Below are 71,410 nucleotides of genomic sequence, written 5' to 3'. Positions count from 1 at the left end.
AATATCTATGCCCTATATAAATTCTGAGAGTTATACATGTAACAGTTAGCTTTCCCTTCTATCCTTGTAAAAACAACTAAGGTTTAGTCCTTTTCAGAGATGTAACGCCCCTCACTGAGTTTTATTTTATTAATAAAACAAAGTACTATTACAGCTGGATAAATCAAGTCATGGCCTTTGCCCTGGGGAAATTCAATAAAATCCAAAAGGCCGGGCGTGGTGGCTCAAGCCTGTAATCCCAGCACTTTGGGAGGCCAAGACGGGCAGATCACGAGGTCAGGAGATCGAGACCATCCTGGCTAACACGGTGAAACCCCATCTCTACTAAAAAAATACAAAAAAAAAAAAAAAAAAAAACCTAGCCAGGCGAGGTGGCGGGCGCCTGTAGTCCCAGCTACTCAGGAGGCTGAGGCAGGAGAATGGCGTAAACCCGGGAGGCGGAGCTTGCAGTGAGCTGAGATCCGGCCACTGCACTCCAGCCCGGGAGACAGAGCGAGACTCCATCTCTAAATAAATAAATAAATAAATAAATAAATATCCTTAAATTTTGCATATCTAAATTTGACCTTTCAACAGAAAAGGAGTAGTAGCAATTAAACATGAATCTGGGGACCGGGACCCCTAGAATCTAGCCTGACTAGGCTTTCTTGGGAAATGTACCAGTTAGGTTGGGGGTATAACAAACCACCCCAAGGCTTAGTGGCTTAAAGCAACAAACACTCATCATTTTTCATGATTTTGTGAGTCAGTTGAGCAGTTCTGATCTAGGTTGGTGTGCAGATCTGAGGTCTGTAGATGGCTCAGCTCGGGTTGGCTGGCCTCCCTCACATACATGAAATTGACAGGCTAGTTAGTTGAGGAGGACTTAGCTGGGATGGTTTGTCTCTGCTCCATGTGATCTCTCCTTCTCCAGTAGGCTAGCCCAGCCTTTACATAATGTTCTCAGCATGGTGGTCTCAGGTTATAAAAGAGCAGCAAGAGAAAGCAAGCTTCAGTATGCAAGCACTTGAATATTTTTTCTTGTGTCACATTTGCTCTTGTCCCATTGGCCAAAGAAAGATACATGGCTAAGCCTTGAGTCAGTGCGAAAGGTATTATCCAAGGGATGTTGTAGAGAGAGGCATGAACAAATTGAGGACCACTGTTGCAACAATCTACTGAAAAAATTAATTTAATTTCTCCTTATCTCAGCGTTTACCAAGATGATAATTTTAATAACACTTTCTTGACCTACTTCCCAGGGGAGAAAAAAATTAACACATGGAAGAAACCGCTGTATATCATTCAAAGAAAAGGGACAACATAACTATTATTCATTTTACTTCAGTTTACTCATCTACCTTTTTCATGTCTCGTCCACAGCATGGCTAATCTATCTATGGGGCAATTAGGAATCCCACTTAGTGAAAATTCCTATCAGAAATAAAGGTAACAATTACAAAAGAAAATTTTGTTTATTTTCATAATTTTCACCAGTAAATTGGTACATTTTATGGGTTGTGTGTAAGGATACCCACTAAAGATGTGACTAGCAGGATTCTTCAAGAATAGAAACCCGGGAATGTCTAACCACAGGTGAACTTTCACAATTGCCCTTATATGTTAGACTTGGCAGATACATTTTGTTTGTTTGTTTGCTTGTTTGGAGAAGGAGACTTGCTCTGTCACCCAGGCTGGAGTGCAGTGGCATGATCTCCGCTCTCTGCAACCTCCATCTCTTGGGTTCAAGTGATTCTCCTGCCTCAGCCTCCCGAATGGCTGGGATTACAGGTGCCCACCACCACGGCTGGCTAATTTTTGTGCTTTTAATAGACATGGAATTTCACCATGCTGGCCAGGCTGGTCTTGAACCTCTGACCTCAGCTGATCCACCCCCCCTTGGCCTCCCAAAATGCTGGGATTACAGGCATGAGCCACTGTGCCCAGCCAGCCACTGCGCCTGGCCTACATTTTGTTTTAAATAATTGCTTAGCACTGCACAAGTTGAACACGTGTTATAGCACTCAGAGGACTTAATCAGATAAAGAAAATGACGAGGAGTTTACAGTGTATGTTTTCTTTCTTTTTCTTTCTTTCTTTTTTTTTTTTTAATGAGATGTCTCACTGTGTTGCCCAGGCTAGAGTGCAGTGATGCAATCTTGGCTTATTGCAGCCTCCGCCTGCTTGAGTTCAAGCAATTCTCCTGGCCAGCCTCCTGAGTAACTGATACTACAAGCACCTGCCACCACTCCCAGCTAGTTTATATATTTTTAGTAGAGATGGGGTTTCACCATGTTGGCCAGGTTGGTCTCAAACTCCTGACTTCAAGTGATCCACCCATCTCGGCCTCCCAAAGTGCTGGGATTACAGACGTGAGTCACCATGCCCAGCCTATGTATGTGTTTTCGTTCCTATTTGCATGGTGCTGATAATTGCTGAAGATAACACCACTTCTGGAAATTCACACTCAATCTTACTGGAATTAAGATTAGCCAAGAAAAGGATTACTTCATTCTTACTAATAACTTATCTTTCCTATAAATCATAGTCTTCATTATTTAACTTGATGAATAAACATTTATTGGGCATCCACTGTGCGTGAAAAACTGAACTAGAGATAGAGATATGGAAAAAATACAGCTTTTGCTCTGCTGGCAACAAACTATAAGGCAAATCTGACAGATAAGTGCTCCGGGGAGTATGGAGAAGGAATGATTTACACCAATGGCATGAAGTAGAGAAAACTTCTTGAAGACGACTTTTGTTCTGAGCTTTGAAGAATGAGTAGGATTTCTCAATGTAAGAAAGGGGAGAGAGAATTCCACACAGAGGTAAAACTGTATGGTAAACAGAGGGTTTAAGTGCACAGCATTTTTGGGGGAAAACATCACCCAGGTTAGTTGGAGTGTGGGGTATGTTATGGGAAGTAGAAAAGGAGGTGAGGCCAGCTTGTTAAGACCTTTGAATGTGATATTAAAGGGCTTACATGAGGGCTTTAAAGGCCCTTGATTAAAACATTCTCATGATTATAACTATTTTAGAAGTGTCATTCTGGCTTCTGGATACTGACACAATGGGGGCCCAACAGGGACTACTGGCTATCTCTGTCAACCTAGTTTTGGGAGTGTCTCAGAAATGGTACAATTGGTGGATCTGATAATCTAATGTGATAATTGTGAGAAGTTTCTAGAGGGACAGCAAATGGTTGGTGCCCAGTATATGTGTTTGTGACTGCAGACTGCAGGGGAAAAGGGCAAGTGCTGTAGGTGGGGAAGATTTTATCTTGGACTGTTTTCCTCCCCTGTATTTCCATGGGCAGATTATAGTTGTCCCCAACTCCACTGCAAGACAGAACAGTATCACTAGTCCTGTACCAGCAGGAGATGAAGCCTGTGGGTACATCAGGGGACAGGAAGGAGATAACAGGTAAAGATACATCCACCTTCCTTCTAAGAACTGCTACTCCTCAGCATAGTATTGGAGGTCCTGGCCAATGTGGTAAGACAAGAAAAAGAAGTACTAGGTATAGGATTTGAAAGGAAGTAGCAAAACTGTCATTATTTACAGGTCATCTGATTATCTACATAGAAAACCTCACAGACTTAATAGAAAAACTTTTATAATTAATACTTATGTTCAGCAAGGATGTCAGGAACAAGATCTACTTATAAAACTCAGTTGCATTCTTCTACAATAGCCAACATTCAACCAGAAAACTTAATAGAAAATAAGGTAACTGTCACAAGAGCAACATAACTAAAAAATTGCTAAAAATCAACTTAATAAAATATTCAAAATAAATCTTTGGAGAAAAGTATAAAATTATTAAAGGACATTGGACTTAAGCAAAGAGATATGCCATATTGGTGGACAAGACTACTTAACATGTAAAGATAACAATTCTCCCAAAATCAATCTAAAAATCCAAGGCACTTTCAGTACAGTCCCAACAGAACTTTTTGAGGGAATAAAAAAGCATATTCAAAATTTATATAGAAGAAAAAAACAAGGTCCACAATCAGTTGAGCCAATTTTGGAAAAAGAGCAAAGAGAAATGACTTGCCCCAGTATACTCCAATGCTATATAATAAAACATTACTATGTGCAGAATAATGGAAATAGAGCACTGTGGTGCAGAAGCATGGAAATAGAACAAGGGTGAGAAAGTGCTCAGAAATGCATATGTGTGCTTATATGTTTGGCTGTGTGTGCACCTGATATATGAAAAACAAGTCAATGGGGAAAGGAAGAGTTGCTTAGCAGACAGTGTAGGGAAGATTGGCTCACTACATGGAAAAAAATTAAGCTGCATTCCTAACACCATAAGCAAAGGTGAACTTCAGAAGAATTAAAGATATGAATGTGCAACACTACCCTACAAAACATAGATATGCATGTGTATGTATATATACACACATCAGAATATATTTATGACCTTAAAAGTGGGGAAGAATTTTTTAAAAACATTCAAAAAGTGTAATCATATTCCCTGCCCCTCAAATTGATGACTATGTCTAAATTAACAATAATGACGATGGTGGATATAATTATCTAAATGAACAGACAGGTGATAGATTGAGAAAAAATATTTGAGACTCCCAAAACCAGCAAGGGATTATTATATAGAATATAAAAGAAAGTCCTAGAAATCAATCAGAAAAAGAGAATACAACAGGAAAATGGGCAAGGATATGAATATGTGACTTACTCCAAAAAACCCACTGGTTTTGCTCAACCTCACTAGTTTTTTTGTTTGTTTGTTTGTTTGTTTTTGAGACAGAGTCTGACTCTGTTGCCCACGGTGGAGTGCAGTGGCATGATCTTGGCTCAGGAGGGGGGAGTTCCATGGAGACTGGCAAGGAACTATGATTGCATAGGCTTTCAAGCGCCTGAGATGAACCTGGATTCCTTCAAGAGCTTCTCTGGGAACCGGATACTGCTTTTGTCTAATTGATTGGGCCCCAGGCTTAACTTCTATGGGTACGGGGGCTTGGTTGACCGCCAGTCCCAGATGATTGTCCTCTGCTCATACTTGGGACCATCACTTAGCTAGAGCTGGTTTTATCTCTTGGCCTGACTCGGTTAGAAAAAGTCTCCATTCTTCCTGGGGGACCGTAAGGGCCATGATAACTCCTGTTCCTGGTAACTTTAGCAGTAAAGCGCCCTGTTTTGTAAAGGAGCTGGTGGCTGTCAGCTTGCTAAGCAAGTCTCTTCCCAGCAAGGGCAAGGGACAGCCAGGCATGTACAAGAACTGGTGAACTATCTCATGTCCCCCCACTGAGCAGGTCTGTGGTAGACAGAAGGCCTGCTTAGTGGAAACTCCTATTGCTCCGATTATATCAATGGTTTTCTTGGATCAGGGGGCAACCGGGGTGGTCACTACTGAATGTTCAGCACCAGTATTGATCAAAAACTTAATGTCCTTGCCCCTAATTGTAATCCTGACTGTGGCTCCTTGGGAGCGCTTGAACCTGGTCCCCTTCAGTCCAATAGCCCTTCAGCCAGATTGAACAAAGCTCGCTCGTCTTTATCTGAGGTCTTTTGTTCCAAACCACCTTGCTTTTCCTTCAGTTGGAGACACTTATCTTTCCAATGTCCTATTTCCTTACAATAGGCGCATTGGTTACATTGCAAGTGTGGGCGATTAGACTGGGTATTCTTCCTGAACCCCTCTTTCCCTCTCCTTTCGGGGGAATTCCCTTAATGGCCGTGGCCAGTAAGTCGGCATTTTGCCTAGCCTGGCGTTCGCCTTCCTTACGGCTTTCTCTGCAGCTTGTTGCATCTCTATTCAAAGACACTTGATTAGCTATTTACAGTAACTGTGAGGTACTCATACCTGCAAACCCAGCAATTTTCTCCTCATAACTTCCGCGCTTTGTTAAGGCCATGTTACTAAGGCCATGTTAATCATGCGCTGATTTTCAGGGCTACCTGGATCAAAAGGAGGGTACATACGGGAAGCCTCACACAGTCTTTCATAGAATTGCACTGGACTCTCCTCTTTCCCTTGGATGACCTCAGAGACCTTATTTACATTTGTAGCCTTTTAAGCCCCTTTGTTTAGACCTTCTATTAATGCCTCACGGTACCATCTTAGCCTCTCCATGTCTGCTCCCTTGTTCGGGTCCCACTGGGGGTCTGTTCCTGGCAGTTGAATTCTTATATATTCTTGGGGGTTTTGGTAATCGGCTGGGACGTGCTCCTCTAGCCACTTAGTTGCCGCCTGGAGCACCCTTTGCCTTTCATCTGTATTAAAGAGGTACGTGAGCAGCTGGTGGCAATCAGCCCAAGTAGGATTATGAGTCTGTGTAATAGTTTGGAGAAAGTAAATTAAAGCTTGAGGCTTTTCAGTGTAAGATGGAGTATTGTTTTTCCAATTGAGGAAGTAAAAGGTGAAAGGTCAGCAGAGGTGAAAGGTTGATATACCAAGGCATGCCTTTCCACCATGTGTCCATCCTCATCTACCCCAGTATATTGTTGTTCTCTCAGGGGCATTTGGATTCCAGTCTTGGGTGGTAAGCAAGCTGCCAAGGGAGGAGTTTCTCCCACAGCTTCACTTCCTTGCTTGTCTACTCTGGGTGGTCTAGGGGTGTGGTCATCTGGTGGAGGTGTAGGTGCTGTGGGCTCAGGGGTGGGGTGCCCTTCCTCCTGATAAGGAGGGGGTATTGCTGGTACCAGTTCCTGCCATGATTCTTCTGGTGTTGGGTCAGACAGGACTTTTGGTGCTGACCTCCCTCGGCAGGTGGAGCAAGGACCTTCCTTAACTAACTGTCCCTTTGCTACTACTAGTACTGCTGCTGCCTGTCCTCTTAACCACTGTGGGGGGTTCAAAACTAGCTGTAACCAGGAATCTATATACAGGAACTGATCTAGGTGCCCTGGCTTACAGGTTACCCTGTGCCATACCTTCCAGACAAGGGACCTGTCCAGGCTTCCTTCTGATGGCCAACCCACCTCTAATGCTGGCCAGTCTATCTCACACAAAGTTCTAAGTTTTCCTGGTGTCACGGTGACCCCATAGTCTCCCTTAAATCCCTTTTTGAATTTTTTCAACATAGTTCCTAGTGGGGTGGGCTTACTTTGTGCCTGACCCATGTTTCCTTGAGACAAAACACCACGCTCACACCACACGCACACCACAAAACAAAGAATGGGTAAAAAGGGCACACACACACTTTTACAGTTTATGCCAAACCAGAATCAAAACCAAAATCAGAGCACCCAGAAATCTAAGCCAGGTCAAAACCAAAACCAAAATATCAAGCAACCTAAGTCAAGTCAAAAACAAAAATCAAAGTTCCGGTACAGGCACACCGTGGGTGATCAGGCCACACTTCTGTTCAAATGGAGTGGGCAAGTTCCCAAGACCAGTCCTGTCAAGCACTTCAAACCAAGTCAAAACCAAAACCAAAACCAAAGTGCCAATAAAGGCACGCCGTGGGTGATCAGGCCGTGCTTCCACTCAAATGGAGTGGGCAAGTTCTCAAGACTAGTCTTACCAAGTTTCAGATGTCTGGACTCCAAGTACCAGTTCCTTCCCGGTGTTCAGCCACTGCGTTGATCCTCCACGGGGGCCTGCCACACACTGCTCTGGCGAGGCGTCCTACTGGGACAAATGCCTACCCAGAAGCACTCTCAGGCTCTCAGGATCTATGTCGCAAGCCCCCGGAGTGAGCGATTCCTGTCCCTTTTAAGGGCTCACAACTCTAAGGGGGTGCGTGTGAGGGGGTCGTGATTGATTGAGCAAGCAGGGGGTACATGACTGGGGGCTGCATGCACCGGTAATTAGATAGGAACAAAACAGGGTAGGGATTTTCACAGTACATTTCTATACAATGCCTGTAATCTGTAGATAACATAACCGATTAGGTCAGGGGTCGATCTTTAACTACCAGGCCCAGGGTGTGGTGCCGGGCTGTCTGCCTGTGGCTTTCATTTCTCCATTTTAGTTTTTACCTCTTCTTTCTTTGGAGGCAGAAATTGGGCATAAGACGATATGAGGGGTGGTCTCCTCCCTTATTAGTTCTGGTAGCAGGGAGCTGGGACATTTGCTAGGGGAATGGATAAGTAAATGCGGTAGGTAGGTTTAAAAACCAAACCACACAAAATAACATATTTTTTGTTAAATATGGTGAACTGCAAGTTTCTCTTCAAAGAATCAGCATGTCAGTAGGTTCAGCTCTCTTATTCTTTGATTCTCCATTTTAAAGTTTAACTTCCTGGTTCTCTTTGCCCACTTGTTTCTAGTTTAAGTAAACAACTTTCCCTCCAGTCCTAATCAGTAGTTCACATCTGTTCCCTGGGTCACCTGCTCCGTCCTGCCTCATTCTGGTCACCTGCTTTGACCTGAGTCACCCTTGGTCACCTGCTCTGACCTAAGTCACCTTTAGTTACCTGTTCCTAACGGTCCTTCCTGCCAAACTACTCACCGTGCCAGTCTGGCTCATACCCCTGCCCTCTTTAAAATAGCCAATTGAAATTAGCTTAGACTGTGCAGTCCAACCCTAGCCAATAGCCAACCCCTAGACACAGCAGCAGGGGCTACCTGCATCAGGAATAAGAACTCCTGCCCCTCCCCAGTCCAGGTGTGCTTTCGCCATTGTTCCATCTGCGATGAGCACTCTTTCTGCAGAAAGTAAAAATTGCCTTGCTGAGAGAATTAAATTTATGTTTGAGTGCTATTTCTCTGTGGCACCAGGGAACAAACATTTCTAACATTTTGTAAGTTCACGTACATACCCAAGAATATATTATCACAATATCAGAGTGACAGCCTGTGGGGGGGAAGGGGAATGAGTATCAGAAATGAAGGGGGGGATATCAAATAAATACAACACAACAAACTTCTTACACAGATGGATAATGAGTGAGCCACACACTTCACTCACTACAGTTACAGTCAGAAACAGAGAGAGGGAGAGAAGAAAGGGGAGAGGATGAAAAGGCGGGGAAAACAGAAAGCGTGTCACTCTGGCAGGATGGACGATGACTGAGAGGCTAGGGTGGGAGAGACCAGGGAAGAGGGGATGGGGCAGTGGAGGTGGGAGATGACAGTGGTTGGAAGTAGAGCAGAGGCAGCGGAAATATGAATAATCAAAGCTGATTAAGGACCTATCATGTGCTAGGTACTGTTAGATTCTTGCATTCTGTTTGGGGATGGATCCCAGAAGCTACCTTAAGATGGAAACACTGATACAGTGAATGTGGGGTGGAGTTCAGGTTGATCCCAAAGGTCCTCATCTGGGCAACTAGGAGGATAATGGTGCCTTTAACTGAACTGAGAAATAAATAAGAAGGGAAATACACAAACTCACATTCATGGCTTGGGATCTCCCAATCCATCACTTTGAAAATCAAGATTCTGAGAAGGCATTCCTACTTAGGAGGAAGAGAAGTGACATTCATTGTGCAGCTAGAATAATTGTTATTTTCATAACAATACCAAGTCTGAGTGCTTATTACAGGTTAGATATTGTGCTTAAGATGTTTACACTCAGTAGCTCATTCACAACCCTATAAAATAGGTACTGCTATAACCTCTCTTTTTATTGATTAGAAAACTGAAGCTTAGTGAAGTTAAGTACTTGCCCCAGGTCACAGAGCTTCTGATTCCTTAGCCCTAATATATATGGATTCCACTCCACAGGCGTAATTTTTATATAATTGTCAAAGTAGTCCATGAATAGACTTACTATCTTCATTGCCTTCACGTATCTCTAGTAAGTGGTAGAGGTTGGATCCAAACCAAAGTTTGTGCTTTTTTTTTTTTTTTTTTTTTGAGATGGAGTCTTGCTCTGTTGCCCAGGCTGGAGTGCAGTGGCATGATCTTGGCTCACTGCAACCTCTGCCTCCTGGGTTCAAGCCTCTGAGTATTCTCCTGTCTCAGCCTCCTGAGTAGCTGGAATTACAGGCACCCACCACGACGCCTGGCTATTTTTTGTATTTTTTAGTAGAGACGGGGTTTCCCCATGTTGGCCGGGCTGATCTCGAACTCCTGGCCTCAGGTGATTGCTTGCCTCAGCCACCCAAAGTGCTGGGATTACAGGTGAGAGCCACCATGTCTGTTCTATACTGTTTTCATGACACACATCTGCACATCTCTCTCAACTATTGCTCAAACTGTCTCTCATGCTGCCCATTCAAACTCTACCCATAGAGGAAAAGAGTCTAAAGAGACATATTAACCAATTGCAATCCATAGACCTTGTTTGGATCCCAGTTCAAACAATTGGTTAACAAAAACACTTAGAGGATAATTGGGAAAACATGATATTAAGGAATTATTATTGATTTTTATGTGTGCTGATAACATCATGATTATGTCTAAATAGGGCAGTCCTTTTTAAAGAGAAACATCTGTAGGTGAAACTCTAACTACAATGGTTCTCAGAGCATGGCCCTCAGATCAGCAGCATCAGTATTACACGGGAGCTTGTTAGAATGCAGATTCTCAGGCCAGACCTACTGAATCAGAAACTCTGTGGGTGGAGCCCAACAATCCATGTTTTAAGGAGCCCTTCAGGGAATTCGAACGCATGCTAACATTTGAGAGCTGCCACAATAATGTGGTGTCTTGAACTTCTTGTTTCAAAATAATCTGGGGAGGGGTTATGCATATATAGGGATTCATTTTAACCATACTGTCTCCTTTTTTTTTTTTTTTTTTTTAGAGATGGGGTCCCCCTTTGCTACCCAGGCTGGATTCAAACTCCTGGGCTCAAGCAGTCCTCTTGCTCCACCTCCTGAGTATGTATTCTCTACTTTTATATGGGTTGGGAAGTTTTCCACAATAAAAAATTTTCAGAACTCCAAACAGTTTTCTCTGCAGTGCCATCTAATGGCTCTCTCCTCACTGCTCCTGTCTCTTTTTTGTCTGCTCCTCTCCATCTGAAACATTTCTTCCTGGCTTCAGAAATGGCTGCTCTCCTTATTCTGTTTATTATTATTATTATTTTGAGGTGGAGTCTTGCTCTGTCACCCAGGCTGGAATGCAGTGGTGTGATCACAGCTCACTGCAACCTCTGCCTCCCAGGTTCAAGTGATTCGCCTGCCTCAGCCTCCCAAGTAACTGGGACTACAGGTGTATACCACCACACCTGGCTGATTTTTGTATTTTTAGTAGAGATGGGGTTTCGCCATGTTGGCTAGGCTGGCCTCGAACTCCTGACCTCAAGTGATTTGCCCACCTCGGCCTCCCAAAGTGGGGGGATTACAGGTATGAGCCACTGCGCCTAGCCCTTATTCCATTTATTTGCCTCAAGTTCCCCAAATCTTAGGAGCTCCTTCTGTTCTTGCTCTCTTTGTCCTCTCTGTGAAAGTCTTTAAATGGCCCTTCTCATATCATTCAGTCACCGTTTCTCGCATCTCGGTGTTCTTCCTGGCTTCTAGTTTCTGTGCACTCTGTGGTTTGCAGAACTTGTTGCCCAATACCTTGTCTTTGCACATGCGCTGAGTGACCTTTCTGCTGCTTTTATTGGCACTATCGACAGCTTCTTTTCTTTCTCTTAGAAAACAAAACATTCACCTCCTTCAATTAAAAAAAATATTTCATGTAATTGTTTCAGTTTGCAACATATCTGTCATTTAAAACAACTCCAAACAATACAGAAGTGGAACAAGTAAAAATGTCACCTTGTTCTCCTGAACACTATTTTTATTGCTAACTTTCTAATGCTCTCACCAATCTCTCCGTGATACCTGAGTTCATTCCTGCCCTGACCTCTGCCTTAGATCCCCCGGGACAGCATGTAGAGTATGGAACCAAAGACCACAGCCCATTGATTCTTCAGGCTGAGGGATGGAGTCAGTTAAAGGGACAGAAGTAAATAAAATTGAGAAGCCTGGGCACAGTGGCTCATACCTGTAATCCCAGCACTTTGGGAGGCTGAGGTAGGAGATATCTTGAGCTCAGGAGATCGAGGCTGCAGTGAGCTATGATCATGCCACTGCACTTAAGCCTGGGTGACAGAGTGAGACCTTGTCTTATAAAAGAAAAAAAAAATAGAGAAGAGAGCAAAAGGGAGCTAGGAGTGAGTGGGAGGAGGATGATTGGCAGCTGCTGGAAGTGGGACAAGGAGTTAAATGTCCTTTGTGTCCAGCTCCCACAACTCCCCCACCTTTCCCTCGGTCTTGGTCATGGTTTTTGATCTCTTTTGGGAGCTACAAGGTGCAGAAGCTTCTTCAGAGAGTCTGCTGATGAAGCACTGTTCAGCATGTGGACTTAGAATGAAGCCTCCTTGACCACCACTACGGCGGTTTCTGCTCTTGGCTATGGGCTTGGACCCATTCTAGCGGGCTCCCTCCCCAAGCATGGCCAGCCCTATAGGTATACTCGCCTCCTGTTGTTGTCTCCATTAAGCCATCAAGCCACTGACTTACCAACAGTCTACCTATCGTCATCTGTATCTGGATCCTTCAAGTTGTAGCTTTGCTGCCCTTCCAGGAGTTCCCTGACCTTCTAGAGGAAGTCACTCAAGAAATTTGACTCCCTGGTTTAAATCACTAATCTTTCCAGGCTTCATGACTTCTTGGAAATTGTCTTAAGATTTTATCAATGTTAAAATAATTAAGACTATGTAGAAATGTGGGAAACTGTTTATAATCCAATGTTAGATTTTTAAAAAGTAGTATATCCAATAGGGTATCTTTTCTCCATAGTAACCAGGTATAATGTCTTTGTTGGCATGGACAAGAAGAAGGGAACGTGTAAGAATGAAGAGTCATGATCTAGTAGGTTGGATTATCAGGGTTTTTTTCTCTTAAAAGTTCTCTGTTAATAACTTTTTATAAAAATCAGTTGGCTGAGATGTTTCCCTGTTTCAGTTCAACATTTAAAGTTCTGTTTCCAGGCCGAGTGCGGTGGCTCATGCCTGTAATCCTAACACTTTGGAAGGCCAAGGCAGGTGGATCGCTGGGGGCCAGGAGTTCGAGGCCAGAATTTGAGGCCAGCCAGGCCAGCATGGCAAAACCTCTGTTTCTACTAAAAATACAAAAATTAGCTGGGCGTGGTGGCAAGCACCTGTAATCCTAGCTACTTGAGAGACTGAGGCACGAGAATCACTTGAACCTGGAAGGAAGAGGTTGCAGTGAGCTGAGATGGTGCCACTACACTCCAGCCTGGGTGACAGAGCCAGACTCAGACTCAAAAAAAAAAAAAAAAAAAAAAAAAAAAAAAAAAATTCTGTCTCCAGTCTCCAGTCTTGGCCAGGCATGCTTTACCCAGCGTCAGATGCTCTGGGTGGAATCTTCACAAAAGCACCATGTTGCTCATCGCCCTGGAGGAGGCCACGGAGTTATCTTTCATTTCCCTGCACCTTCCTTCTTATTGGGACAATGGCTGCAAGTTAGCACCACTCCTTCCACACCTTTTCTGTGCCCTTTCCCCCAGTTTTTAGCAGTTCCATTCTGCTGACAGCTAGTTATGTAAGACCTATTATAATGGGATTTCTCTCATTCACTGCCTCTGAATTGACTTCTTTCCTGTGAACTGGGATATCTCAGGGGTGATATGAACCCAGAGAGCCTTCTTATCAGACAGGTCTGATGCACCCACTAAAAGCAAACATCTCTACAGTTACAAGCACCAATACACTTTGTAATTATGGACTCTGATGTCATTCCTAAATGTCTCTAAATAATTTTACAAATATTCACTGGGATTAAGTGGCATAGTCCCTATCATAAAAATGGAGTTAAGAAGGTATTTCCCCTTCACCACTGTCCTCAGGGGAAACAGAGTTTGTAAAGAGAGGCCAAGTTTCTGGGGTTTGAACTTTCTGATTCTTCGAACATTCTTTAAGAACTCCAACTATATTTTGCTATCATTTCTACTGTCCACAAAATCCTGGATAGTAAAGAAAACAGAGACATGTAAGATCAAAAAGTTTTGCATAGCTGTGTCAAAAAATGGAGACGCCAGAATAAATAATCCAGTTTTAATCACAGTGAAAGGATACCCAAACTTTCACTTCAAGTGGGGCAGGCATAAAGAAGGAACTCTGTAGCTAAGATTTCTTTACTCATTTCAGTGGGCTTGCCACACTGTGTCTCCTTGGGGAAGTGTCTCTAGTTCACTAGCTGAATTGCTGTGGGTGAGAACTATGAAGCCTTGGCTGCCTACCTGCTCTGCCAGCCACCAGATACACCTGAGCCCTTTCTCAGGGCTTGAGAGTAAGTTGGATCCCTGCCAGGGCTGGCTTCTGGCCAGAGAGGCAACTCAGCTCAATTGGTCTACTGGGAAGCTTACTAGCTTTCACCTGTCCATGCTACAAAGCCAGCAGTGTTAACTGCACTAGGCTTCCAGCCCACTGAGCTCTTGTCAGTCACTAGAGCCTAAACAAGGTGGCCTGGCTCAGTCTACAAACTCCAGCTGGAAGAGAAGCAGAATTGTGCTACATGCTCCTATTACCCTACACCCAGAGGAGATGAATGCAAACTAAAATGCAGCCAACTGGGGGTTGCTTGTCAGTTTTCTTTGGAAGCACCTGAAATGAAGCAGTCAGCTCATGAATTTCTGCAATGATAGAGAGCTTCAGTACTCAAGCAAGAGGAAATTACTAATAATTTCAATAATATGTGGCATCTCTGAGCTCAGGAATACCTTCTAGCTACAAAATTCTACTGATCAGGCATTTCCTGTGGTAAAGAGGTTCTAAGCCTACTTGTTTAGAAGACTTCAACTTATTTCAGTAGTAAGACTGGGTTTGTTATGACCAAAGTTACATTCTACGAGAGGCCAATGTGTGGGGGAAAGGGATATCTGGAAGTCTCTACTCTTTCTTCCCTGAGGGTTCATGGAAGTTGATGGAGTTTCCCAAACCAGGGTTGGAACTTTCGGAGAAACAGCCCTCCTTCATCCAGTCAGGATGTTTCTACAGAGGACAAAGACTGCTGCATAGTACTCGTTATGTGCCGCCATGCTAAGTTCTTCATATGCCTAGCTGATTAAATGTATTCCTCCCTTTCTCCCTTTGGGGTATACTTACTCTAGGACCCTCTATTTTTTGCTTTCTCTTTTTTTTTTTTTTTTTTTTTTTGAGATGGAGTTTCACTCTTGTTGCTCAGGCTGGAGTGCAATGGCGTGATCTCACCTCACTGCAGCCTACACCTCCCGGGTTCAAGCAATTCTCCCACCTCAACCTCCTGAGTAGCTGGGATTACAGGCATGGGCCACCACGCCCTGCTAATTTTTGCATTTTTAGTAGAGTCGGGGTTTTTCACCATGTTGACCAGGCTGGTCTCGAACTCCTGATCTCAGGTAATCCACCCACCTCGACCTCCCAAAGTGCTGGGATTATAGGCATGAACCACCACGCCCAGCTGGACTCTCATCTCTTTAGCCAGGAGGAAATCGAGATTCAAAGAGGTTGAGTGGCCCAAAGTCACACAGGATGGTGAATGGTGGAGCTGAGTTTCAAAACCCGGGTTCAGATGATGCCAAAGCTCTGCCCCCTATAGCATTCTGCCTGCCTGACTCCGAGCGGAAGTTGTCAGACTTGATATTAGCACTACTCACTTCAGGTTGGCACTTGTGAGCTCACTGGAATGCCGCCTGTGAATACACTGTGGTTTAGAAGATGGGTGGGAGAGGACAGTGCTTCAGACTGAGAACAAGAAGAACAGGAAGGATATGGACCAAATTCCTGAGGCTAGAGGAGAGTGGGTTCCCCAGTAGGTGTGAAAAAAGAGAAGGCTGTGAGAAACCTTAAGCTATTACAGTCTAATTATATCTCCTAAATGTCTGAGTGTCAGTTAACCATGACATTGTGAATAATGCACCTGGAAAGAGGTGACACTATTGCACCAAGGTTTACTTCACATAAAGTGCTAAGTTTCCCCATGCATAGAAATTTGAATTATTATGTTTAAATTAATCACGCAGAGTGCATTATAAAAGTCCCAGCGAAGAGCTGTGATTCTCCACTCAACAGAAGTAGGAGCTGAAGGACTCAGGGAACAAGTAACCAGACGAGAGTCATCATGGTAACTGGTGTCAGGTATGGGGTGACAGTTTACAATCCCTTGTTGGAATCCAGTTTTTATTTTCTTAGATTAGTAAACCAAAGCTGAGCTCAAACACACTTCCTTTCTTGTGCAGTCCACTCTTAGGAGTGACATCTTATGTAGGACAAATGCTGTTATTTATTGTTTTTCCCATAGCGCTCTCATCCCACTGCCAACCCTGTGTGGAGTTAGACATTCTTATTCCGACTTACAGATTAGAAAACAGAAGCAGAAACATGGCAAAAGACTTGCTGACATTCCACTGCTGGCTCCTGGCAGAGTCAGAAGCCTGGCATCCTTTCCTCCAGGTCACACTGTCCTCCAACTGATCCTGCCTGAAATTGAGCAGGGCAGCCAGGGTTCACACAGGGGTTATGCCTCCAAGCCATTACTGTGAAGGAGAAGAAGCAAATGTGAATAAAACTACAAAACTGGCTATATTTTAAAACACAGACTTTGGTACCCAGATCAATAGGTCTATGTGAGTCTTGGCCTAGAGGTTCCCTCAGCCACTGCCCAAAGGATACCATGCGACCTTTTCCTTCCTTCTTCCCTTCCTCCCTCTTCTCCCTTCCTCCCCATTCCCTCTCTGCCTCTGTCTTGTCTGGCCTTCCTAGGTCAAAGCAGAGCTCATTAATATAACAAAAGAGCTATGTGGTATGGCTCACATTCTCCTTCCTTTGCTTGAGACCTTTGTCGATTCAAAGCTCTGAGCTCTCCTTTTAGCAAATGTTCTATCCACTGATCAGAGAGTATGATACAGGGTCCCTTGGTCCCTCAGACACAGCCATATCCCCTGCTGAACATTATTTGATTGCTAGAATTGGTACATGTGCCTCTGATCAACAAATAAACGATCACAGCATCTAGAAAATTGGAGAACCGTAGGCTAGGCATGATGGCTCATGCTTGTAATCCCAGCACTTTGAGAAGCTGAGGGAGGCAGATCACTTGAGGCCACGAGTTCGAGACCAGCCTGGCCAACGTAGTAAAACCCCGTCTCTACCAAAAATACAAAAATTAGCCAGGCATGGTGGCTCATGCTTGTAGTCCCAGCTACTCAGGAGGCTGAGGCAAGAGAATCACTTCAACCCGGGAGGCAGAGGTTGCAGTGAGCAGAGATCACACCACTGCACTGTAGCCTGGGTGACAGAGACTCTGTCCAAAAAAAAAAAAAAAAAAGAAAACAGAAAAGAAAAGAAGGAAAACTGGAGAATCCTCCTCTTAGAGGCACCCAGTAAGAAAACGTACCAATCTGAGGCATCTGTAGGACAGCCATGAAAAGGGTTTGCCTGGGCCTTGGAGACAAAATCATCCGGATTCCTCATGAACTAGAAAAGATTCAACTTCTCTAAGCCTCGGATTCCTTATCTATAAAATGGTAAACCTAACACCATCCCTGCAGGTTGTTGTAAGAATAAAGTGCCAAGCGCAGTGGCAGGCAAACAGAGGTGCAATAAATGTCCATTTTCCTCTCTGCAGTCCTTTCTTTAGCTCCATATAAAGGTGTGTTCCCAACTGAGTGACACCATTTGAAGAGTTCATTCTTATCTTAAGAAATAAAATTATCGGCCGGGCGCGGTGGCTCAAGCCTGTAATCCCAGCACTTTGGGAGGCCGAGACGGGCGGATCACGAGGTCAGGAGATCGAGACCATCCTGGCTAACATGGTGAAACCCCGTCTCTACTAAAAAAATACAAAAAACTAGCCGGGCGAGGTGGCGGGCGCCTGTAGTCCCAGCTACTTGGGAGGCTGAGGCAGGAGAATGGCGTAAACCCGGGAGGCGGAGCTTGCAGTGAGCTGAGATCCGGCCACTGCACTCCAGCCCGGGCGACAGAGCGAGACTCCGTCTCAAAAAAAAAAAAAAAAAAAAAAAAAAAGAAATAAAATTATCACCTTAAGAAACAAAATTCTCTATACCCTAACCTTTATACCTGAAAGGCTAACAACTTACTATGTCGGGGCAAATGCCACCAAATGGCACTAGGTTTGGGAAAGAAGAGCCTGGTATGTGCTGTGCATTTCAAAGGTTTTATGAAGTCATAGAACATAATCCTTACACTGATGATGTCTTCCTCACCGCCCCAGGACAGAGTGGGCCCCTCTTAGTTATGTCTCAACCTTCTATTGCACTTATTAGAGTTGTAATTATATAGTTATCCATGAGATTATTTGTTTTATGTTTGTGCACTCTCCAAGAGCCTAGCATAGTGCCTGGCACATAGAAGATGAATGAATGAATGAATGAACGAAGAAAATGTTCACTAGCCTTATCACCTTCCAACCATATATCAATTCTATGATGACCCAGGGGTATAGATTACACCGTCACTTTACAGAGGATGAAAGCTTGCATCACTGTCAAGGTCAGCCATTGAGAAAGTGGTGGGGTAGGCACTTCAGCCAGCCCAGACTTCCTAACACCAAATCCTTGTTCACTCCTGCTTCTCTGCCCCTTGATTCACCAGCCTCACCCTCATGTCTATTCTGATGGTAACATCCTAGCGGGTACCATTCCCTGTCTAGGCATGTCATTTGGTGGCAACTGCCACATTTTGAGTGCAGAAGGTCTACTTTCTATCCTAACTCATTGAGCAATGGGTTATTTATTGACTGACAACAGCCCCAGCTGATGATGGCACAGCAAGCCCTTGCATGTTCATCTGCACAAGCCTCAGGAAGCAGACAAAGGATTCCCAGAGTTGGGAACCTAAGCTGGTTGGGTCTGTGCTGTTTGTCAGGGGGGATCCTTGACATTCAACTTGAATACCTGTAGTCGTTCCATTCATAATAATAATTCTCTCAAAGCACTAGGGCAACTGGGTCTCAGTTTACATGCTCAATTCCCTTTTCATTGCTACCCATTCTTTACTAATTAACCAAGTTTCTGACACAGACATGCAGTAAACATCTCAGCCCTGTTCATTCTGTCTATGAAACCTAGTTCACAATCTAGCCTTACTGGTCTATGAAGTCCACCTGTTTCTGCCTTTTTAACCTCTCCATCTCTGAGGATCTCTGGAGAACACTTAGAGGTACATGTTCAAGGAGACATTGAACTTAACGTTTAGACAGACATGATGGGTGAACACCTGGAGTGGGAATGCCAGATGTGTGTGCATGGCCCAGTTTACCTTTAACCGGCTGTGACATGCGCAACAAGTGATTTCCCCTCCACAGGTTCAGTCTCTGCCTCTTTGAGCCTGCAGTGGTTTCTCCCCAAGCTGTGTTCCTCTAGTCCATTTAATCTTCTAAACAGACAGACTGCCCTCGATGACAAATCAGAGCAAGAGAAACACTCCTGCACCACTCCAGAGCTCACTCGAGGCTCTCTATCAGGCAGAAAAGATTATCCCTAAGCCTACTGTGGTCTGGAAATGCTTGTAACAAGATTGTCTTTGTAACAACTTCCTTAAGGAGACTTCAAAGCCCTTTATTAACCCACACAGTAGCTGAGCTGGTAGGGACAGAGCAGTAACACCCCTTGAAATGTGGGTGGCATCTGTTTCCTGGTGGCTCTTGGAGGAGAAGCTACTCCATCCCTTCAAACCCACCACGGACAAGTGGCTTCATTGGTCAGTAAGGTTGGCCTGAGAGTGTGCACAGGCTGAGGGTCAGCACAGACGTGAGATCAGAGAAGGCCTGTCTGGCTGCTGTGGCCAAGAGAAGAGGGCATGACGGGCCAGGTCACAAACCCGGGGGTCCTGTACCAGGACTGGGGTGGACACCCTTCCATAGCCCAGGTGGCCTGAGTGGTATACATAGGCAGCAGCAGGTAGGATCATAGAGAGGGGAGGAAACTGAGCCTGGCACCTGCAGCAGTGCAGAGACATGCGGAGGGCCTAGGGAAGCCAGAAGCACAAATGACCACAGTGGTGGCAACAGCAGCGGGAAAATTTAGGGGGTATTAGGGGTAGCAGGTTAAGAAGACTTTTGACTTAACAACTGGACATAGGCTGAATATAAAAGGCATCAGAAGCACATGTATATGACTAGATAGTGGCGTGCACACATTTCAAAGCATTCAGACGTGAGAAAAGTGGGCAGAAGTGAGCAACAGGTGATGATAATGTGCACTGGAAACAGCTTGGACACTGAGCCAGACCAAGACACACAAGATCTAGCACAGCCCGTAGGGATGGAAAGGTGTGATCCCTTTCCTCCCCCATCGTAAAGGTCACAGCTGACACTCAAATAACAAAAGACAGGCCAACAAGAGAAAAGCACAATGACTGTATTTATCTCAGTTTTATGTGACACAAGAGACTTCAGAAACGAAGACCCAAAGACTCAGGGAGAACTGTGTTTCTGCTTAGGTTTGACGAAGAATGTGGATGGCTGTGTAGAAATGTGATTGAACAGAAGGGTGTGATCTCATAGTGATAGACTGAGGGGAACCCAGCAAGGCCTGTCTGTTCCGATCCTTCTTGACCTCTCTGTGTAGCATTGCTTTCTCCTGGGTGTGGGGCAGGACCCCTCTTGAATGAGGGTCTTTAAGGGAAAAGGGAGAGGGGAGAGAGTGACCTTTCTAGGTTTTATGGCTTGCTGTGGAGGAGAGGGGCTCTAGTTTCTATGAGCTGCCTGGGGAAGAGGGATTCTGCTTTCTACCATTCACTTAGTGGGAGAAGGAGGGAAAGGAGACAGGAGGATGGGAGAAGGTCAGAGAGACCTTGTTTCTGGGGCCTTCTCAGTTTCCTTCAGTTCAAAGTACTCACCATGCCAAGGTGCCATACTTTGGGGTATTGTGTTCTGAGCCCCCCCAAAAAGTGCCTGACACAGCAGGTCCTCAGTAAATAATGTAAGTCCCTTTCTTCTGCTGCCACCCCAGAAGAGGGACCCTCTCCCCCAGCTTCCTAGTGAGGACGGAATGATGTATTGAACTACTTACCTGTTACTAGGGGGAATTGTAATAAGCTCTTCATGTGTACCCCACTGTGCTGTTCTCCTATTCTCAGTTCATCTCTTTGCATCTAAACTTGGAAGGTAAGAACCTAATCAGGATGCACTGAACTCATCTGAGCATAGCTGTCTTGTCCAGTTCCTTAACCTGTGCCAAGTCCAGACAGGCACGTGAAGAAAAAAAAAGCGTGAAGGAGGCTTTTGCCCAAATAGCACTGTGCTTGGGGGATTCTGAGTAGGGCTGAAACAGCCTTTGCAAAAATTATAACTGAGGAAATTATGGCAGTGACAAAGATCAGACCTAAATGACTCAGTCTTTCTTCTAACCTTTATGCTGTCTTCATTCATTCCCGGGCACAGGCCAAACTAACCTTAGAAAGGAATTCAGTTTATGGTTTGACTCAGAAACAAAATCATTAATAGCCCTTTCCTGAAAAGACCCCCTTCTTGCCTGGGGACCAGTTTGCCTTTGTAAGACTAGTCAATTAGTTATAACATTAGAAATTATGGTTTAGGGGGCCCGCAGCGTCAGGCTGCAAGAGTCTGAACCTTCCCGAATTGCTGCTGGAGATAACATCACTATTGTAAAACCTATTTTGCAGATCCTGCACTGGATGGATCAGCTGACACCACTCAGACCGCGTGTGATCTGGCTCAGCCAGTTCTGGGATCCCACCCAGGAACAGAAGACTGCAAGAAAACCTTAAGTCAAACCCCCCGTGATTCTATCTCCGACCTCACCAATCAGCACTCCCAGAGTCCCAAGCCCCTACCCACCAAATACTCTTTAAAAACTCCCAGAGGCGGGGCGCAGCCTGTAATCCCAGCACTTTGGGCGGATCACCAGACCAAGCCATCAAGACCAGCCTGGCCAAAGTGGTGAAACCGCGTCTCTACTAAAAATACCAAAACATGAGCTGGGCATGGTGGCGCGTGCCTGTAATCCCAGCTACTCAGGAGGCTGAGGTAGGAGAATCGCTTGAATCGGAGAGGCGGAGGTCACAGCGAGCCAAGATCGCGCTACTGGTTGCAGAGGGAGACTCCATCTCGACAAACAAACAAACAAACAACTCCCGGAATGCTTGAGGAGACTGATTTGAGTACTGGAGTCCCAGCACTTTAGGAGGCCGAGGCAGACGGATCACTTGAGGTCAGGAGTTCCAGACTAGCCTGGCCAACATGGTGAAACTCCGTCTCTACTAAAAATACAAAAATTAGCCGGGCGCGGTGGCTCACGCCTGTAATCCCAGCACTTTGGGAGGCCAAGGCAGGTGAATCACATGAGGTCGGGAGTTTAAGGCCAGCTTGGCCAACATGGCGAAACCCCACCTCTACTAAAAATACAAAAATTAGCTGGGCATGGTGGCATGTGCCTGTAATCCCAGCTACTCGGGAGACTGAGGCAGGAGAATTGCTTGAACCCGGAGGCGGAGGTTGCAGTGAACCGAGATCGCGCCGTTGCACTCCAGCCTGGGCAACAAGCGAGACTCCATCTCGAACAAACAAACAAAAGAAGGAAAACCTCCCGTCTCTGGCACAGCAAGCTCTGCGTGAATTACTTTCTCCATTGCAACTCCCCTGTCTTGATAAATGGGCTCTGTCTAAGCAGCCGGCAAGGTGAACAGTGGGCTGTTACAGGACCAGTGACAGACCAAGGGCATGCCACTGACGGGATCCCTAGACGCACCCTTCTGGATGTGAGGCAGGCGGATCTCACCCACGCCTGCCAGCAGCTCCTCGGAGAACTGGGTTCACAGGTCAGCCCTGGCCCGGAGGAGCGCCGGGGACCCGCAGAGCGCGGCTGAAGTCAAGGCTACAACTCACCTAGGATCTGGGGCGCCAGCCCTCGGGTGGGCAGGGCGTTCTCCTCCCTCACCCCCTCCCCGCACGATGACATCAGTGTTTGGGGTTGAGTGCTCCATAAAAGCAGCCCGGGGGAGCCAGGAGAGCGAAGGGCGGACGTGCTCGCCACAGCAAGGAGAGCGAAGGGCGGACGCGCTCGCCACGGCACCCGGGCTGCGCGCACGCGGTCCCCGTGTGCGGCTGGAGCGTGAGCGGCCACCGGGAGTCCCGGGGACAGCCCGCGCCCGCCCTGCAGGAGCCCGCGAAGATGCCCCGGAGCAGCCTGCAAGCGGCGGCCGTGCTCCTCCTGGTGATCTTAAAGGAACAGCCTTCCAGCCCGGCCCCAGCGAACGGTAAAGTTTCCGCCTGCTTGTTTCCTAACACTCCTGAGCGCTTAGCCGCCCCTGGACTGAAGGCTCTTCAATGATAAAGTAAAATCTTTGCTGGGGGGAGCAGGAAAGGCGTAGTACCAAATAGCACAGTCTCAAGAAAGGATGCTCCGTTTTCCTTTGCTAAGGTTGGAGCTGGAAGCACTTTGCTTTCTAGTGGCGGTTGGCGCAGATTTAGTGTTAAAATGTTTGCGTGTACTCCCGAGCACCGCCAGCTCTGAAGATGTGGCTTGCGAACTTGCTAACCAGGGAGGAGAGGCAAAGCCAAGATTTAAAACAGTGTTCCCCCGATCCACGTTTGAAAGTAGAGAGGTGACTGTGGCATTTTGAGTGGAGTAAGCACAGAGGAAGGTTTGCTGTACTCCTGTGCAGAATCCGCAGACAGTGGTAGGCGCTTTTCTTTGGAGAACAGGATCTTTACCATTAAGTCTTACCTACAAGTCAAAGGGATGATGCATCCCATTCTTAATCATTGTTTTTCTCCAGGAGGGCTCTACTATGCTGAACGTACATGTGTGTGCACGTACACACGCATCCACGCGCGCGCGCACACACACACACACACCTTATTTCTGATTGTAATTAGAACACTAAATCCCAAAGATCTGGAGGCTGAGGGACTGGATGGAGGCTGAGTGGGGTGGCAGGAGGAGGTGGCAGGGGGGACCCGAACTGTGGGCTCATGCGGGGCCATGAGCTAACATGTGTATAGCCAAGACTGGTTCGTTAATCTTTTGGAATAAGAAAGTGATTTTGGACCGAAAGTGATTTTAATGGTTGAAAATGGATTCTTCCTGGCTATGCAGCAGTGGTGGGAAATATGTCCTGCTCAGCAGCATAAAAGCTCTGAGCCTCCTCTCTTGGAGGTCACGGTGCCCATGGGGAAGGGCAGGGGAGCCAGGCTTTGGATAACTCTTAATTAAATTCCAATCGACTAACTGGCATGATGTGGTTGATATTATCTCCCTCATCTGGTCAGGGAGAAACAGAAGGTAGGTGGGAGAAAGGAGTGATGTAAAAGTGAAAATCAAGTTTTAAAACCACAAACTTTACATGTATCCTCCTTTTATGCAGGGTTCACTGAGACCAAAGTTTCCCTGGAAATCTCTTTAGTCTTAAGCTGCTCCAAGACAAAAGGGAGAAACAGCCATTAGTTGACCCTCTTTCCTATAGCTGGTTGCTCCTCTCACTCTGGGGCAACTCCCCCTCCCTTCTCTCTCTTTTCCTGCCTTTCCCTGTTCTCCTCCCTCCCTCCCTCCCCTTCCTTTCTTCCCTACTTTCCCTGCTCTCCCTCTTCCTCCCCTCTCCCTTTCCCTCCTTCCTATCTCCTCTCCCAATTCTCCAAGTTGGGATTGGGGAAGCTTGCAGTCAAAACTCCACTTTCACCTCACTCTGAGGAAGGAGCCTGCCTACCCCTGGGTTCTAAGAACACAGCTTTCATTCTGTAAATTCTCATGCAGCTTCCTGGGGTTTTTAACTGCCTTAGAGGACAGGTCAAAGCAAAAATCACTGAGGTGTAGAATGTCAGTATGAACCCAAAGTTGGGGGTGGAGAGGAGTTAAGCCGAGTAATGGGGTCAAAGTGTGCTCTGCCCTCTGCCTGGTGCATTTAAACTTCCAGCATTGGAGAATGTTCAAGAACAATGTCAGGGGCCCAGGAGGGAGCATAATAAGGTGAAGTCAAGTGTCTTCTGGAGAAACTCTTGGAATTCTTAGTTGCCGTGGCTTTGGGGGGACATTTCAGTGAATTCTGCAGAGCTTGCTCTGCGCAAACCTGGTGTGGAGAGCCAGGCAGTTTTGGGCTACCCAGGTGATGTTTACTCAGGGAAAGTTCTAGCACCCAGCACAGGAAGCAGGCAGGGCCCAGGACCTCTGATATAGATCTTGGTAAATATCATTTTCTCAGGCATTCCCTCCAGGGGAACCTCCCTGCTCAGTACCAGCTCGGTCTGCAGGTTCTAACAGGCTTCAGGTTGAGCCTCCCAGTTTTCCCAGATGGAACAGATAACCTTCCTTTGGAAGGAAACTATTCCCCTCCAGGAAGGGCCTGCTCTCTCAGGATGCCCCCGAGGCCTTGGTCTGGCCTTGCCTGTGGAATCAGTTTAATCCTGTTAAGCCTTCTGTTCTTACAGCTAGAGGTGGGGAACCAGGGGATGCAATTCTTGAATAAAGCACACTTTCATGCACATGCACACACACACACACACACACACACGCACACGCACACATACACACACTTTTAGAAAGTCTTCCTGAGGTCAGATCTGAGCTGGGACCCTGATCCTCACCCGATGAACCCCTTTGACTCACCATCCTCACCTTCATTTTACAATGCCACTTCTCCCCTTCTCCAGCTCCTGAGCCCCTCCAGACACTGCCATTTATACCCAACGTGCCAAGTCTGGCGTCCCAAGCCGGCTCACCACAGAGAGGAGGGCAGGGAATGTTGCTCTGAAGGCTGCTGCCTTTCAACAAGTCCCCAGTTCTATGTCATCACTGAGACCTCACAGTCCCAGGTGTCATCTCTATGACTTTTATCCCTGGACTTTCTGGAGTGTGATGCTGAGGATGGGAGCTCCAACAATCTGAGGATGGGAGCTCCAACAATAGGGAAAACTTCGATTAGCAAGCTCTGGGGAGGGTAGAAGAAGATATAGGGTGTAAGGCTGTGATTTGAATGAGAGCAAGTGCAATGCAAACTGCTGGCAAGGCAGCAGTGCTGAGGCAGCAGATGTGTTTCTAGTGGCCTCCAGGATCACTGGAGTGTCCTGTGCCTCCTCAGGGGAAAAGTAAGGGTGAACTCCTCTGTTACTTGTGGAATTTTACATCCTGGGCCTGCAACTGTTCTGCTTACTAAGAAGTAATGATCTGGCTTATTGTATCTCTAAAGACCGGGATTACATCTTGCTAGTGAACGCCTCACACAAAAGACTGAAGAAAAATATCCAGAAGAGGTTTTATGTCTTCTATAGCTTGGTTTTAAAGAAATGCTTTCTTTATTTCTTTTCATTGTTGTTTCAGCAAAGGGGTGAGCAGTAAACTTGGGGGTCACATACAAGTTTGGTTTCCCTATGGTTCTGAATGTCTTCATCCAATTACTAATTCAAGGGAGGTTGATCTTGCACTCTCAACTCTCAATGTGCCCATAGCTGGTTTCGGGGGGGTCTGTGGACCTTCTGAAATGAATTGTACATAAAAATTTATGTGTCTAAGCTTAGGGATTTTCTTTTTTTTTGAGACAGAGTCTTGCTCTGTTGCCCAGGCTGTAGTGCAATGGCACGATCTCAACTCACTGCAACCTCTGCCTCCTAGATTCAAGCAATTCTCCTGCCTCAGCCTCTCGAGTAGCTGGGATTACAGGTACCTGCCTCCACCCCTGTCTAATTTTTATATTTTTAGTAGAGACAGGGTTTCACCATGTTGGCCAGGCTGGTCTCAAACTCCTGACCTAAGGTAATCTGCCTGCCTCGGCCTCCCAAAGTGCTGGATTACAGGCCTGAGCCACTGTACTCAGCCAGCTTAGGGACATTTTTATTGGGAGAGGTCCATAATACTCATCAGATACTCCAGGGGGTCTGGACTCCTCCACTTAACTACTCCAAAGATTGAGGAGATTTGAAGATTCCCTAAGTTCATGGCACTAATGATAAATTAATGGTAAATGTGATGGGACTCCTCTTAATGGGAATGTGATATTGGGCAGGACACTTCACCTTAGTGGAGTTTCATTTCCTCACCTATATATAGGAGATGGGCTATGAGTGAAAGAAAGAGATCTAAACTCTTCTCTTCCAGAGTGGGATGTCAATAAATAATTCCCAAACCTAAAATAATCAAGGTAAAACAGTATTAGCATGTTATATGGAGATATGGAGATAATAGCAAAAGAATCATTTAAAAAAGATCCTAAGTGGTTGCTCTAGGGAGCCGTACATGGTTAGGGAGTGTCAGGGAACTGAGGTTTTTGTTAAACAGCCTTGTAGAACCATCTCACTTTTTAAACCATGTGCAAGTGTAATTTGATAAAAATTACCAGTTACATTTGAAAATTAAAAATGAAATTAATTACAAACACTGAGGCAAAGAAATGGAACAGAATAACAAACAATATGAGATTTAACCAGCTTTAAAAAAAAGGCAAGTTCACTTTTTAACTTATAAAAAACACAATTTGCTTGAGTAGGAAATGCCAGGAGTGATAAGTGACCAGATTGCTTGTCAGTTAAGTTTTACTGCAAACTAATTCCCACGAGAGAAACGCTTTTCCATCAGTACCCTTGTGGGCCGATAACCACGGAGACCCTGGGAAAAGTTGGGAGGGAGGGATTTAGGAGTTGCACAGTCCCCTCATTGGATGAGTCCCCTGAGACGCACAGTGGGATGCGTCTCTACTCAGGGTCCCCTCCTCGGACATGAAGAGGAAGGCCGGCAAGCAGGGTCACAAAGCACAGTTCTGCACTTGTGAAAAAGACCTTTTGACATAGGAACGAAGAGCCTTTATGCATGAAGCGTGTGGAGTAGGAAGTAGTAGGTGACTTTTATTCTATTTCTGGCAGGACTTTGCCTACACATTCCTACTACCCCTGGAATTCTAACTCAGATGTGGATAGCAGCTTCCTCAAATAGAACCTTTTTCCCAGCTGGGTGCTGTGGCTCATGCCTGTAGTTCCAGCCCTTTGGGAGGCTGGGGTGGGCAGATTACTTGAGCCCAGGAATTTGAGATCAGCCTGGGCAACATGGCGAAACTCCATCTCTATGAAAAATACAAAAATTAGCCAGGTGTGGTGGCGTGCACCTGTAGTCCCAGCTACTAGGGAGGCTGAAGTGGGATGATTGCTTGAGTCCGGAAGGTTGAGGCTGCAGTGAGCTGTGATCACACCACTGCACTCCAGTCTGGGTGACAGAGTGAGACCCTGTCTCACAAAAAGAAAGAAAGAGAAAGAGAGAGAGAGAGAAAGAAAGAAAAAGGAAGGAAGGAAGGAAGGAAGGAAGGAAGGAAGGAAAGAAAGAAAGAAAGAAAGAAAGAGAAAGAAAGAAAGAAAGAAAGAAAGAAAGAAAGAAAGAAAGAAAAGAAAAAGAAAGAAGAGAAAGAAAGAAGAGAAAGAAAGAAAGAAAGAAAGAAAGAAGGAAAGAAAGAAAGAAAGAAAGAAAGAAAGAAAGAAAGAAAGAAAGAAAGAAAGAAAGAAAGAAGGAAAGAAAGGAAAAGAAAGAGGGAGGGAGAGAGAGAGAGAGAGAAAATGTAAAGTGTGAGAAAGCAAGACATGGAACCCTATTTCCAGTGTGCCAATGTTTGTGTGAAGAGAAAGCGGGCGATCAGTGCGTGTGTGTGTGCAGCCAGGCTGTGAAAGGGCTCCCGATCATCTGCTAGCCTCCTTAATGGAAGGCTTCTAATGGAAGCAGGGAAGATAGAGTGGGAGGAAGAGCTTTCACTGTGTGTACCCTTTGGTGGCTTTTGGGTTTTGAGCCACATGAAATTATTGCCTAATCAGATAATAAAGTTTAGCTTCTCTAAGATGTCTAGAAGGCGCCTACTCAAGCCCCCTCCTGCTTCTATGAGCCCCTGCATGAACCAACTGCCTGTGCTGCTGTTTGGAGCACAGTTGCCCTGAGAAGCTGATGTTCTTTCTGATGCAGACTCAGAAAAAGTTTTAATTTGTCTGGGTGCAGTGGCTCACGCCTGTAATGCCAGCACTTTGGGAGGCCAAGGTGGGCAGATCACCTGAGGTCCGGAGTTCGAGACCAGCCTGACCAACATGGAGAAACCCCATTTCTACTAAAAATACAAAATCAACCAGGCATGGTGGTACATGCCTGAAATCCCAGCTACTCAGGAGGCTGAGGCAAGAGAATCGCTTGAACCCAGGAGGCAGAGGTTGCAGTGAGCTGAGATCGTGCCATTGCACTCCAGCCTGGGCAACAAGAGTGAAACTCCACCTCAAAAAAAAAAAAAAAGAAAAAGAAAAAAAGAAAAAGTTTCAATTTCTGGGCATCGACCTCCTTTTCAATTTCACTCATATCAAAATAAAATCTGTAGTATTTTCTGTCACTCATCTGGTTCCATTGTACTTACTTACTGTGTTTTGTTCTTTGTAGGTTCCAAGTGGACTTATTTTGGTAAGTAGAGATTTTAAATACTTTTTTGTTTAAAAGAAAACAGAAATGGTTGTATTTAATGAGAAATACAGAAACTTCATGCTCTGTGGAGGTGATTTTGAGGGGTCAGAAGAATAGTTCTGGTATTCTAGAAAGAGAGTACAAAGGAATCTCCTAGGAACACTTCAACTTGGTTGCATACTACACTTTCTCCAAGCAGGCGAGCCTGCTCAGGGCACTGGACTGTGAGTCATAGCATCAAGGCTTCAGATTCCTGCAAGAATTTCTACCAAACCTCCAAGATTCGGAGGTAACTTGCCCCACCTCCAGACTGCAAGGGTCCTGGGCAGGAGAGAGCCTTTCTCTCTTGCAGGACACATATCCTGTAATAAACAAAGAAGAAAGGGCTCCTTTCTGAAAGTTTGGCTCAGGTCCCAGAACTTAAGCTGTCAGTATGTCTAGAATTAACTTTTTGTTGCCATGATTGTAAGCTAGCGATGGATGAAGAGGTGCTGGTCAGTCCTTAGTGAAAGAGGGATGCTTGTCTTAAATGGAGCGAGAGGAACACGAAGGGTGCGTGTTGCCCCGGCTTTCTGTGGGACTATCTCAAGAGCACGTTAGCCCCGTCTGGCAGACCTGCCAGAGAAGCAGCTGGAAATCAGCTTAGCTGGAGAGTTGCAGTGAATTAGACATTGGTCACTGGCTGGAATGGATGTGGCAGGCCAGGCACCCGAGTCCCCTGGCAAGTGGGGGAATGTTGATAATGTTTTGTTGGGGCACAGCCATAGAAGATGCACAAGATCGATTGTTTTGGTAGCAGAAGGGTAGAACTGACTCACTGGCACAGAAGACATTTTAAGCAAGTAGGGATGTGATCAAAGTTAAAGCCATGGGATGCAATGACTGTGGGTGAGGACAGGCGGGAAGTTGATGACTACAGTGCAAGCACCGTCCGGAGAAAGATCTGATACCAGTTTGCAAAGGTCAGCCTTTGGAGGTTCACCAGCCCAAGATGCATAGAAAAGTCACTGAACTGACCAACCAGCTACCTACAGGCCAAGGTCTCCTCAGCCCTAGCACTGCATGGCTCCGTTATTTCTAACATCCCTTATGTACGTATTATGTGCACAGACCATTGCTAAGTGGGTGGGTAATAGAAGGGTAGGCTGTGGTCCGTAGCTGGGAATTACTTAAAGCTCACAATTCAAAGCAGAACATAATAGCTAATAATAACATCATAAACAAATGCTTCAGAGCTCTGAGTGCTCAAAGGAGGACGAGTGTGCTAGGGCTAGATGGTCAGGGAAGGCTTCCTGGAGGAGGAGGGCTTTCACCTGGGCCTTGGAAGATAAGGAGGATTTGGTGAGTGGGGAGGAGGTGCTGTTGGCCAAGGCAATTACAGTAGCACATGAGCAGAAGTAAGAAAGAACAAGGTGGTGTTTGAGGAAAGCATGTGGGAAAGGGTTTACAGGGGAGAGATAGGCTGGGTCAAACAGGGGAGGTGTGGAGGGGCAGGGCAGGCCTTTCCCACTTTGTCGTGCTCCTGGAGAGGGCAGGGCAGGGAGTAAGTCTGTGTTTTAGGAAGAGTTACTTGGTGGTAGGAGGTGGAGGGGTAAGGATGGGAGGGAGGCAGGAAGGTGTTCGGCCTGTGGAGAAACCCCGTTCTGTGTCTTCACATCCAGTTTACAGCGGTGGCAGTGAGGAGGAAGGCAAGGCCAGCACAAGAGACCTGACAAAGTGAGAATGGCAGGTTCTGTGTGTGGGAGGTGACAGGCATGGAAAGAAGTGGCACTTGGGTTCTGGGCTTTATTCCGTGTGATCCCCAGTGAGCCATTTCAGCCCCTGGACCTTACTTTCCCCATCTGGAAGCTGGGTGAGGGGTTTTCTAGACCAGTGTGTCTCAGACTATGGCTTAGGGTCACCCACATCAGGATCACCTGGAATGCTTCCCCAAAATGCAGATTTCTAGGCCTTGGGCTAGGCCTGGGAAAGGGAGGGAGCCTAAAAAACCTGTATTCTTAACACACTCCCAGACTGACTGTCAGCTGCACTCTCTCAGAGAATCACTGACCAATGGTTTCCAAGATCCGTCTAGCCAGATCAGAGGAAACTTGCCCCACCTCTTCTGCTGGCCTCTCAGGTATGATAGAAACACAGATCACATCTCCACGGGGTCCTGTCTCTCTGTTACAGCCCTCCTGGGCAGAATGAGATGGCGACAGGGAACAGAGACATTGTGTCAAGGTATGGGAGGAAAATCATTTTTTATTTGGAGTCTCACTCTCACCCAGGCTGGAGTGCGGTGGCATGATCTTGGCTCACTGCAACCACTGCTTCCTGGGTCCAAGCAATTCTCCTGCCTCAGCCTCCCGAGTAGCTGGGATTACAGATGCCCGCCACCATGCCCGGCTGATTTTTGTATTTTTAGTAGAAACGAGGTTTCACCATGTTGGCCAGGCTGGTCTCGAACTCCTGACCTCAAGTGATCCGCCCACCTCAGCCTCTCAAAGTGTTGGGATTACAGGCGTGAGCCACTGCGCCTGGCTAGGAAGAAAATCTTAACTTCATCATTGCGTGGTGTTCACCGAGGGCGGGCTTCTCAGTGCAGCCACATTGACCCGTCCAGAAGCATTTCTTCCTGACCACTAGCTCTGGCCAGCCCTCTGTCCCTCTTGCCCCGCACAATTAGAGCAGCTCTTTGCTGAGGAAGCAGAGGGCAGAGTCTAATGACGCATAAACATGCATGGGGTAAGCACAAAGGCAAGTCTGGTTTTTATTAGTGACACGGGCACATGTGATGTGGAGTCAGCCCTCAGAGGGGACGTGTAGGAGAGGACAGAAGAAAGACAGCTAAGGAGGCAAACTCCTTCGGAGGTCCTGGCTAGCTCCTCCTTACGTCCTGACTGGCAGCTGGCGCCTGTGCTCAGAGTTGCACAGGTAGACAGAGGGCCCAGCATAAGTGCTGGAGGGAAACAGTTTCCAAGCAGTAAGGGCTGCACTGAATGGGGCAAGTCCAACCAAAGGCTCCGTGCTGGTTTTCCTTGGGTGCAGAACTCAGCTTCTCTGCACGTACACTGCTGAGTCATTCTCCAGGGGCCTCCCGCTGTCTGGCACACAAGGTATGGTAAGACTTCCAAAAGTACAAAAAAAAGGGAGTTCTACCCCTACATCCTCATAGCTGAGTCACCAGGCTGACTGCATGGACGGCTCCTCCCTGGGGAGAGGACGACCATCTGACTGCCAAAATGGGGCCAGCATCACCTCTTTGCGCTCCTCCTAGGGTGCTGAAGCAGCAGTTAAAAGTCTGCTCGGCTTAGCATGGCTGAGGTGGCATCACTAGAGAGAGGCTGGGGATGATGTGACATGGACCCTCCCTGCCGGAAATCAGTCCCGCATCAATCCCGCTGAGCCTGGCAGCTTCACTTACTCTGAACTGAGGGCAGCTGCAGGTCAGGTTGTCATATGAGCTAAGGACAAACTCTAGCTGGCTAAGGTATCAGAATATGTGCCCTGTGTGGGATGAAGATGACCAGGAGGCAGGAAGGGTTGTGGGCACGTTCAGGTCCTTGGTGTGGGTGCTGCAGTCCGTTTTTGAGCATTCATCCAGCTGCTTGCTTATGGTCTACACACTTTTCTATATTTCATATTCAATAAAAAGAGTTAAAAAGTTCCAGCTGGCTGGGAGAGTCATCCTTACACTGACGGCTTTTTTAGTCCTTCCCCAAGAAAAAATCAAACCAAACCAAACCAAAACAAAACAAAACAAAAAACCCAAAAACAAAACAAAACAAAAAAACCTCAGTGTGTTCAAAACACAGCAACCAGAAAGAATGACTGTATTGGAGCTAGACCCGAGAGCACATCATGCGATCCGAGAATGCGCGTGGTGTTTCATCCCTGATGATATCAGATACTGGCTTGCTGCTTCTTGATGTAAGCTGGTTGAGAAACAGATGAAAATCCCTGTTTGCTCAAGATCTGGCAAGTCTTAAAGGCGATGGGATGGCAGAAGAACATGGATGACAAGCCTTCCTCCTGGGGGGTGCGCCAACCCCGTCACAGCCCCACAGGGCACCTGCGAGGCCAGTCCCTCCATCCTGTTCAGGAAACCCTGGAAAGAGGGTGGCCTGACCGGGGGTGCAGGGCGGCTGGCTGTGGCTGCGGTGGCACTTGCTTACAGGTCAGCCTGACCAGTTCTCTGTTGTGGCGGGCCGGCCGTCGCAGCCCTCGGCTGTGGCAGGACTCGGTGTGACCCCGGCAGTGCTATGTATTCCTTGTGCTGTGCTCCTTGGTTCCTCTCCCAGACAATAGATTATCCATCTTAAAGAATTTCCTTTGGAAATCAGGGTGAGATCCTCCACTGGGTCAAACCTCATTCTCATGTCCCTGAAGTCCTCCAGGCACGCGCCTCTACCCGCCTTCTGTCCTGTATCTGTGGAAACATTTAGTTTCCGTAATGAACTTTCTTGGGGCTCCAGACACCCTTTCAACCTCTTCCCACAGAGAACTAGAAATGGAACACATGAAAGGAGGCCAGGAAGCAAACTCTTGACTTTCTATTCTTCAGCAGTGATAAGGGCACTGCATGACCTCACACCTGAATCGCAATATAAAAAGCAGGCTGCAGTGAGGGCTCAGGGGAGAACGCAAAACAGCAGAGAGCACCTGCAATTAATAGACCAAGGGCTCTTGTCTCTATCAAAGTAGAGAGGCTTGGCCATCTCAAAACACTCCAGCCACTTCTCGCCACTCCCAGCTGCCATCCTGAGGATGAATAGGGGTACAAAGTACTCTTAGGAGAGCCAGAAAACGCCAGACATGTTTTTCTTTTTTCTTTTTTTGGAGATGGAGTCTCGCTCTGTTGCCCAGGCTGGAGTGCAATGGGACATGTTGGCTCACTGCAACCTCTGCCTACCAGGTTCAAGCAATTCTCCTGCCTCAGCCTCCCAAGTAGCTGGGATTACAGGCGCCCACCACCACGCCCGGCTGATCTCCGTATTTTTAATAGAAATGGGGTTTCACCATGTTGACCAGACTGGTCTTGAGCTCCTGACTTCAGGTGATCCACCTGCCTTGGCCTCCCAAAGTGCTGGGATTACGGGCATAAGCCACTGTGCCCAGCCCAGATATGTTTTTCTTTTCTTTTCCTTTTTTCAGACAGGGCTTTGTCGCCCAGGCTGGAGTGCAGTGGCATGATCACTGCTCGCTACAGCCTCCATCTCCTGGGCTCAGGGGATTTTCCTGTCTCAGCCTCCCAAGTAGCTAGGACATGTGCCACCATGCCAGGCTAATTTTTAGATTTTTTAGTAGACACAGGCTATGTTACCAGGCTGGTCTCGAACTCCTGGCCTCAAATGAGCCCCACCCCCCACCTCGGCCTCCCAAAGTGTTGGGATTACAGGGGTGATTGCCGTGCCTGGCAGACATGGTTTTCATACCAGCACACTGAATCCCTATCCCCAAGTCCCACGGATTTCTGCTGAGGGTAGCGATCCGACCCCCTATCTTGGATTAAATCTGTGCTGTAGTTCCAGTTACTTCTAATTGAAGTTGTGACAGCTAGGGTCTGTCTGGATGTGGTAAGGCCTGCCCACTCATAGTTACTTCTCATCTTTCCTGAATTGCAGAATTGGGGTTTGTGCGTATCCTGGAGGCTTTTGACCTGTGGCTGCCAAAACGCCTACATTTTGGTGTTCACAGCTGGCCTCACAAGCTGAGTAAAAACAGGGAAGCTAGCATTAGTTCCTAAAGACAGGCATAGTGGAACAGAGGATGAGGCAGAAAACCAGGAGGAAGAAACTGTATAGACCCCAGAACCAGGTGACCTCCATGGAAATATCTGCTAGGCCTCTTTCTGTCTGTGGGCCTTAGGAAAGTAACAACCTCTCTGAGCCTTGGTTCCTTAGCTACACGATCAGAGTCATGGCATCTACATCAGTGGTTCTCCAAGTGTGGTCCCTGGGCCAGCAGCATCAGCATCACCTGAGGCCAAATGCAAATTCTCAGCCCATCCCAGGCCTACCTCCTAACCAGAAACTCTGGGGAGCTGGGCCCAGGAATTTGGTTTAACAAGTCGTCCAGGTGATTCTGTTGCTCACTCAAGTTTGAGAATCCCAGCTGTGCTTCAGAGGGTTGTGGTAAGGATCAAATAAGATAACACATGGCGAGAGGCTCACACAGGGCCTAGCACATACTCACAAAGCGAATTGTCTTTTCTTTCTCTTTGCCTCGCAGAGCTATGGTGCGGATGAAATGAACGAATCTAGAGGGAAAGGCCTTGTAAACTCTACAGCACCAAACACATGAGAGCTCTATTTTTGTTAGGAGGGGTTCTGCTTCTTCACACTTTTCTGAATTGTGAGTTTTTATAGCCAGGAAATACTCCTTTTATATTTTGAATAAACAAAAGGTATTTCCTTTTTGAGTAAGAAAGGAATGTAAAAAACACAAGGACTGCAAGCTCTTGTCCCAAGGGTCTCACAGGCCAGAATGTCCTTTCTAGCCTGGTCCTTCAGACCAAGGTGAAGTCAGGTCTCATCTCCCTGGTGCCTTCCTGGAATCCAGGAACCAGGTATCTGGTTCCATAACCATGGCCGCCTCAGCCATGCTCCTGAAGACTCCCAGAGAGCAGGCAAATCCTCTGCTTCCCTGTCTAGCCCATGGGGGCTGAGCCTGGTTTGGGGTTCAGGAGTAGAGGCCTAAGCCTAGGAAGAAACTTGGGGTGAGCTATTTGGGTTCTGAGCTACACCAGCCTAGCCCCATGCAGCGCCCTTTTCCCACTGGGGTAGCAACAAGCCTTGGAACCGTAGGTGCAGCGGGCTGGCAGGTGAGGAGGAAGGAGGAGCTGGGGGGCTGTCCTGCCAGGGTCCTTCAGGCCTCTGGCTGTGCTCCGACTTGCTACCTGCAGGTCTTGAGTCCTGGGCATTCAGGTGACAGCAGGGCACAGCTTCTCCAAGAGTCGGCCAGAGCCTTTGGCAACCTGTCCCCTTAAGAGGAGGAGCCAGTGGGTTGCCCTGTGAACCTGCTCAAAAGAAAGCGTTCAAGCAAAAAGCCTGAATTCAAAGCATGAGTGTGAAGGTGGCTGCAGGCAGGAAGGAGAAAGTTCTGGTTTCCCATGAGGAAGAGAAGAGATCAGAGAATGTTTCCATGGGATCCTGCAGTCTCAGGAGCAGGGGCCTCTTTCCTGGTCTGTTACTCTCTTCCTCTGCAGGGGCAACTGCTGGGTGAATGGTGTAGGCATCACAGTGGAGCCCAGGCACCATGGCCAGACTCTTCCAGAGGCCATACCACCAGGCCAAGAAAGAGAGATTGCACCTGCTACAGTCAAAGGTCCTGTTTTATTGGTTCTAAGATGTCCACTTTCCCCACATTTTAGCATCTCTGAAGTTGGGATATGTCGTGTTATCAATTGCATCGAGAAGCAATGAAATATGGTAGCTATTCCACAAATACAGAGAAGCACCATGTTAGATGCTAAGAACACACAGAAAGGGGGTGAAATGATTAATTTCCACAATACTGAAAACAGTGGAGGCAAAACGGTATAAAAATATGGCCAGTGTGCACCTGGTCTGACATAGCACAGAAGTATGATGGGGAATCATGTCAGATTTTGAACTACAGCTTTTTGCAACTTGCACTTAATTCACGGTTCACATATACTTTTTGGTGATGTTGGGTCGTTATCACAAGTATGTAAAAACAAAGTAATTTAGGCACCAGCTTTTTTAGTTTATATAAGTATTCATTTAAGGAGGAAACTTTCTAATTACCTGATAAGCATTCAATTTATGCCAACCAGGAAGGAACAAATACTAGCTGCCACCTCCTTGAGTCTATAAAGGTTGACTCAGAGCTGGTGTAACTCCAAATACATGGATCACTTAGCTCATCTTAACTTTTTAAACAATTTTGCAATTATTAACTTGTGACTAGTTCAGCTATATGGATTCTGAGTGAAATGGATGCAACCCATCCAGTTCTCAGAATGATACCTGCAGATTCAGGACAAATGGCATATGCTGCCCCCTCCTTCTAGGACACAGGGCTCTGCAAAGTCTCCTCGGTAATGATGACAGTGAGATTTCCTTCCATAAGGTCATGGTGGCATTGGCAAGTGGGGACTGGTGCCTTCCCAAGGTGGCCCCTCGTTGGCACACCGCTTTTCTGGAAACTCCATCAGAAATGGAGAAAGGAGAAAAGATGGAACTCTCAATGTCGTGGAACAAAGTTTTGAAGCAAGTATGAGGCAGTGTTTACTGTTTACTCTTTTGGCCTAGGTCACCAGGAAGCCCAGAGGCAAACTGATGTCTCCAACTTGAGCAAATGTCTATTCTTCTATGACCTGCAAATCTAAAGAAGCCACATTGGCTGGGCGCTGTGGCTCACGCCTGTAATCCCAGCACTTTGGGAGGCCGAGGCGGGTGGATCACTTGAGGTCAGGAGTTCAAGACCAGCCTGGCCAACATGGTGAAACCCCATCGCTATTAAAAATACAAAAATTAGTTGGGCGTGGTGACAGGAGCCTGTAATTCCAGCTACTAGGGAGGCTGAGGCAGGAGAATCGTTTGAACCTGGGAGGCGGAGGTTGCAGTGAGCCAAGATCGTGCCATTGCACTCCAGCCTGGGTGACAGAGCGAGACTCCATCTCAGAAAAAAAAAAAGATGCCAAGCAAAGCAGCTCATACCTGTAATCCTACCAGCACTTCAGGAGGCTGAGGTGGGCAGATCAACTGAGGTCAGGAGTTCAAGACCAGCCTGGCCAACATGTGAAACCCCGTCTCTACTAAAAATACAAAAATTAGCCAGGCATGGTGGCATGTCCCGGTAATCTCAGCTAGTTGGGAAGCTGAGGCAGGAGAATCGCTGGAACCTGGGAAGCAGAGGCTTCAGTGAGCCAAGATCACACCACTGCACTCCAGTCTGGGTGACAAAGCAAGAGTCCATCTCAAAAAATAAAATAAACTAAAATAAATAAATAAGCCACCTTAGTGTTACCCTTCTAGCTTGGGGATCTTATTTCCTGATCCTGAGCCAAAACCTTGTAACAAATAGATTTCTGGATTTTCATCTAGAAAGAGTCTTAGACTAGTGGTATCCTCCATTTCACCACTCTTTTATTCTACCTTCCCCCACCACATGGATACCATGATTTAAACAGTTTTTAAACAAATTTATATAGTAATGAAATGGTTTAAAATTTCCCACTTGTTATTAATCAAAGGCAGATGTAAAAACCAACCAAAGTTTTCAACTTGCCTGAGATAAATGGTTCACATTCATTCCACAAATATTTATTGAGTGAATACTAAGCGCCAAATATTGGACTAAAGAAACGGGTAAGTATGGGGGCTCAGGAAATGGTTGACAAGGCTTGGTCCCTACCATTATAAGACTAAGAATCTGGAGAACACAGCAAGTAAGCAGGGCCTTACAGTACAGAGGAGAGAGACTTCACCCAGTATTTTGGAGGAAAGGATTAAAGAAGGCTTCCTGGGGGAGGTGATGTCCAAGATGAGACCTGAAGGACACGTAAAAGCAAGCCAGGCAAAGGGCAGGGGATGGGACAAAGGGACAGCCTGTGCAAAGAAGGAAGCTGCTATGTTCTGGAGATTACCGAGGACCTCAGTGAGGAGGGAAGGGGCTTGGGGCCACAGCGTGAGGAGCTGAGCCAACCAAAGAGCTGGGACCTCGTTCTAGAGGCAGCAGGGAACTGCAGGACCTGCTTTTTTTTTTTTTTTTTTGAGATAGTCTCACTCTGTTGCTCAGGCTGGAGTGCAGGGGTGTAATCTCAGTTCACTGCAGCCACTGCCTCCCAGTTTCAAGCAATTCTCGTGCCTCAGCCTCCCAAGTAGCTGGGAATACAGGCACACGCCATCACGCCCGGCTGATTTTTTATATTTTTAGTACAGATGGGATTTCACCATATTAGCCAGGCTGGTCTCAAACTCCTGACCTCAAGTGATCTTCCCACCTTGTCCTCCCAAAGTGCTGAGATTACAGGCGTGAGCCACTGCCACTGGCCCACTGCTGGATCTTCTAAGTAGAACACTGACAAACTGGGATTAGCATTTTAGGAGGATCATCCCAGCTGCAGGTGGAGAATGGATTGAGTGTGAAACCCTGGAGGAAGGGAGACCAGAGGGATGTACGGGGAAAGGGAGAGGATCTGGACCAAGGGAGGAGCAATGGGCGTCCTGATATAATTGGACCAGAAATGTAGATAACCCAACATTGACACCCTGGAGCAGCCTGATTGTGGCTGAATGCTCTGTCTCTGCTGGGCTTCACAAAGTATTCAAATAGGCACCCAGTCATTATTGCCTAGGTGGGCTCCAGGCATGGGAGGGGAAGCTCATGTCACTAAGCCCTGCCCCTGTCTACAGCTGAGGCCAGGAAAGCCCAGAACTGCCGGGTGGCTCCAGCAGCCTGAGGAGTAGAGTCAGAACTTGGGCCTCTTGACTGCTGCCTGGTGCTCTTTCCCAGTCCTTTGGTGGATGCTTGTTTTATGCCAGGCACTGTGTGCCCTGCACTACACCTCATGCCGTTGAGGAAATGCAGGGATTTTTTTAACGAGTAAATAGTGTAGATTTGCCAGGAACAAATTATGCCGAGTTCACTTGCTTTTCTTCTCCCTCTTCAGGATCAAAGGCTTAGCAGTTAAAGAAAACACAATAGATTTCATACCTGTTGACATAAATAAATATTTTACACTGTTCGTTGTGACATGCTCATGGGAAATGTGGATCAAAGACCAGTGTGGCCGGGTGAGGTGGCTTACGCCTGTAATCCCAGAACTTTGGGAGGCTGAGGTGGGAGGATCACTTGAGTCTAGGAGGTTGAGGCTGCAGTGAACTGTGATTGTTCCACTGCACTCAGCCCCGGCAATGGAGAGAGACCCTGTCTCAACACAAACAGACACACACACCAGTGCAGTTGCTAGGAAAAAAAAATAGAATCCAGTCCTTGTTGCTGTCAGCAGCACAGGGCTGAAAGAGGTGCAGGGGTTCCTCCAGGAACAATCCGGAAACAGTGCCCTCAGGAACACGTCTTAGGAAGAGGTCGGGCGGCAGAGGGAGTGCAGTGATTAGCATTGGACAGGACCACATTGGAAGAGGGAACACAGAGGAGAGGCCATGCACAGTGAAGAGGCATATGCCAGAAATATGCCTGGACAATGGGCCAGGACTACAGGGCCTGGGCAGCAAGCCGTGATTCAGTGAGCAGATATCATGTGAGAGCAGCACACTGCGAGACAAGAGTCCAGGCTGCAAAGACTGACTGAAGAGGAGCGCCCACACCCCCCTATCTGTGTTCATCTGCGTATGTGTCTGTACTCTTAGATGTGTCTGTACTCGCACACACTCACAGCTCCATCTCCTGTACAGTTTAACCGGGACCCAGCCTCTCAGCTGGTTTCCAGGTTACTCATATGTGCATTTATAGCTCACTGCTTGGAACCGTGCTTGGGTGAAATCTTAAAGAGACTCCTTGTGGCAGTTTCCTAAGAGTCTCCCGCTGTTTTTTGTTTGTTTGTTTGTTTTTCTAAAGACGGAGTTTCACTGTTTCACTGTGTTGCCCAGGTGAGTCTCAAACTCCTGGGCTCAAGTGATCTACCTGCCTTAGCCGCCCAAAGTGCTGTAAGATTGTGAGCCACCACACCTGGCCAAGTTTCCCCACCGCGCCACCCCCCCCACCTTTTTTTTTGAGACAGAGTTTCGCTCTTGTTGCCTGGGCTGGAGTGCAATGGCGCGATCTCGGCTCACTGCAACCTCCGCCTCCAGGGTTCAAGTGATTCTCCTGCCTCAGCCTCCCAAGTAGCTGGGATTACCGGCATGTGCCACCAAGCCTGGCTAATTTTGTATTTTTAGTAGAGACAGGGTTTCTCCATGTTGGTCAGGCTGGTCTCGAACTCCCAACCTCAGGTGATCTGCCCACCTCGGCTTCCCAAAGTGCTGGGATTACAGGCGTGAGCTACCACATCCGGCCAAGTCTCCCACTCTTGATAAGCCTTTTAGTGGAATGCTGAACTTGTACATCAGCAAGGATGAAGCAGGGAGTGACTCATCACTTTGTCGGACTGTATCTGCACAGATGCCTGGTAAGAAAACTTGTTATGCCCTGGTAAAAAGTTAAGAATTACAGGCACCAAATGTCTCCTGCCACATAGCTGTCCCATGATGGTGTGGGCACGTCTTGGGTTAATCATCAAGCGTTGACTTTCCTGCAAAGGCTGATTTTCACTTGTCAAATTATCACTGCTGAATTGTTTCAGTCAATCGTGGTTTTAGAGCTTGAGCCTGCTGCATGCACAGCAGTGTTCTAGGACTTCCAAGAGGAACAGGGGGTGAGCAAGGAGCCATTTGTACCCTCGAGGAGGGTTATCTAGAAGAAGGGTGTGTCTGAACAGCCTAGGGGTCAGCGTCCCCACAGCAGCTGCATAGGCAGATAGATGCACACAGCCTGGCCCCAGGGAGGTGCTCAGGAAACACTTGTTGATGAATGAGGAAAGAATGGGCTATTTCTCTATTTATTTTTGGCTCTGGGACTCCGGGAAGGCACCAGAGAGGAGGTGACACTGATCTGGGATGGTCGGATTTCAGAAGTGAAACCGACCTGAAAGGAACTGCCACATCACCATGCGCATCTCATTAGAAGTAAAAGGAGACATGTAGGAAACCTTAGATTTGTTTTTGGTGAAGTGACAGAGAGAATTTGCTCTAAAAGGTTGGAAACCAGCCCCTAAGAAAACAAGAAAGAATTGAGACCAGTCAGCTCAGGAGGGCCTGGGACCCAGCATGTGTGAGAGTCTACCTTGTCCAGACTCTGATCTTACGCAGTGATTCCTCACAGCACCTGGTGAGATAGGTACTGCCACTTCCATTTTGTAAGTGAGGCCCAGAGAAGTGAAGAAATGTGCCCTAGGTCACATAGCTAGTCGGTGGCAGAGCTGTGATTGGCAGGTTGGTCAAATGCCTCCAAAGCCCTCGACCTTCCCACTATACTTCACGCATCTCTAGAGAAGAGGCAGAAGTAGTCAGGATGAAGGTCTTCAGGTTTAAGAAGAACTACGAAAAAGCAAAATATTTTTGTTTTTGTGGTTTTTTACTATAAAGAAAAACGTTAAATAATAGCAAGAGTGCTATAGGTCAAATATCAGAAGGAACATCCTTATTGTGAAATCTGTTAACGTGAAACATTGAGCCAGCACCAGGTCAACATTCAGGGGCCAGTCAACCTTCACTTTAGTTCGGGCTGCATCCTGGGGAACTGCAGGAAGTTTCTGTCTTTTATCAGATCCCCTCTGTGGGTAACTTCCAGACTCCCCAGGGATTGTTCACAAAGTGGCTGGTTCTCCACTCCCTCCAGCTCTGGACCATTGTCCAGGGTTTATGTGCTGGTCACCTCTTACCACCTCATAGCCGTTGCTACTGCCTGGGCTCTGGACCCTCCAAAGAGCATTGAGAGTCTGCTGTCGTGGAGGATGTGAACTGTCACGGTTCAGAACTCAGGCTTGCTACTCACTGGCAGTGTGACTTTGGCCATATTAGTCAATCCTTCTGTGCCTGGGTTCCCTTGTCTATTAAATGGAACATAGTCTCTATATCATAACATTGTTATGCAGATTGCAGTAATTGACGCACGTTAAGCTTACAGAATGGCAGTTGACAAATTGTGGCCCATGGGTCAAATCCAGCCCAACCCTGTTTTATAAATAAATTTCTTTGGAACACAGCTATGTTCATTTGTTTGCATATTCTCTGTGGCTGCTTTTGGGTTACAATAGCAGAGCTGGTAGTGACAGAGACCACAGGGCCTGCAAAGCTTCAAAAACTTACTCTCTGGCCTTTTGCAGAAAAAGTTAGCCAACCCCTGATATAGAACAATGCCTGGGACATAGAAAGTGCTCATTAAATGGTAGCTTAAACAAGGAAAAGGGAAAGAAACCTCACTAGTTCTTGGAGTTTAACAAAACTTGAATAAGGTCCTATGATGACTGCTTAGACAATGACAACTGAAAAGGAACATCTAACACAGCTGTTTGTGTGATCAGTGCTCCCTGAGGGCAGTGATCACGTCCTGCCTCCTCAATGCCAGGAGATGCTGCCATCATGCTGCATTCCATGGACTGTAGTCCCTCCTGACTGTGTTCTCCCACCACTCTCTCCTGACCCAGAGAATGACTGACAGAGAGAATAGCCAACTCCTTCAAGATCAACCTCCACGGTGGGGCATGCTCTGGTACCTCTTTCTTCACGGCCACGAGGGGACAATCACAATAGTTCAGTCTCGACCTTCCAGTCTCTTCCCTGTGGACATCTTAGGCAGGATAACTCTCTGTTGTGCAGGACTGTCCTGCGCATTGCAGGATCCTTAGCAGCCTCTCTGGTCTCTGCTCACTAGATGCTAGTAGCACCCTCCAGTTGTGACAGCTGAAAATGTCTTCAGACATTGCCAATGTCCCCTGAAGGGCAAAATCACCCCAGTTGAAAATCACTGGCTTAGTCTAAAATAGCATCACAGGTGGAGCAACAGAAATCCGGTCTAGGATGGCTTAACTTCATCCTTAGAAAAACAGTGTTTTTTGCAAAGGCACAAACCTACTAAAGATGCATCCAGTTTGTATTATTGTATCATTAAACAGAGCACAGAGCATCTCAGCTTGAAGCAGCAGCATCTGGACTGCTCCATCAGGGGCTACAATTCCACTGGGCAGCTCCCTGCCTCACATCTGTGTAGCTAGGAGGGTCTACCAAAGAGCTGCCTTCCATAGCCCAGAGAGGGCCTCCCCCAGAGTGTGGAAGATGCTTATGAATCCCCCCACCGCTGGCCCCATGCTAGCTTTCCAGCTTCACTGTATTTACATCCGACGCCACCTCAAGTGTCAGGAAGAAACTGTTGATAGCTTTAAAATAATAGTTTATTCACTGATTCCTTTGTTCTCTCCTCCAGTCTTTAATGAATCCCTTTGTGGGCTGGTCACAGGGAACCAGAAACAGAGCCCTTACCTTCAATGGGCTGGTAGGTGAGGGGGAGGTAGATATATAAGCAGGTGATTACAATGAAGCACATTAAGTGCTATGATGACGTGTGCTGGTATTGTGGAACACAAAGGGGACAAATAACCTCAATTCGGGGGCATGTGTGGCTGTCAGCAAAGGCTTGCCTGAGGAGCTAATTCTGGAAACACACAGGAGTTAGCAGGGCACAGAGAATATGCGAGTATTTATGTGCATGGGTGGTGTGTGTTTTAGGGATGAGGATGACATCCCATTGCAGGCAACAGAGGCCCCAAAAAGTAGGTGAGAGCACGTGGCCCAATTAGAGAATCAGCAGCCTAGTGTTTGAGGGGTGGTGTTGGGAGACAGTTCTCCATGGGTCTTTCATATTTCAGCATATCTGTGAACAGAGACACTAGACAGGTTTTGTTCCAGACTTGCTTTTAAAGAATGTTTATGTAACAAATAGTCTTAGATGATAGTGACAATATCTCCCTGCAGGGCAAAGAGCAGATTTATTTGCTGTCAGTATAATAAAGATCATGTCTCCTTTCAGGGGTAAATGTTAGACAGGTTTGCTAGCTGCCACCTTTAAAAGATTGAGGTTTCCCGAACCTTGAGTTCCTCAGCCAATGATGCTGAGCAGTTTGCATGTGCCAGCATCACTTGGTCCACATATCATTCTGTGGAATTGTGGCTGGGGAAACAGGTGCAAATGTTACTCTGGCTACCGCTGTGAGTATTAAACTGAGGTCCTATGATGAATGCTTAGACAATGACAACCTGAAAAGAACATCTAACACAGCTGTTTGTGTGATCAGTGCTCCCTGAGGGCAGTGATCACGTCCTGCCTCCTCAATGCCAGGAGATGCATCCTTTGTCTCTGACCCAGGCATCTCATGTCTTCTGCCAACATCCATGAAACTGGCAGACTAACTTGTTAGCTGCAAGCAGGATAAAAGTTCTGAGCCTCCGCACTTGTGGACAGGTGACGAGTGAGGAAAGCAAAGCCTGGAGAAGTGAGTGAGATTGTGAGGGTCTTGTGTGCTACATGACAGAGCTTGACATTTATCTCAAGGAACCACTGAAGAACTTTCAGCAGAAAACTGTCTGGATCTAGTGTGCACTGTTGTGGAGAGTGGAGAGCTGGAGGGTGAGCCTGGAGAAACACGGCCAATGAGGGGTACAGCTGTGGGGCAAGTGGTCTGAACAAGGGCTGTGCCAGTTGGAAGAGTGGCGGCCAAGTTTAAAACAAACTTCGTACTACCCTTGATAGCATTTTCTTTTTTTCTGATCCAGGATTCAATCCAGATAGCATTTATCTGTGTTCTCTCTTTAGACCTTTTTTGCCCTTGACATTTCTGAAGCATGTAGAACAGACCTTGTAGCACATAGCATATAGATCTTATAGAATGTCCCTCGATCTTTATTTGTCTGAGGGTTTCTCAGGACAGGAGTGAGGGTGTATGTGTATATATATGTGTGTGTGTGTGTGTACATATATATGGTTAGGGTTAGGGTACATATACATATACACAGCAGAGCGCGCGAGAGAAAGCAAGTGTGCAAAATATTAACAATTGGTGATTCTAGGTGATGGCTGGAAGTGAGGGTTGAAAGAGAGGAGAGGAACGAGTCAGTTGTGATGGCCAGGCATTTGGTGTGGTGGGTGGTATTACCAGCTTACATAGAGAGTTGAGGGGAGCTTTGGAGGGAGGAAGGGGGGAAGGAAAAGATGGTGAGTTTGGTTACTTAAAAAATGAATTGCTTGCCTGAGTCCCCTTCCAGTCACGTCTGGTTTCAGGATCCCATGGATTATCCAAAGGAAGTACCCAGTAGGCAGGTGGTCTGGAGCTCAGAGGAAACCTGGGCAGGGGTAGCTCTGGTGTTGAAGCCTTGAGAGGGGACAGCTTTGCCCCAGGGGAGTGTGTCTGTAAGAAGGAGAAGGGGCCAATGATATAAACCACCGTGACAGCTGGCATTGAGGGGCAAATGGCCACAGAGATCTGAGAAAGGGCAGGGAAATGGGAGGACAATTCAGCAAAGCAGCATCCCCAGAAACAGAGGGTTCAGAAATCGGGAGTTGGGGGTTAGTGCCACCAGGGTCAAGGGCTGCATGAAGTGCAAGGATCGAGAATCTATGTGGACTCGGTGGGACGTGGGCGTGGAAGAGCAGGGAGGTCTGAATGGGAAGTGGGGGCACAGATGCGGGCATGTACACAGTTCTTTGAAGATGCTCAGCTGAGGAGACGAGAGTAATCAGGTCAGGGGCAAAAAGGGGTACCCGCCTGAGGAAGTAAACATTGGATGTCCATGACTGAGAGTTAGTTCAAGGTTACATTCAATTTAGATACCCTGATTTCCCCCGGCCTCCTGTCTAAATGCCAAATCAAGTCATGGCTTCCCACCTACTGCTTCTCACTCTTCACAAAGATGAGTGCTGGGAAGGCGGATGGGGACAGGGAGCGTTTTCTTGTCAGCCAGGGGAGACAGCAGTACCAGTGATGAAAAGCACCTGTGACATTTTCAAGTCTCTCTCTGCCAGGAAAGGAGCCTGTGTCACAAAAGCAGCCTCTGCCCACAGTATTTGCTCTCCCACTGGTTTCCTGTGAGCACCAGGGAACAGCTATATCACCCTGTGTGGAATATGCCTTTATGATCATGATCATTTGAAGTTCTCTCTTTTCACTCAAGAGCTTGTCGCAAATAATAGCCTCGTTGACCCCAGGCCCTCATTTTCTGGAAACCAGGCTGTATTTTCTCCGTCTTCCTTTCCTTCCAGCTGCCTCGCAGCACTCTGCACCGCTTATTTTCTAAAACTCAAACAGGAGAAACACCAACATTTTATTTCGGTCAATAACTATTTTACACAAGAGAATCCGTAGCAATTTAACCAGAGTCAAATATTGAAACTACAATAAAATGCAAAACTACGAATGAATAACCAAATTGTGGTATATCCATAGAATAGGATATTATGCAATCATAAAAAGGCATGAAGGCCATTTTTATTCCATAGAAAGGAATGCTACAACATGGATGAACCTTGAAAACGTTATGCTAGATGAAAATAGCCACCTGCAATTGACCACATATTGTATGATTCTGTTTATATGAACTATCCGGAAGAGGCAAATCCACAGAGGCAGAGAGCAGATTAGTGGTTGCCAGGTGCTGAGAGCAGGGAGAGTGGGAAGTGACTACTTCACAGGTATGAGGTAACCTTTGGGATGATGAAATGTTCCGGATCTAAGTGGGGGTAATGTTTGCACAACGTTGTGAATATACTAAATTTTACTAATGGTAGTTTTATGTTCTATGTATTTTACCACAATAAAAAATTAATTAAAAAAAAAGAAAAGAAAGCAACTTCCCCCTGAGACCAGAGAGAAAAAGGGCCTGGCTCTGCTCACAAGAACCACAAGGCCTTCAATGTGATGAGGGTTTCACAGCAGCTCTTCTCTGCTTTGACTGCACATGAGAATCATGTGGGCAGTTTTTTAAAGCCCCTCCCACCTCAACACCAAGACCAATTAATCCTGATCTCAGGTACTGGGGCTGGGAGCAAAATCAGGAGCTCTTGGAGATTCCAGTGTGTAGCCGCAGTTGAGAAATACGGCTCTGGGCTAGGGGTTCTCCAAATGCGGTTCCTGAATCCAGCAGCAGCAGCAGCACCTGGGAATGTGTTAGAAATGCAGATGCTGGGGCTCTGTCCATGAATCAGAAACTCTGAGGGTGTGGCCCAGCAGTCTGTGTGGGAACAAGCCCTCTACGAGATTCTGATGTGTACTCAAGTTCTGGCAACCACTATTCGAGTCTAGGCCAAGCAAACGACAGAGTTTTTCTCAACCAGTGAGTATTCACTGAGCATCTGCCATAAGTTTGGTTCCATAAAGAGTGTCGTGAAAATAAAAAGACCTATCCCAGCTCCTCTCTAGCATCTGGTGGGTTAGATTCTTGGAAAAGAAATGGTGCATCAAAATGAGATGAGCCTTTGTATGGCTAAACAATATTCTGTTGTGTGTCTGTGCCACATTTTGTTTATCCATTCATCTGCTGATGGACAATTGACTTATTTTCACCTTTTGGCTAACATAAATAATGCTGCTATGAACATGGGTGTACAGGTATCTCTTTGAGTTCCTGCTTTTAATACTTTGAGATCTATACCTAGGATTAGAATTACTGGATCAGGCGAGGTGTGGTGGCTCACACCTGTAATCCCAGCACTTTGGGAGGCCAAGGTGGGTGGATCACTTGAAGTCATGAGATCGAGAGTGGTGGAACCTCGTCTCTACTAAAAATACAAAAATTAGCCGGGTGTGGTGGTGTGCGTCTGTAATCCCAGCTACTTGGGAGGCTGAGGCACGAGAATCGCTTGAACCCAGGAGACAGAGGTTGCAGTGAGCTGAGATCACACCGCTGCATTTCAGCTTGGGCGACAGAGCGTGAGACTCAAAAAAAAAAAAAAAAAAAAAGAACTGCTGGATTATATGGTAATTCTATTTCAACGTTTTAAGGCACCACCAAACTATTTGATGTTCCCACCAACAATAAATGTTTGAGATAATGAAAAAGTTCTGTTATGTATATTTTACTACAATTTTTTATTTTTTATTTGAAACATTCAGTCACTCAGGCTGGAGTGCAGTGGTGCAATCTCAGCTCACAGCTACCTCCGTCTCCTGGGTTTAAGCGATTCTCCTGCCTTAGTCTCCCAAGTAGCTGGGACTACAGGCACGTGCCACCATGCCTGGCTATTTTTTGTACTTTTAGTAGAGACGAGGTTTCGTCATGTTGGCCAGGCTGGTCTTGAACTCCTGGCCTCAGGTGATCTGCCCTCCTCGGCCTCCCAAAGTGCTGGGATTACAGGCATGAGCCACTGTGCCTGGCCAACAGTTTTTAAAAAGAGATTAAGCCATGAAAACATGGTTAGAAAAGGCAGTTATGTTTCTCATGGTCAACACTGAATAAAAATTACTTCAAACACCATATTTAATAATGTAAATGTTATGCATATAATAGTGCATGAAAAAGATGGTTTCTGCAGTCCTTTCCGTTCAGAGATGGTTACTGGTCCTTGCCTGAGCCTGGAGCCCCCTATTTTGAATATTGTGTTGAAGAAAGATAGAACAGGATGTCTTTCTTGTGAGGGCGGTGGCTACAGGGCTCTGCTGTGGACTTAGCACTTTCACATCTAGCACGATTCCTCACATGAATTGGCCAAGGAAGATGAAGGAGGGTAACACATGGTTAGCACTGAGGCGGGGCTCAGGCCTGGCTAGTTTTCATGACAGGGGTTAGGCTGTTCGCATGTCAGCAGTTTGTTTAACTTAGTGGTTTGTTGTTGTTTGTTGCTTAGTTGGAGAGTCATTTGTTGAACGCCTCCATGTGCCAGGCTCTGTAGCAGGAGCCAGGTACACGCACGCGGAGAGCAAGCTGACAGCATAGTGCAGCGCTTCTCAGCCTCAGCCCACAGCAGCATCACCAGGCAGTCTTGTCCAACAGCAGATGCTGGGCGCCACCCCCAGAGTGTCCGGTTCGGAGGCCTGGTTTAGGGCCCGAGACTCCGCATTTCGAACGGGTTCCTAAGCGGTGATGATGATGCTTGTCTGGAGCCACACTTTGAGAACCACTGGACTATTGGGGTGGAAAGGCAGACAATATTGTTTTGATCAGTGTGGCTGCTGCAGTAGAAGAGAAATGCAAATGTTGTGTAGAAGCACAGAAGAGGGGGAACCCCTTTACCCTGCCCCAGCGGGCGAGAGGGTGTTTCAGGGAGATGTGAAGCAGCTTGGTGTGTCCGCAGGATGCAAGCAGCTCGGCGCTGCTGGAATGAAAAGGAGGGCTGGGAGCAGACACAGAAAAGTCCAGAGAGGTGGGCGAAGCCTCTCCAGGATGAACATACTCTAAGGCCACAGGTCATGAGAACCTAAGAGGGGGTTAGAAATGGAGAAGCAAAAGCAAATAGATCATCACCCTTTACCTTTGGCAGCCTGGAAGCCCCACCCACCTCCCTGTAATAAACCTCGCCTCCAGAAGGAACTGGACGCAGACCTTGACACCCGTGTGTAAATGACTGCGGAGTCTACTTTTTGTCCCCGCCTCATCCCCCACCCAGCAATATTAGATGGGGATTATTGGCGGGGTGGAGGAGAAGGACTTCCTGAGGGCAGGTGGAGGGCTGAGTTGGCAGCCCCAGCCTTATGGTTCACCTATTCTGGCCTCCAGCCTGCACTCCTGGCCCCCACAACCATGGCTGGATGGGAAATGATTCCCATCTCTCTCTGTGTTAATGCATCCATCAGTCCTGCTCCTGTGACTAGAGCCACAGAGAACACAGCTAAGCCACAGGACTCAGAGGGGACAGCAGCCTTCATGTCCCCTCTAAATCCATCTGGAAACCAGGCATCCTCAGGATGGTGTCTGCATGTAGAAGCCACTTTTTTGTTGTTGTTTAGAGATGGGGTCTTGCTGTGTTGCCCAGGCTGTTCTCAAACTCCTGGGCTCAACTGATCCTCCTGCCTCCCCAAGAGTGGATTTGGGTGGATTTTACCAAGCCCAAGTCTCAACCTCCTTCTCTAGCTGACCCAAACAAAAATGGAAATAATAAAGACAAAAGTTTGATGCAAAGTGTGGATTAAAGCATCTTTAGAAAATGTGTTTATTTTTATTGCTCTATAATGTAAAATCCAAGGAAAAAGAGTGGCTGCTATGGCAGTCCAGCTTTGAGCTTTATTCATAATAAGTAACCCTCACCCTCTAGCCCTCCCTCACTGTCCCAGGACCACCTCTGATTCGGTGGTGCCACTGACAAAGGAAAAACTCTTAATGCCAGTTTGATTCCTTGCCCTCTGTTTGTACATAATAAAATTGTAAGACCTCACCCATCGATTATTAACCCATGCCCCAGTCACCTCCTTTCCTTCTAGGCAGGACATTGGGGTTTATGACTCTGCCTCTCCACCTACCAGGCAGGAAAACAGGTAGAATTCAGCAGGTTGTGGCCTTCTGTGCGGGGGGTCAGGCCCTTACCAAGGTGATGCTGTGGGAACGCCACACTACTGACTGGCTCAACCCACTGGGTTTTTATGAGAAGACGTAGATATTTTAATCAGCTTCAGAAGTGAACCGCAGGACCTATAAATGTCTTTTAAACATGTTTTTAAAATGTAGCTTCTAGGCTGGGTGCAGTGGCTCATGCCTATAATCTCAGCACTTTGGGAGGCTGAGGTGGGAGGATCGGTTCAGCTCAGGAGTTTGAGACCAATCTGGGCAACATAGCAAGACCCTATCTCTAAAAAAAAAAAAAAAAAAAATGGCTTTTACATGCAGACACCATCCTGAAGATTTCTGGTTTCCAGATGGATTTAGATGGGACATGAAGGCTGCTGTCCCCTCTGAGTCCTGTGGCTTAGCTGTGTTCTCTGTGGCTCTAGCCACAGGAGCGGGATTCTTGGATGACTCCCAGAGAGAGGCAGGTACTAGTCTCCCAACAGGAAGACCTTTCTAACAGATGGAGGAATGTACACAAGCAGGTATCAATTGATCCCAGCTCAGCCTTGGCACACAGCAGGACCCAGACCTGGCAAAGGGAGGCTGGATGGATCCCAGGCTCTTTCTGAGTCAATGCATCACACGTCCCTAGCATATACCAGCTCTCCACTGCAGCAGGGCCTCTGAGCTTGCTGGGCCCTCTCTCATGAATGCCATTCCTCAGGTTTCACTCATGGTTGGTTCTGCTTGTCCTTTAAATCTCAGCTTTAATGGCACCTCCTCCAGGAAGCCTGCCTGCATTATCCGCTTAACAGGGATTCCTCCGTTTTTCTGTTGCAGCCCTTGTTTAATTCCTTTGCAGTGCTGGTTGCAGACTAATTATTTCCTTTGTGCATTGGTTTACTTGTTATTTATTATCAGTCTCTTACACTGGACTGTGAGTGCCACAAGGTCAGAGACTAGAGCTGTTTTGTTCTCCATTGCATCTTTAGCACCTAGTACAGTGCCTGACACATACTAGACACATTTGTTGAAGAAATGAATGCATTAACTTCAAAATTAAATTGCACTCCAAGAAGGAGAGCATTTAGAGAGTTCTCTCTTTCATTCAACATTTGAGTACTCGTTTTTTATTGCAAATACAATCCATTGTATTAAATGTATATTCAAATTTGGTACATAATTTTTGATCATTTTCATATAGATATACATGCCTTTGATTATGGTCAGATCTCCTTACAAAACAAACTTTGAGGGACTAACCAAAAGCTATCATTGTCCTGAAATGTTGCCTATTTGTTGAAAAAGGGTGTGTCATCATCTAGAATGTGTAAACTTTGCCATTACAGCGGTATCCGTTGGGGCAAGTTTTGTTCTGACTGCGTGTTGGTAGCTGGCCCAAAGAGATGTGCCCTGGAGCTTGGGCCCAGGCAACTTCTCCAGGAAGCTGCCTGCAGTGAGCACTGACACAGACACAGGGGGGTCCACCTCAGAGTATGACCTCCAAGAAGTGTTACGGGGCAGAATTAATGTTGACCCCGGTGGCTGGATCCCCCCACTGTCTTTCCGGGGCTACCTTTCATCAGGGAGCCCCTCTTTCTTCTGTCTCCAACCTTCCTTCTCTGCTCTGTTTTGCCATCTGCATAGCAGTTTGCTGAAGCCTCTTCATAAAAAACAAAAACACAGGCTGGGTGCGGTGGCTCGCACCTGTAATCCCACCACTTTGGGAGGCCAAGGCAGGTGGATCACTTGAGGTCAGGAGTCTGAGACCAGCCTGGCCAACATGGCGAAACACCATGTCTACTAAAAATATAAAAAATTAGCCATTCGTGGTGGCAGGCACCTGGAATCCCAGCTACTTGGGAGGCTGAGGCAGAAGAATTGCTTGAACTCAGGAGGCGGATGTTGCAGTGAGCTGAGATTGCGCCACTGCGCTCCAGCCTGGGTGACAGAGCAAGACTCAGTTTCAAAAACAAAAACAGAAACCAAAACCAAAATCCTTCTCATTACCCTCACCTTACCATCACCACCACACATATACTCTTCTCTCCTCTCTTTATGGCTAAATTTCTGAAATGAGCTTAAAAAACCCTCCACATTCATTTAAGGATGTGTTCAGACATGAGTAGGGATATGACATAAAGTTCTGGTCTTCCAAAGATCTTTGAAACTCGTAGTCTGAGCTCTAGTCTGTAATAGGCTTCTGTACTAGTCTGGTGCTAACAGTCACAGGTGAGGTATGCTAACAATCATCACTGTGCTTGCTAGTGTGCACAACCCAAGTCAGCTGGCCGAGCAGTTCAAGCCAGGGACGAGAAAGCACTGGGGTATCTTTGGCAGGACCTGAGCTGGACTTCGAAGAGTGGATGAAATTTGCAAAGGTCCGGAGGAAAGAAGAGGGCATTTGAGCAGAGTTTTTAATAAGGGCATTTGTGAAGGTGGGTTGGCATAGCCTGCTCTTAGGCTCGGGCCGCTGGCTGAACCATGGGGCGGGCTGGGGCGGGATGTGGGGGCCTTTGAAGACTTTGACAAGTTGGGGCACTTCAAGGCCATGAAAAACAGCTAGGCTGTGCTTGGTGTTGGTGGGGTGGGGCAGGGCGTGCTAGGGAGAAAGGGAGTGTACAGATGGGTGGTGGGGTGGTGCCACCCAAGCCAGGCTATGACAAGATTGATCTGGTTACTGCAGGAGAGCCAGTCTGGCAGTGTAACAAGGAAGGCTGGGGCCGGTTGCCTGTGGGAAGTCTTTGCAATGCGGCATGGCGAGGGCCTAACCCATGGAAACATGGGAGTTCATGACCCACTAAGGGCAAAGGATAGACCGAGCTGGCTCTGAGATATTGAGCCTTGGAGAAGTGGGGCCCAGGTGTTCTCTGACGAGGCATTCCACCATCAAGCTGTAATCTAGGCCATAACACATCCTCTAATTGCAATATTGCAAAAAATACATGGACTGTATTTGAACCCTGAATTTTACAAACTGTTAAAAAGTTATGACCTATTTGGAAAATTTTGAATTCTAACTAAATTTGATAATCTTAAGGTATTAATTGTTAACTAGGTGTGGTCATGGTACTGTGGTTTTAAGAGCCCTTATGTTTTAGAGAAACATACTGAAATATGTACAGATGAAATATATCTGGATCTGTTTCCAAGTTATCCAGGTAGATAAGGGGAGAATGGCTTAGCACAGATGAGACAGGACTGTTTGTGAATTGTAAGCTGTCCAAGCTGGGTGACATGGGGTTCGTTTCTCTCCTCTCTCTACATTGGATACATTTGAAATTTTCTGTAAAAACATTCTGGTCCTTGGATAATGCAGGGCCTACACCCTGGGACTCACAATCCCCAATCAGAAATCATGGGAGGCATTTTGAGCTGTGCCATGTTCATCTCTTGTTACCTTTCAAAACAGGAATTCTGGCCACTTCTGTTTTGCCTAGAGCAGAAAAAACGCATAGACAGGAAAGAAATCATGCCTTGGCTTTATTTGGAAAAACAAACTGTGAGAGACATGTGATCCCCCTGTGTCAGAATCATGGGAAGAGTCCAACCAACTGGCGGCAAAGTCAAAACTCAGAAGAGCAAAGGCAAATTTTTAGCTGGAAATAAATGCTTCTTTTAGAAGAGTCAGTCCCAGTGGAGGATTTCTGGCAGTGGAGCACTTGGCATGAGTGTGAAAGCTGAGACCGAGTTGAAAAATGGTAGCCCAGGGTGTAGCGGCCAGCATAAGGCCAGCGCTATGCAGTCACATGTCACAGCTCAGGGAACAGAAAGGCCTGCTGTTGTCACCTCTGATATTGGTTGTCCCGGTGCCCACCCTCATGGCACCTCTATCTGTCACATGCCACAAAGACAGGAGGCTGCTCTGACAGTTTCCCCAGCTGTGCAAGGCGGGGACACCACTAGCCATTACATGCTGGGGGAGGCCCTATGAACTTCCTTGGCAGGCCATCTCCCAGGCTACAGGGCAGAAATCAGATTTCTTTTTCTGTTCTTTTCTTTTTTTCTTCTCAAGACGGAGTCACCCTCTGTCGCCCAGGCTGGAGTGCAGTGGCGTGATCTCGGCTCACTGCAAGGTCCACCTCCCGGCTTCACATCATTCTCCTGCCTCAGCCTCCTGAGTAGCTGGGACTACAGGCGCCCGCCACCGCGACCGGCTAATTTTTTGTATTTTTAATAGACACGGGGTTTCACCGTGTTAGCCAGGATGGTCTCGATCTCCTAACCTCATGATCCACCCGCCTTGGCCTCCCAAAGTGCCGGGATTACAGGCGTGAGCCACTGTGTCCGGCCCAGATTTCTTTTTCAATGAGTGGCCCCAAACAGAAGCCATTTGCACACAGGTAAGCTAGAAAGCTAGGAAGGTATATTTTGAACCTGAGCAAGTGATCTCATTTTTCCTCCTCTTTTTTGAGGAGAAGAAATATATGAGGGAATTAAGGTGGGTGCGCATTCTTTGGGAAAGGAGCAAGCATGAAACAGGTGTTGAGAGTTCAGGTTAGTAACATGTGAGGGCCCGCTCTGCGCCAGGCACTGTGGGAAGCGCAGCGATGGATGAGCCGTGGTCCTTGCCTTCAAGGAGAGCGTGCGGGAGCCAGGAAATTCCAGGTGCACAAAATCTAGATAAATACTGAAGGACACATAAGTCCTGTGACCCAAGCGAAGTAACTGTTACTTAGCCAAAGTCAAACTTCGGGCAAATCACTTAAATCTCTATTTTTCATCTATAAAATGGTGTAATTCTTGCCTTGCTTACCCCATCAGGTTATAGAGTTATAAGGATCAAAACTACTACAATAAAACAACAATGAGAAGGAGGGGAAGGAGGAGGAGGAGGAGGAGGAGAAGGAGGAGAAGACAGGGCTTTCTTGACCTTGCTGACCTACAGACCTGTGACTAGTGCCCAAGGACGAACTCCGCTGTGGATGGCAGCCAGGACCAGGGCAGGTTCCTGATGCAGATGGCTGTCCACTCCAAGCCAGTCCTGGAGCACCAGTACCCTGTGTCCTCATTCCCAAAGCTGGTTCCCCTGGGCACCTTGTCACAGGCCTAGTAGCTGCCTTGACATGAGCAACCTCTCTGACTCGTTCAAATTCGCCTGACAGATGGTGAAGGTGCTTAGTCCTAGTATTCTTAATAAATATCAGAGCTTAAGAGCCAGAAGGAAGCTTCCAGAACATAGCATCCACACACATCCCATCCCCACCACCACCCCCACCATTTGTACGAAGGGCAATGGAGGCTCCAGCAGGGAACATAACCCACTGAGGTACTGGGACAGTGATGCTGGAATCTCGTTCTCTGGACTCCCCTGGTCCAACATAGCTGCCTCTCTTTCCAAGAAAGGTTTTTCCAACCCCAACTCTACTGCCTTTAATATCCTTAGTCTTTCCTGCCCCCAAATACCTCATTTGGTCCTAACTTCCAATAAAGTGTATTTAGGGCAAGAGAAAAAGGAAACGTTCCCCAAGTCACATTTTCCCAAGCCCTCTGTTCTTTTTCATTCTTCGGGAAAGTGATTCCTAAATGCCCATGAGGGCATGTGACCCTACTAATAATATGGGTTCACAGAGACGAAGATGAGGGGTTCCTATCTTCACGAGGCTCTTGTTTAGCTAGCAGTAAAATGCCCTCTTGATGAAACCTTTTTGAACCCCCACTACAGGAAAAGAAAACCCTTCCAATCCAGTTCCCTTTAGTCCTGTGTGCAAAGAGAAAGCTTCTCATTGCTACATCTCTTTACTTTGAGTCTTTTGCATTCATGCCTGGCTGGCAGCTTCCGCCCTGCTGGCTGTGGGCCCAGGCAGTATTGTGAGCACAGGAAAGGCTGGCAGCCTCACTTAGGGAGTCTTACCCTGCGCTGTGTCTCTTCCTGACCCCGGGGGTCTACATGAGGCCTCATGGTTGCTTCATTCTGCTCCCTGCTGCCCCTAAAGCATTCGGTTTGCCCCCCAGCTGAATGGTTGTCTTACTCCAGTTTGGCCCTGGAGTGCCTGCTTTGATATCCTCCAGACTCCCTCTTCCCTAGTCACCATCTTGGTGTAGTTGAGTTACTTTAAGGCCTTGAAAATAAGAATAGTATAGCCCAGTGGAGACTCTGGTATCCCAAGTAAGAAGACTGGTGTCCAGTGAAAGGTTGGACTGGAGAGTCTGCCATTCCGTCATGCTGTAACATTTCTGAAAATGCATAGCCTAAGGTTGACAGCCGGAAAAATCAGTAGGGTTCCGATGTGTGTTTCCGGACCTAGAAGTAAGAACTAAGCCTGGGACCAACGCCTCATAGCGTTTTAAACGAACCTGGGTACCGGCTATCACTTCTGATTCTTCCCACTCTCAGATAAGGTCCCCTAGTTAGGGAGGACGACGCCGGGGGGTGGGATTCTGCGGGGCCAATGTAACTTTTACACTCTTGTGAGACAGTGTGGTGGTCTACGGAAGAATTCCCAGAAGAGGTGGTGTTCCTTTCCCCTTTTCTCCATTTACTCGCCTTCCTTGTGTCGAAATACTGATGAACGGACCTCAGATGGCAAAGCTTGATCCCCAACTCTGATAGAGCCCACAGGACACCCTGGGTCTACCTTAACGAGCCATGACATGCCAATTCTTTGCTTTTCTGGAGAAACCTTGGCCAGAAAGTCTGTTTAATTACCATGGAGATAATCTTTTAAACATAGATTTACATTCTTTAAAGACTTTTTCCCTGTGGGAGTAGGAAAGTTCATCTGCACATAGCATGTTTATTTTCATTTCCAGGGGAGGAACTGTTTTCTAGTAGTTAGCAAGAAGCTTGAGCCCTGGAGGAATTTCTTTTTTTAAAGTCTGTTCCTCTTTGCTGATAGTGCATCAATTATATTGTAATAATTAGTTTACAGTGTGGTCATATTTTTTTTCCAGCTTAAACTCTGTACTTCACTCTGCGATTCCAGGCCTGTAATTATTTAACATTTGTCAAGCATCCCTATCAGATTGAGTTCTATAGTTACTCTAAACGTGGGTATCAAGAGTCAATGTCCTCAGGGGTTTCTCATCAGGAAGGTCATACTGGCAAAGCCAGCAGCCACAAAGACCTATTCAGGTTGGTGCAAAAGCAATTGCGGTTTTTGCATGAAAGTAATGGCAAAAACCGCAATTATTTTTGCACCAACTTAATACTTGGCGCTGTGGTCAGTGAGACATGAATTTTTCCCACCTGGGGTGGCCCGGCAGGGTTGCTAAATTTTTCCCTGCTAGAATGCCAGCTTGGATGAGTAGGGCTTCTATCGTATTCAACCTGGCAGCCCCAAGACCCAGAGTAATTCCTGGCTCATAATAGGTGCTGACTAAGCAGATGCTGAATTACTGAAAGTCAACAGGTCTTGACGTGTGTGTCAAATAGGAACAATGGACAAAATAAAGCAGAGTTCAGTGGGCTCCTGGCTCTGGCCTGGGCAGCCCTAGTCCTTCTTTCCCCACATCACTTAAGAGCAGGTGGTCCTCAGTGGTTGCGGGACCTGATTCTGGAGGCTGAGACTCTGGGCCTTGAAGATTTACCTCTGGGGATTCAGAAAAGAGGAGAAAAGGAGTAATTGTATTGAACAGAGAATTAGAAGACAAGGAAAATCCCTTTGTGAGAAACTCTAAATCTTGAGCATGGATCTCTGTGTCCAGGTCCTGATGGGGAGAACAGCTGGTCCAAGAAGTACCCGTCCTGTGGGGGCCTGCTGCAGTCCCCCATAGACCTGCACAGTGACATCCTCCAGTATGATGCCAGCCTCACGCCCCTCAAGTTCCAAGGCTACAATCTGTCTGCCAACCAGCAGTTTCTCCTGACCAACAATGGCCATTCAGGTGAGGGAGAGGCCTTGGAGACCTGAGGGGTATGTCTGGGTCTCCCTGGCTGTCAGGCCTGTCCTTTTCCATCTGGCAGGGAAGGGTTCTGCAGAAGCATCCAGAAGGAGGGATGGGGCCGGGGCGCCTTTGAGAGATTCCAGGAGCACTCTCTCCAGGGGATGTTGGAGGCCCTGGGCTCTGATGGTCCTGCCAGGGCTGCACTTCCCAGAAGAAGCACATCTCTCAGGATGGGGCAGGAGACAGACCTGAGCCCCGTGGTTCATTGGCTGTGCAGCTGGAGTGAATTCTGGACCATCATAAATGACTCAAGGAACCACACAGTTTAGGAGGGGCACCCAGGCTTTGGAGTCAGACCAACATGTACTTGAGCCCTGGCTTGACTGCTTATGAGCCATGAGCCTCTAGGTGACAATTTTAGCCTCCTTGAACTTCCATCTGGAAATGGACATATTAATGGGTACCATGAAGACTGCAGATTATGTATGTTGGGGTCGACATGCAGAGTGAAGTAAATGCTTCATAAATAGCAGTTACCATTGTTGTTATACAATTCTAAAGCTCGGAAGCTACTTCACTAAAGGTTCCAGGTGTCTGATCCATCAATATGTAAATAAATACCCATCCATTGATCTAGCGTTAGTGTTTCTGGCATCATTTTCCAGGGGGAACCAAGAAGGTGCTGATGCCACTGGAGTTGCTTTGGGGAAGAGGGGACATTCTCAGGGAAAGAGCCCAGGTGTCTGACCTTTAGGCTGCATCTCTGCTCTGCACCTCACTCCATCCACCTGCCTCTCTCTGGGCTCCAGGGAGGGAGTGTTGCCTACCTGACTGCTCTCTGGCAGTGCACAGCTGGCCGGGGCTCTGAAGGCTGCTCCTCCACTCCCCACAGTGAAGCTGAACCTGCCCTCGGACATGCACATCCAGGGCCTCCAGTCTCGCTACAGTGCCACGCAGCTGCACCTGCACTGGGGGAACCCGAATGACCCGCACGGCTCTGAGCACACTGTCAGCGGACAGCACTTCGCCGCCGAGGTAAGTAGGGCTGCCAGTCTGGCAGAGGCTGGTCTGCAGTGGGTGGTGTGGCACCCTCTCGACCTGGCTGCTGTGCAGATAACACCAGAGCCTGGGACAGGCTGCCTTCAGGCTATCTGCCCCATCTCTGCCCCTGGCACAGGGGATGCAGCCACGCCAGCCTGCAGCTCATCTGCACTGTCCTGGTCCCTTTCTTCTTCTGAACATGCTGAGTTTGTCCCTGTGTCTTTTACTGAGTGATGCTGCTGGGGAGGCAGTATTCCCAGGGTGGCCCAGCGGGACATACATGCCCTTCTTTTAGACATTGCCTTCCTATCTGTGCAGATGAAAATCTCCTGCTGACTCACACTGGGCTCGTTGCTCCCCCAAACTTCTCAGCCTTTCTTCATATGTCATGCTGTTTGCATCTTTTTGATCCTCTTTCCTTTCTCTCGGCACGGGTTGCTTTTAGAACATGGGGACATGGGTCTAGGGCCACTCTTCTACCTGGCCACAAGTCTAGGGGTGCCTGACAGTCTAATGTGTTGGGCATGATGGCAAGCAGACTCACTAGGGACAAGATGCCACCCAGGGCAGCATCGTGTCATGTCGCCTTGAGGTGCTACCCCAAAATGCCTAAAGAAAATTAGAGGAAGGGCAGAGCATTTGTCCTATGCGATTGCAGGATGGGGTGGGGCAAGGAGGGGGTTGAAATGCTCCACTTTGGAACTCCAATAGCCCTGAACTGGGGGTGTGGCTCTGAATATTTACAGGGAAATACAAGGAGATAAATGCTGCTGACTGAGCTGGGGAGTCCATGGCCAATAGCGACCATTCCCCTCTGTTCATAACTGCTGAACTGCTTAATGTCTCAGGCTAATCATAGGTCTACTTGCAAGCATGGAAGGGGTAGGATCTGACTCAAAAGGATGGCACCACTGGAGGTTCACATATTTCAGAGCAGGCCCTTCCCTGAAGCTCAAGAACTGAAATTTCCTCCAGGCTAATTGCAGTGTTGAGACTTCTGCTTTCCCCATGGGGAATAAAGAAGGTGTAAACCAAAAAGTGTCTGAGACTCAATCCATTTAGAAGTTTATTTTGCCAAGGTTAAGGACACATGCCTGGGAAACAGGGGCACAAGTCTATGCCTTTCTCCAAAGATGATCTTCAGGGCTTCAATATTTAAAGGGGAAAGGGCAGATACTGGGGAAAGAGGGAGAAATGTTTAAAAGGTGTGGGGAGGTTAAGAGGCAAGAGGTCACATCTTCTGAGTTTTTGATCGGCCATTCACATGTGAGATGGGGTAGAGGAATAGTCACTCGTGCATTCATGTAGCTCAGTGAATCTGCATTCTTACAAGATAAAATAGACATGGGCAGAGGAAGCAATTAGATATGCATTTGTCTCAGGTAAGCAGAGGGATGACTTTGAGTTCTGTCCTTTGTCCTGAACCCGTGAAGATAAGTTACCCATTGACACTGTCAGGGTGAAATTCAACAGAACTGCTTTCGGGTAAAGACCTTGCAGCCCACAGTGAATTTCCTAGTGGGCAAAATGTGAGATGTGTAGCTTTTTTATCTTTGTAGTCATCTTATTTAGGAATAGAATGAGAGGCAGGTTTGCCTGATGCAGCTCCCAGCTTGACTTTTCCCTTTGGCTTAGTGATTTGGGCGTCTCGAGATTTATTTTCCTTTCACAAAGGAGGTTAGGGTATAGATTGGCAGGGTTTATGTATTTAACAATTTTCCTTTTTTTTTTTTTTGAGACGGAGTCTCGCTCTGTGACCCAGGCTGGAGTGCAGTGGCGCGATCTCAGCTCACTGCAAGCTCTGCCTCCTTGGTTGATGTCACTCTCCTGCCTCAGCTTCCCGAGTAGCTGGGAGTACAGGCGCCCACCACCGTGCCCAGCTAATTTTTTGTATTTTTTGGTAGAGATGGGGTTTCACTGTGTTCGCCAGAATGGTCTCGATCTCCTGACCTCGTGATTCGCCTGCCTCGGCCTCCCAGAGTGCTGGGATTACAGGCGTGAGGCACTGCGCGCAGCCTAAAAATATTTCTACTTCTTGTATTTTCTGCTCTTAAGTCACATCATCAGACCAAGGGTCTGGTTAAGATGGACCATAAATGCCAATACTAGAGAAAAGACATCAAGGTATCCCTCAGGTGGGTCCTCTAAGGAAGGACCTTGAAAGTGTAGTGGTTCTTTTGGATGGAGTCCATAGAAGAAGATTCTGGCAGGGCGCAGTGGCTCACGCCTATAATCCCAGCACTTTTGGAGGCTGAAGCGGGTGAATCACCTGAGGTCGGGAGTTCGAGACCAGCCTGACCAACATGGTGAAACCCCATCTCTACTAAAAATGCAAAATTAGCCAGGCTTGGTGGCACATGCCTGTAATCCCAGCTACTCGGGAGGCTGAGGCAGGATAATCACTTGAACCTGGGAGGCGGAGGTTGTAGTGAGTTGAGATGACGCCATTGCACTCCAGCCTGGGCAACAAGAGCGAAACTCCAACTCAAAAAAAAAAAAAAAAAAGAGATTCTTTCTCTCTTAATCTCCTCAACAGGGAGCTCCTTTATGCTTGGATTAGTCTTCACTTCCTCTGAACACAGTAAGAAAAGTACAGACAAACCACAAGCTCAAAGGTCAGCTGTAAAAGGAAATAGGGACTTAGGACCTCAGAGGTTTTAATCATATAGAATTCAGCTCTGTTTCTCAAAGTGATGCCAGGCTGAGATGGTGTAGGCAGTGTGGCAGCCTAAGTCCTTTGAGGGGAAGATGGTGAAGCAGGAGCTCTTAAGAAATCCTTAATAGAGGACCACTTAAAAGAAGAAATAATTTGATATATAATTTTTTTAAATTAGAAGGAGCCACTTAAAGTTCAAAATGAGGGAATTAAGCTATATTCAATAATATATGTTGAATTATATTTATAAACACATGAGATGGAAAAGGATGAATGAAAAGAGAAAAGAAATAGAGATAAAATCTCCATATGTCATAGTCTCAAGGACAAAAAACCAACAAAAATGCGTGGGTTGTGTAAATCAAAAATAAATTCTAAGCCCCCCCACCCCACCTCCCTGCCATCTGAATGGACCCCTCCTCTTGGCCAACGGCATTCCAAAGTTAACATGAAAACTAGTTCAGGCCATGATGGGAAGAGGGAGTTGGACATGACCCATTATACCCTCCTCCCTTTTGGAATTCAGGAAAAGCCCACCTTCATTAACATCAATACAGACCTTAGGTCTGATCAGAAATATTTACAGTCTATTCTCTCTGAAGCCTGCTATGTGGAGGCTTCATCTGCATGATAAAATCGTATTCTTTACAACCCCTTATTGGAACCCAGACATTCCTTTCTATTGATAACTCTCAGCCGATTGCCAGTCAGAAAGAAGTTAAATCTACCTGTGTCCTGGAAGCCGCCATTTTGAGTTGTCCTGCCCTTCCCGATCAAACCAGTGTATCTTTTTTTTTTTTTTTTTGAGACGGAGTCTTGCTCTGTCACCCAGGCTGGAGTGCAGTGGCGCGATCTCAGCTCACTGCAAGCTCCGCCTCCCGGGTTCACGCCATTCTCTTGCCTCAGCCTCCCGAGTAACTGGGACTACAGGCCCCCACCACCACGCCCGGCTAATTGTTTGCATTTTTAGTAGAGACGGGGTTTCACCATGTTAGCCAGGATGGTCTCGATCTCCTGACCTCGTGATCCGCCCTTCTGGGCCTCCCAAAGTGCTGGGATTACAGGCGTGAGCCACCGCGCCCAGCAAACCAGTGTATCTTGCACGTATTGATTGATGTATTATGTCTCTAAAATGTACCAAAACAAGCCGTGCCCTGACCACCTTGGGCACATGTCCTTATCCTTGGCAAAATAAGGAGAGGGTCTGAGATACCTAACCTAGTCTGGGGGTCTGTGGGGGCTGGGGTTCTGTCCTCATAGTTGGATTAAAGTCTTCTGCAGAAGCGACAGGCTCCCATGAGTCACTTATCCCCTAATGGGTGGCTTCTCCCCTACTGCAGCTGCACATTGTCCATTATAACTCAGACCTTTATCCTGACGCCAGCACTGCCAGCAACAAGTCAGAAGGCCTCGCTGTCCTAGCTGTTCTCATTGAGGTAAGAGCTATTTAAAAAGGTGAAATTTGAAGCAGGGATGAGACTGGGATTCCGCATTTTGTTCCATGCATACCTGTTGACAATCAGCTGTTCCTGTATCGGCTCTGTGTCAACTCCAGAGCAGGGGGTATCCTCCTGTAGTGCACCTTTTCTCTTGGCCTGGAGGCAGCACCTTCTGTGCCTGGGCAGCAGAAATGGGGAATGTTCTTTGGTCCATTGGAAACATGGGCCCCAACGTCTAGCTCTGTTGCATAAGGCATGGAATTGCCCAGTTGGGAAGCACCTGTGCTGGAAAAGGGTCATCATTCTCCATCTGCCCCATCAGATGCCTGAACTCTTGATACAACTCCTGCTATCCAAGTTCCATCCTCTAGATCAGCAGTCCCCAACCTTTTTGGCACGAGGGACCAGTTTCATAGAAGAAAATTTTTCCACGGACCAGGGAGCAGGGAGGGAGATGGTTTTGGGATGAAACTGTTCCACCTCAGATCATCAAGCATTAGTTAGATTCCACAAGGAACACACAGCCTAGATCCCTTGCGTGCGCAGTTCACAATAGAGTTTGTGCTCCTATGAGAATGGGAGGCCTCTGCTGGTTTGACAGGGGGCGGAGCTCAGGCTATAATGCTTGCTTGCCCGCTGCTCACCTCCTGCTGGGCGGCCCGGTTCGTAACAGGGCGCAGACTGGTACCGGTCCACCATCTGGGCGTTGGGGACCCCTGCTCTATATGGACCCTGGAATGAATTCTTTCTTTATCCCAAGAAACAGGAATGTCTTCTGATTGACTTGCATGTTTTTTGTCCGAATGAGGCAGCACGTACCTCATTTCCCAACATGCTCATTGGTCTGACGTGGCTTTTGTGAACTCAGAGCTCCTTAAGTTCTGGGTGACATGGATGTTAGTCGCAGACTTCAGGCTCACATCTGGATCATCAAGAGCACACACTGTACCCCATACCCCAGGACATTCAAGCCCAATGCCTTAAGCTGAAAACAGGACATCCTGAGATGCAAGAAGGCAGGACCATTACACTAACTCCCAAGAGCCTAGTGATCCATCCTAATTGTCCAGTAAAGTGGATCCTTCAGGCAGTGGTGGCAACATACCCACAGCCTTGCCTGTCAATCCCGGCTCAGCCCATCCTGTTCTGTCCCAGTGTAACCTGCCCTGTCTCTGTTGCAGATGGGCCCCTTCAATCCGTCCTATGACAAGATCTTCAGTCACCTTCAACATGTAAAGTACAAAGGTGAGGGGTCCTTGCGTGCATATTCACTCTCTGCTGGAGAAGGAGGTAGTCAGCCCTGTGTGACTTTAAGAAAAACAAATGCAAGGGGCAGGAGCTGTCTGTGTTCACCAGGGTAAGAGGAGCAGGTTGTTGAACGATGTTGCAACCAGGTCCTGGGATTAGATGACCCTGAAAGGGGCTAGTGCATGTTTCTAGGCTCAGTCACCCTGTTCAGCTGCACTTGTGCCCTAGGGAGGGAGACTGACAGCATCACCTCTGCAACATGTCTCTCTAGGTCAGGAAGCATTCATTCCAGGATTCAACATTGAAGAGCTGCTTCCGGAGAGGACTGCTGAATATTACCGCTACCGGGGGTCCCTGACCACACCCCCTTGCAACCCTACTGTGCTCTGGACAGTTTTCCGAAACCCTGTGCAGATTTCCCAGGAGCAGGTAACTGTTGTGCCAAACTCAGCCAGAGTCCACACAGCACCTCAGTCCCCATCATCCCCCATATCATAATCAACGACTTGATTTCCTCACTTAGTTTCATTGGCAGCTCTTCAAAACCTCTCCAAATATCACAGTTGTCTGAAAGCACTGCCGAAATTCCAGGCTGAGATTCAAAAGAAGTCAGGCTAGGCAAATGAATACATGTCTCCTAGTTCTTTTTAAAAAAGAGCTATAAAGCTGCATTCGCTAATATATCCTCAGTGGCTGAGGTGGCGTTCTCTTCCCAGGCAGGAGAGAGCCTGGTTCCTTTACAGGGTAGAATAAAGACAGGATCAGATGAAATCATTTAACAAATGGGATTGCAGCAATGACTAAGTGAGGGTCCCTGCCCCCCAAGAAGCTCAAGGTCTAATGCAAACTGGGGAACAAAATCCTTAGCCATCATCTCTAAAGTTTCTTATTTGATAGGAGATGGGAGAGAAGAGTAGAAGTTTGTGGGATCACCCGCGGGTTAGTGACAAAGCTGAGCCCCAAAGTTAGGTCATCTGAGTTCTATGTCACTGCTCGTACCTGTACTCTACAACCTAAATTCATGAGAAGAAAAATGGCCCCCCAGGAGACGGGGCTGGGGCCAGCACTGCACCTGGCTCACAGCCCCACCCCAGCTTCACGCGGCCAAGGCAGCCTCACAGCTGCTTCATTTCTTTACAATAAGCTTCCGCTCTGAGTCCCCTGGTAAATGGCAGCAGGTGGGTGGACAGGAATGAGGACGTGATGAACCAAGAGATGGATGAAACATGTGGGGAAGCAGCAACATCCTACCCCAGAAACTGCCTTGGGAATGGGTTATGTAATCTATGTAGGTGCATGAAAATGCCAGGGAACCTGTAGTCAGATGACCTGTGAAACTCTTACCTCCCTCCTTTATTCCTTCTGATGTGACCATCAGAACAAGCCCTGCGACCCTCTGGTTGAGAGCTGGGCTCTAATTTAAGTTCATGAGAGGAACGCAGTCTCCGTGGGAGGCTAAGGAGCACTCCATCATCCCAGGTTTCCCTCCACGCAGGGCAGATTCCGGGTATAACTGGGAACTAACAGCACTGCCCTTCCCTGGAGTCTCGGGTGCTGGGAAGACAAACCCAGCGCTGCGCAGCTCCCAGTCACCCACTGTGGAGGGAAGCAGTTCTCTGGCTTTCCTGCTGCTTTCTAATATCTCCCACCCAGCCCCACAGAAGCTGGTTCCAGAGGCTTCTTCCAGGTGCAAGAGGTGAGAGCTAACCTCTTGCCAGGGGGTCAGGCGAGGTCATTCTGCCTGCGGGCTATTTCTGCTCTTGCCCTCAGCTGCTGGCTTTGGAGACAGCCCTGTACTGCACACACATGGACGACCCTTCCCCCAGAGAAATGATCAACAATTTCCGGCAGGTCCAGAAGTTCGATGAGAGGCTGGTATACACCTCCTTCTCCCAAGGTGAGGAAAGGTAGTGCTGGGGGGAGGGGGTGCGGGAGTGTGGTGCCAAGATATTGGACTCTTCTGTGTGAATTCAGCTCTGGCACTGATGCCTTCAAGAAGTTGGCTGAGAGCTCCCTGGCTGCCACGGGAGCCAGGTGTCTTGTGAGACTAGGTGCGGGGCTCACTGGGTCCCCCTGCACTGAGTCTTTGTAGAGAAGCAAAAAGCCGTGGCCCCCAGGCAGATGGACCAGAGCACTCTTCAAGCCTGGGAGTCTTGCACAGATGGGGAAGAGAGAATTCCTTGGGGACTTCTCTGTTCCAGACAATGATCCCTTCTCCTAAGACACAGGATAGGACCCTTTCCATGAGATCAGACTTCTAACTTCCCTCCCTAGGCTTTCTTGGCATCAAAGGCTGCAGCCAGCCTATCTTAGGACTGGCCAGGTGATTCGCACACCACCACCGAATGAGCAGGAATGTTCCTATGTTAGAGGTAAAACAGTGGGTGTAACCCACATCCATGACTAATGTAGCAGGGCCCGTTAGGCAAGGAAGCACCCTTGTGCGCTGCATTTTTGTCTAACCTCCTTGGAGCTTGCACAAGCACAAGCATATAAGTTCCCAATTGAACAAAGCTTAATAGCTTGGTTTCTTCCTAATGCTACGAGGGCGCAGGTCTCCCTTTTACAGCTGTAACCAATACCTCCCCAGTAGGATGTTAACCTTTTTCCTTGCTCAGTGCCTACATCAACACTGCTGGAAACTGGGTGTCAGGGGAAAGGGGTGAGGGAGCACTCTCTTCAGATCTCTGAGTTCACTTTCAGACTCACTTTCTTACTGTAGATTTTCAACTGGTTCCCAACTTGGGAATCTTCATGGCTGGTCTGTGCAGTTCCATTTCATCCCCAGCATCACGTGTGGCCCAAACAGGGCCAGGTGTTCATATTTAAAGATAACCCGTTCACACCTGCAATCCCAGCACTTTGGGAAGCCAAGGCAAGCGGATCACCTGAGGTCAGGAGTTCAAGTCCAGCCTGACCAACATGGTGAAGCCCCGTCTCTACTAAAAATACAAAAATTAGTCGGGCATGGTGTCTTGGCACCTGTAATCTCAGTACTTTGGGAGGCCAAGGTGGGTGGATCATGAGGTCAGGAGTTCGAGACCAGCCTGACCAACATGGTGAAACCCCATCTCTACTAAAAATACAAAAATTAGCTGGGCGTGGTGGCGGGTGCCTGTAATCCCAGCTACTCGGGAGGCTGAGGCAGGAGAATTGCTTGAACCCAGGAGGCGGAGGTTGCAGTGAGCCGAGATCACGCCACTGCACTCCAGCCTGGGCAACAGAGCTAGACTCCGTCCCAAAAAAAAAAAAAGATAACCCGTTAACGCACTTGTTAGAATCTGCTCTCCTCGTCTCACCTGGTGCACTTTTTTTGGGTTCCTTTCTTATTGTGTGAGGTTATAACTATCACCTTCTAAACTTAGTTGAACATATGGAGACTGTATTTGAAAGCCCTTTCCAGGAAGCTTGAGAAACTGACCCATCCTTACGGTCAGGATTATGTCATTCTCTGTCTTTTCATGAAGAACTGCCCAAGAATTTGTCTTTTGTGTTTTCTCCTCTCCAGGCACCACTAGTTAAGATCATTTCCCTCTTACCTCAGTTTCTCGGTTGGAAAACAGAATCTGTGAACAATGGCCTTCCTGAAAATTCAGAATCCGTGTCATGATAACTAAATTTCTTTTCTATGAAATGAACTGAGTGCATGGAATTATCCCTGTGTATCTGTTCTGGATACAGCGCTGTCTTTTCTCATTCTTCTGAGTGAAGAATGTAGTATCCAAGGGTTAAATGGAACTACTTCAACTCTTAAAACCAAAAACATAAAAACTCCGCCAGGAGATTAGGAACTTTGCCCACATAGATCAGGTGGAATTTTGCTTGCGATCCCAGGACCCCATTGCTGGTTCTGTTTCTGAGCTCAGCTATGCACACCCAGGGAAAGGGTGGCGCAAACTCTCCTTATAGTCAGGAGGCCTAGGTTCAAGGCCTGGCTTTGTTTCCTCCTGGCTGCATGCTGTGGACAAATCGTGTCCCTTCTTTGGCCTTGGTTTCCTCAGCCATAAATTGCCAGGTAATCCCAGCTACTCAGGAGGCTGAGGCAGGAGACTCGCTTGAACCCGGGAGGTGGAGGTTGTAGTGAATCAAGATCATGCCACTGCACTCCAGCCTGAGTGACAGAGTAAGACTCCATCTCAAAAAAAAAAAAAAAAAAAAAAAAGCAAGCCAGGTTGGATTAGATGATCTAATGTCCTTTCGGTGCTAATATGTTGTGATGGTTAAGTGGACACTAACAACTGCCCATCCTGACTTTACATTGCAGGGACAGTGTTTGAGGGCAGTTACAGAGGATCGGAAGAAACCGGGCAGGAACTTGACTCTGACATCCAAAAGTAACCCCCACTTATAATGATGGACTGTGGCACTGGGGATAATTAGCCATCTTCTTAGACCAGCTTGTGTCTAAGCAGCTGCTGGTAGTGGGACAGTTCAGGCAGGTTTGTAGCCAAGCGCTTCAGTAGATTCTCCCAGTCTGGATGGGGGAGCTTGAGGGGCCTCTCAGAAGAAGTCTGGAGACCAACTCCCAGCTTAGGACATCAAGATCAAAGCCCAAATGCAGCGTTGCCACTGCTTTTCCTGCATGGCTTGCTCAGAGCTGGTGCTTCCACAAGCTCAGGCTGGGACCAGCTTTCTCCTCTGAGTGAGACTCTGTGGCAGTCCAAGGAAAACCTGTCCATTTAGAGGCTGATTATAGAAGCTTGGCTAGAATTCTCCCCTCCCCTCCCTCTCGCTTCCCAAAGGCACAGGCAGCAAGTGGAGCTGCTTTCCAAGGAGAAATGAGGAGGCAGCCCCACAGGGGTGGAGGCCCAAACCTCATCTGCGCAAGGGGCTGCGTTCACGAGGCCTCTCTCACCCAGCTCGGAGCGGGCCTCAGACCGTAACATGGTGTTTCAGGTTTATGGTGTGAGACTTTGTCCGTGTGAACCGTGAGCAGTTGGGACTCAAATTGTAGCCTCATCCACTGAGGCATATTTGTAAATAGGGTCTGGCTTACTCAGGGCTTTCTCTGGAAGATAACAACTATAGAGTCAGAAAATTCTGCCAGGAGAAAAGTGACGCTTAAAAACTCATCTAGGATGGCTGGGTGTGGTGGCTCATGCTTGTAATCCCAGCACTTTGGGAAGCTGAGGCGGGAGGATCGCATTAGCCCGAGAGTTTGCGGCTGCAGTGAGCCACGATCACACCACTGCACTCCAGCTTGGGTAACAGAGTGAGACCCTATCTCTTAAATAATTAAAATTTAAAAGTAAAAACAATTCCCTATGAGAGAAATTACATGGACTTTGGGGAAAGATTTGAAGTTTAGCCGGGTTGGGACAATTGGGACTGAATCATTTAACTTAACCCTGCTATTTTCCTCGACTGTGCTTAGAAAAAGGGTACAGGACCCGGTTTCTGTCCTTAAGAGGTTTATAGTCCAGTTATACCTTAGCCTGGGGGCAGAGCTTCTCAACCTTGGCACTACTGACAACTTGGGCAGGATAATTCTTACATGGGGGGTGTCCTGTGTGTTGTAGCATTGGCAGTACCGTTGGTCTCTACCCAGTAGATGCCAGCTGCACCTGCCCAGTTGTAACAGCCAAAAGTGTTTCCAGACATTGCCAACTCTGTGCAGGGAGGAGGGGCAAGGTTTCCCCTGATGGAAAACCACTGCCTCAGGGTTTCTGTGGCCCAGAACTCATTGTTTTTGCTCATGTCATAGGAGTCTACAGTTTTATATCACATGCCCTGGTCTTCATTCTTTTATGGCATGAACATTTCAGTGTGATGATGGTTATCCCTGAAACAGTAAGGCTGAAGTCACTGAGGCAGAACAAACCAACCCAAGAGAGACCTTGTTCCCCATCTTCCTTTAGAATTCAAGTATAGATTCTTTTCACATGATTGGGAAAGACCAAGAGACATGGCATGAGAGAGAACTGTGCACCTTAGGAGTGTACAAATCCTTTATCTGGGCACAAATGCCTCTGAAGTAGCAACTTCTTCAGGATCCCCCCTT

General features: G+C 47.3%; 1 protein-coding gene across 1 annotated transcript; it reads left to right on the top strand.

Annotated features, from left to right (window-relative positions):
- Window positions 1-22,797: 22,797 nt before the first annotated feature.
- On the top strand, window positions 22,798-69,747 carry CA12 (carbonic anhydrase 12). Its single transcript, XM_030930814.1, has 9 exons — window positions 22,798-23,075; window positions 29,204-29,224; window positions 58,846-59,025; window positions 59,918-60,060; window positions 64,063-64,158; window positions 65,343-65,406; window positions 65,681-65,838; window positions 67,180-67,306; window positions 69,674-69,747. Exons 1-9 carry the CDS (start codon window positions 22,991-22,993, stop codon window positions 69,745-69,747), a joined length of 948 nt encoding a protein of 315 aa, XP_030786674.1. The 5' UTR covers window positions 22,798-22,990.
- Window positions 69,748-71,410: the final 1,663 nt, after the last annotated feature.

This window comes from Rhinopithecus roxellana, chromosome 5 (genome assembly GCF_007565055.1).
Source record: "Rhinopithecus roxellana isolate Shanxi Qingling chromosome 5, ASM756505v1, whole genome shotgun sequence".
Classification (NCBI taxonomy): Eukaryota; Metazoa; Chordata; class Mammalia; order Primates; family Cercopithecidae; genus Rhinopithecus; species Rhinopithecus roxellana.
The sequence above is the reverse complement of the archived record's forward strand: the minus strand, read 5'-3'. Positions and strand labels throughout refer to the sequence as shown.

Coding starts and splice junctions, on each gene's coding strand:
- CA12 (XM_030930814.1), top strand. CDS start 22,991: ATGCCCCGGAGCAGCCTGCAAGCGGCGGCCGTGCTCCTCCTGGTGATC. Junction 65,407..65,680: donor TCAACATGTAAAGTACAAAG/GTGAGGGGTCCT, acceptor ATGTCTCTCTAG/GTCAGGAAGCATTCATTCCA. Junction 65,839..67,179: donor TGCAGATTTCCCAGGAGCAG/GTAACTGTTGTG, acceptor TCTTGCCCTCAG/CTGCTGGCTTTGGAGACAGC.